The following is a 72,089-nucleotide window of genomic DNA, read 5'->3' on the forward strand; positions in this document are numbered from 1 at the left end:
CTCGCTCGGGGTTGACGGCAATACCATCCTTAGAGATGACATGCCCGAGATAGGTTACTTCGGGTAGCCAAAATTCACATTTAGAGAACTTGGCATATAGTTGATGTTCTCGTAGCTTTTCCAGCACAAGACGAAGATGTTCAGCATGTTCTTCTTCGTTCTTGGAAAATATCAGGATATCATCCAGATAAACCACGACGAACTTGTCGAGGTAATCCATGAATATGTAGTTCATCAGACGAGAGAAGGTGGCTGGAGCATTGGTTAAACCGAAAGACATGACGGTGTACTCGTATGAACCATAGCGAGTCACGAAGGCGGTCTTTGGGATATCCTCTTCGCGAACACGGATCTGGTGGTAGCCCAACCTCAAGTCGAGCTTAGAGAACACTGACGAACCCGCCAGTTGATCATACAGATCATTGATCCGAGGAAGAGGGTATTTATTCTGAATGGTAGCTTGGTTTATAGGACGGTAGTCTTGAACTAATCGGTTTGTCCCATCCTTCTTCTTGACAAAGAGAGAAGGTGCTCCCCAAGGAGAGCAACTTGGGCGAATGAATCCTTTGCGAAGAGACTTGTCGATTTCCTCCTTAAGCTCAAGGAGTTCATGCGGCGGCATTTTGTAGGGTCGCTTGGCTATAGGAGTGGTGCCTGGTTTCAAGTCGATGATGAATTCGACAGCTCTAGCAGGGGGAATCCCCGGAAGTTCTTCAGGAAAGACGTCGAGGAATTCACGCACGACGGGAATGTTTTCAATGCCCTCGAGTGGTGCAGCGTTCAATGCATTCAATGCATAGAGCCTTGCCTCGGCATTTTGCACCAGATGGGCTTGGTAAGTAACTATCTCATCTGAAGGGTGTAGCAGATGGACGGTCTTAGTGGTGCAAACGATTGAAGCAGTATGCGCTTTTAACCAATTCATTCCCAGAATGAGATCAATGCTACAGGACTTCAGTACGATGGGAGAGACAAGAAATTCCAGTACTTCAATTTCAACAGTAACATCGCGACTAACCATAGAGGTTTGACATTGGCCCGCAGGGGTGTGTACCACTAGCGGAGTGTTTATCTCTTCGTGATTAATGCCATGCAGGAATGCAAATTCTGCTGAAATGAATGAGTGGGATGCTCCTGTATCAAATAAAACGGATGCTGGTACTGAATTTACGAGGAGTGTACCCATCACAGTAGCAGGCTGGTCTTGAGCTTCGCTGAGATCAACGTGGTTGGCATGAGCACGACCTTGAGACTTAGCATTGTTGTTGCGGGGCTGGTTGTTACCACGGCCAGCTGCTGGAAGGGCCAGTTGATTCTGATTCTGATAGCAGTTCCTGGCAAAGTGACCCGGTTGACCACACTTGAAGCACAGACCATTATCGGGAGTGGGAACAGGAGCCCCAGGTGGGGGAGCTGGTAGCTTTGACTGCTTAGATGGTGGAGGAGGCAGACGCGGTGCAGCATAAGATTTCCTGGGAGCAGGTGCATTTGGACGATACATGCTGTTCGGGATCCATATCTTACGCTTCTGTGAGGGCGAGCCCGAAGATGAGCCCGTGTCACGGTTGCGCCTCTGAGAGCTCTGGTATTCCTGCAGACCAGTTTCAACATTGATGGCCTTGTTCACCAAGGTGGTGAAATCAGCAAAGTCATGCACTAGAAGTGCGAGCTTGATGTCAGCTTGAAGGCCATCACGGAACTTCTCCTGTCTGCGTGCATCAGTTGCAATGTCTTCTTCAGCATAGCGGGACAAGTCCAGAAACTCCCGCTGATAAGCTTCGACAGTTTTGTTGCCTTGGGTGAGGTTGCGGAACTCACGCTTCTTCCGGTCCATGACTCCCTGAGGAATGAAGCGGGCACGGAAAGCAGCTTGGAAGTCTGGCCAGGTGATGATTGTTCCAGCTGGCAGAGTACGCCTGTGGCTGTCCCACCATTGAGCTGCGGGTCCCTTCAAGAAGAAGGAAGCAAAGGTGACATAGCTGGCAGGGGCTACATCAGCAGACTCCATCTCATAGGTGATGTCACGGAGCCAGTCATCAGCATCCAGAGGCTGAGTTGAGCTGCGGTAGATGGTTGGGTTGAGGCGTATGAAATCTTGAAGAGTCACTTGAGCTGGCTGTTGGTTCATATTGGGGCGAGGAAACTGAGCCATCATATTTTCCATGAATTGGCGGTTCAGTTCAAACTGTTGGATCATACCAGCCATGTACTCAGGTGGTGGTGGGGCATCGCCACCACGACCACGACCACCTGGTCTAACCATCCTGCTAATATATAACAGGGGTAGTTCAGCATTGAGAAAATTGGCAATGACAAGAATCATTCATGATGAAACATGCATAATTGAAAGGAGCACGATAGCTACTACATAGTAGTCGGCATAACTTACAAAAGGGGTCATGCATAGAGTTCAGTACATAGAGTTCAGTACATGGACTAAAACATCATAGGCGGCACACAGGCTCGCGGTGACTGCAACTAATACTACAATCAAGCCTACATCAGTCCCAAGAGGTGTTGTGGAGGTAATCGTAGCCCGACAGCTGGTAGTGAGGTAACGGATAGTCCTCCACGTCAGCAGACTGGGGCCCGCGGATACTCAGGTGTAGAGTCCGACGCTCAGGTGGCAGAAGAGAACCAAGTGCGGGAGAGTAGCCTCCCACCTCTGGCCAACCGACACCGTGGGGCATCACGGTCCTGGCTGGGTAGATCGCAGCACGCGGTACCTGTCCAGATCGGACAAAGGGGTGCAGCAGCGTCAGAGCACGGTAAAGGTGCTGACGGGTGGTGTACATCTCGTGACGAAGAGCTCGGTTAGCTCGATCCAGCCCATCAGCATGCAGAACCAGGTGCTGATGGTAGAAGGGCTCCCGGGTGACAGTGGAGTAGGCAGCAGTATAGTATCCCTCCGCACCAACATCAGAGGCGATAGCAATGTGCCTGAAAGGGGAGATGTCCAACTCCTGATACTCTCCACGAAGACGTGTCAGAGCAGCATAGGCAGCATCGTGGACAGCCATATCGATGGTCACACCAACACCATGTGCGGTGTGCAGCACAGTAGTGGAGTCGTACTCCCGAGAGTAGAGGTGGACGATGGCACGGTACTGCTCCTGGTTAAAGTCCTGGAACTCCTCGTAGACGGTGAACTCAGGGTGCCAGCGATAACCCAGATAGGTCATCATCTCAGCTAGCACCGCAGGTGATCCCGAGGCACCAATGGCCATCGTGTGGCGAACGACCTGCCTCGTGGGTTCCATCTGAAAGCAAAGACGTTTCAAAGGAGTCAAATGACAGTGTGTGCATTATTCAAAATACTATTCTAAGAAACAACTATGGCTTATCCATCTTTGGGGTGAACGCGGTCACGGGATCCTAGTGTTAGAGTTAGTAAAGTCGTTTAACCCGAGTAGAAGAGAGTTCAGAGTCCCAGAGTAAAGGTCGAGGAGTAAAAGATCCTAGTACCACCCAATGGCGACGTGGGCCCGTAAGCCGCACAACCATGTTAGTAAAAGTTTTGCAATGTCTAGACTCGACTTCGGCCAAGGAGTGTGGAAGGGGGGTTCCTACAGGCAGTCGGCTCTGATACCAACTTGTGACGCCCCCGATTTGACCGTACACTAATCATGCACGCAAATGTGTACGATCACGATCAGGGACTCACGGGAAGATATCACATCACAACTCTACAACATAAATAAGTCATACAAGCATTATAATACAAGCCAGGGGCCTCGAGGGCTCGAATACAAGTGCTCGATCATAGACGAGTCAGCGGAAGCAACAATATCTGAGTACAGACATAAGTTAAACAAGTTTGCCTTAAGAAGGCTAACACAAAAGTAGCAACGATCGAAAAGGCAAGGCCTCTTGCCTGGGACCTCCTAACTACTCCTGGTCGTCGTCAGCGGCCTGCACGTAGTAGTAGGCACCTCCAGTGCCGTAGGTGTCGTCGTCGACGGTGGCGTCTGGCTCCTGAACTCCAGCATCTGGTTGCGACAATCCGGTATAGAAAGGGGAAAGGAGGGAGAAAAGCAACCGTGAGTACTCATCCAAAGTACTCGCAAGCAAGGAGCTACACTACATATGCATGGGTATATGTGTAAAGAGGCATATCAGTGGACTGAACTGCAGAATGCCGGAATAAGAGGGGGATAGCTAGCCCTGGCGAAGACTACGCTTCTGGACATCTCCATCTTGCAGCATGTAGAAGAGAGAAGATTGAAGTCCTCCAAGTAGCATCGCATAGCATAAACCTACCCGGCAATCCCCTCCTCGTCGCCCTGTTAGAGAGCGATCACCGGGTTGTATCTGGCACTTGGAAGGGTGTATTTTATTCAGTATCCAGTTCTAGTTGTCATAAGCTCAAGGTACAACTCCGGGTCGTCCTTTTACCGAGGGACACGGCTATTCGAATAGATAAACTTCCCTGCAGGGGTGCACCACATAACCCAACACGCTCGATCCCAATTGGCCGGACACACTTTTCTGGGTCATGCCCGGCCTCGTAAGATCAACACGTCACAGCCCCACCTAGGCTCAACAGAGAGGTCAGCACGCCGGTCTAAACCTATGCGCGCAGGGGTCTGGGCCCATCGCCCTATGCACACCTGCACGTTGCGAACGCGGCCGCGAGCAGACCTAGCAACCCACACGATCACGGCGGTTACGTCAAAGCGGTCCAACACGGCGCGCGCCACTCAGTCGCTGACGTCAAAAGAGCTTCGGCTGATACCACGACGTCGGGATACCCATAACTACTCCCACGTAGATGGTTAGTGCGTATAGACCAAATGGCCAGACTCAGATCAAATACCAAGATCTCGTTAAGCGTGTTAAGTATCCGCGAACGCCGACCAGGGCCAGGCCCACCTCTCACCTAGGCGGTCTCAACCTGCCCTGTCGCTCCGCCACAAAGATCCACTTGCGGGTACTCCTACGAGCCGACCCGACTTTAGTCATCACATGTGTCATGTATATAGTATATAAGTATATGCCCGTGATCACCGCCCAGGTGATCACGGCCCGATAGTATAGCACAGCAGACGGACAAGAATGTAGGGCCACTGATGGAAATCTAGCATCCTATACTAAGCATGTAGGATTGCAGGTAAAGGTAGTAACAATAGTAGCAAGGATAGGCTATGCATCAGAATAGGATATCGAAAAGCAGTAACATGCTACACTACTCTAATGCAAGCAGTAGAGATTAGAGTAGGCGATATCTGGTGATCAAAGGGGGGGGGCTTGCCTGGTTGCTCTGGCAAGTAGGAGGGGTCGTCGACTCCGTAGTCGAACTGGGCAGCAGCAGTGTCGGTCTCGTAGTCTACCGGAGAGAAGAGGGGGAAGAAACAGTAAATACAATGCAAACATAAGCATGACGATGCGTGACATGACAATGAGCGGTGCTAGGGGTGCCCTAACGCGACAGTAGGTGGTACCGGTGAAGGGGGGGACATCCGGGAGGTATGCCCGATGTTCCGCGTTTTCGGACAGACGGATCGGAGGGGGAAAGTTGCTAGTTCGATAGGTTAGGGAGGTGCGGTGGATGAACGGACTGCGTAGTCGGATTCGTCTCGTCGTTCTGAGCAACTTTCATATAGAAAACATTTTCATCCGAGTTACGGTTTAAAAGATATGAATTTTCAAAGTTTATTTGAATTTCTGGAATTATTTATATTAAGAAAAATGAATTATGACGTCAGCATGAGGCAATGCTGACGTCAGCAAGTCAACAGGTCGGCTGACCAGTCAAACCAGACAGGTGGGTCCAGTGGGACCCACATGTCAGCCTCTGTTAGTCTAATACTTAATTAAACTAATCTAACAGTATAATTAGAGGGATGGGCCCCACATGTCAGTGAGTGTTTAGCTAAACTAATTATTTTTATTTATAAAACATTTTCTTTTTCTTTATTTTTTTAATTTCTGCGGCGGGGCCCGCATGTCAGTGACTGGGCCTGCCCAGTCAGCAGTTGACTGGGTCAACCCAGTCAACTGGGGCCCGTGGGGGCCACTGGCAGTGACCCAGGGGTGGCCCCAGGTGTGCCACGTCGGCGGCCGGCGCCGGAGCAACGCCGGCGACCGAAAACACGGCGGAGGCGCTCGGGACCTCGCCGGAATCCACGTACAGGGCACCGTTCAGGGAGTTTTTGGTCGCGTTCGAAAGCTACGGCTGCGCCGCGTCCAACGGTGGTGGTTGTGGCGGCAGGGGTGACCGGAATCGAGCGCGGCGAGCTCATCGGCGGACGACCGGAGTCGGACGCCAGAGGAAAGGGCGACGCAGCATGCTAGCGAGCGAACGGAGAGGCTAGGTGGGACGTGCGTTAGGAGGCGAATGCAACGGGCGCTGGCCCGTGACCATTTGGTCACCGGAGGCACGCCGGCGACGAGCGCAGGCGGCAGCGCGTTCGGGCGCTCAACGGAGGCTATGCTAGGAGGCACGGGGAGGCACGGGCGTGGGCTCGTTGGGTTCCTGGGAGCTCCAGGAGTTTGACTACGAGCTCGGACGCGAGCTCAGGCCACGGTAGCCACGGCGGCGAGGTGATATGCGGCGGCGAGCTCAAAGCAACGGCGACGAGCTAGCTAGGGAGGCTCACGCAGTGCGAGGAGGAGAATGGAGGGAGGGAGGAGCTCACCGAGCGGCTACGTAAAGCCTGCGACAGCTTAGGAGCGCAGAGGTGGCCGGAGACGACGGCGGTCACCGACGCCCGAGGCGGAAGGGGGCGGCTCGATCCGCTGCCTGCGGTGCTCCCCGGCTTGCGTTCGTGGACGGGGACGAGGAAGCCGACGACGGCGGAGCTGCTGGACAGGTTGGCGAGGCGAGGCGAGGTTGGTTGCCGCGGTTGCGACGGCGGACGGCGACGGAGGCGCTCGGGATGATGGGGGGAGCACGGAGCGGCGCGAAGGAGAGGGGATGAGGGAGGCGCAGGGGCTGAGAGTGAGCGGGGTGAGTGGGAGAGAGACCCGAGGAGGCGCGGGGGCTGGCGCCCTTATCCCCTCCGGCGTCGGTGCCGGCGAGGTGGTCGGGCGGCAGCGCGCCCCTGTTCCGACCCGGTCGGGGGAACAGGAAGGGGACGCGGGGGTGAGTTGGGCTGGGCCGGGGTCGGGGCGCGGGTGGCGGCCCAGTTTGGGCCGGGGTTCGGTCCAGACGGGCCACGGGTCCAGTGGGGGAAAAGGGCTTTTCCTTTTTCTTTTTTTTTCTTTCTGTGATCTGTTTTCTGTTTTCCTTTTATTTGTTTATTTTCTTTTCTGTTTTATTTCTTTTAAAAGTAATTAGGTATTTTATAAAAATGTGTTTCCTCCACCATAATTACCAGTGTATTATTTAGCACCCACTGAACATTTTTGTTTGAATTTTTGAAAACTTTTATTTTCCACTTTTAATTTTAATTGAAGTTTGAACTAGGAGTTTGACAAGGTTGTGGTTCAAATGTGATCAAGCCCTGTTTAGCAACATGATTAGCTTAATCACAGGGGGTTACTATAGCATGATTCTCAGAGTGTTACACCCCCCCCCCCCCCCCGCCAGTTCCAAGACAAGATATTCATTGCGTCCGACGGTTCTCCTCGCGGGAGGGCGCCGATATCTCGTTTTGGTCATTATCCATGGCTACTTTCAACCTTTTGCTGCTTGAACTACTGTTTGTAGGCGAGTCGCCGTCCTTCAGATCGTTGACGCTGCCATCAGTTATAGCAAGCAACTTCTTTGAAGTACCAGAGGCATCCTGAGGAATAGCCGCGACCTCGTCCATATTTAATCTCTTCTTCGGGATCTTATCAACTTCCATTCTTTCGCCAGGTATTTTAACCGGGCTTGAAGCGGTATCCGCGACCTCTGGATCAACTGGTTCCTGTTCTGTAGCAGTCCTGTCAACCTTAGGGGTCGCAACCTTTCTGGGTTCATTGCTTGTCGCCTTATTTGTTCTTGTATCTGCTCGTGGCTTGCTGGGGGCATCTGCATAGATCCAATCCCCGAACTTGAGCGATTTCTCATCATGAACCCCCGGTCCACATTCTTTGTGTTCATGACCAATGAGGCCACACATCTTACAAAACCTAGCAAGCTTTTCATAGCGAACCAGGTATACATGACGTTCCTTAGCACGGACAATACTAACATATTTTGTGAGGGCCTGTCGGATATCATGCTTCACCCTTGCCCTTATATAATCACCTCGTGTATTCCCATTCAGACGCATCTCCATTATCTCTCCAGCTCCTTTCAACAGCTTCTCCACAATATTCTGTTTACAGTATGGGTCTGGTAACTTGTGAATCTGCAGCCATATTGGCATATGAAAGAACTCTACTTCCTCCGCTTTGCTGAAGCCATCATACGGGCACAAGAGCACAACCATATTGCGGAACAACCAAGGACCTTGCAGCATGATGCGTTCCCAATCCCCCAAGCAGGATGCTTGGACGACAAAACGATTAGGGCCGACGGGCCGAAATCTCACACTTTGCGTCGGATTCCACGTAGCTCTCATCTCCTTGTAGAAGGCCGATGGGCTGAAGATTTTGTTTGTATGAACCCTAGCTAGGGCAAGCCAACGAACACTTTCCTGAATCTCGGGGTCATCCTCATCAATCTCTATGTCAGCGAATTCTTCATCGTTAAGATCCGGTTGATCGAAGAAATCACCCAGATCCGATCTTGCAGTCGCGGCGGCGCCGCCGCCATTCGTGGTGGAGTTGGCGTCGGAAAGAGACGCCATCACAGGTTCCCGGTTCCAGTCGCGCGATCGACAAGGGGGTCTGACGAAGGCGGATGTAGCTCGCAGCAATCGGAGGGAAGAAGTGTACGGGTAGAACTCAGAGGCGATCAGGATCGCCTAAGAGGAGAGAAACCCTAGCTAGACGGGCGTAGGGAAAAAAACTGTGCCTCCCCACCCATTGACTGCCTGTATACGCCATCTTAGATGAACCACAACGAAGTATAATAATACTGATGTACTCCCTCCGTCCGGAAATACTTGTCATCAAAATGGATAAAAATAGATACACCTAGAATTAAAATATGTTTAGATACACCCTTTTTATCCATTTTGATGACATGTATTTCTGGACGGAGGGAGTAGTACAGCAGTGCTGTATCAATCAGATTATCAATGCTGCTGTTGTGACCAGGACACACTTGCGTGCGTATAAATCAGACACCTGCCGTATGCGGATGTATAAAGAAGAGAAGGTGGAGGACCGGTGCCACGACAATCTGAGCGTAAATTAGATTCTTGCAAATGGATTCTGCAGCGGTGCAATAAAGGAATAGGACGAGTGCAGAAATCAATGACGATTAGGCGAGTGTATACGATACGAAGCTGACCGTAGCGAACGCGACAGTAAGGAAAAGAAAAGCCAGACGTGTAGCCACATACTCCTCCTACGTGTTACGTGTTGGCGAACCTCCGCGACAGCACAGTAGGCCTGGCGTCGGATGCAGTGCAGGGGCGGTGATTGTTTCTGAGCAAGGGCATGTGGATTCAGGGCCTCTTTATTGGCCTCTGTCTTGCCTTCACAAAATGCACCACTTGCCTGAAAATCACATCACGTAGAAGTTAAGAGACGTGTAGGCTGTGGAGATCGATCGTCTCGGAGACGGAGATAGCGCTGAAAATGTGGGCATCGACCATTGTCCTAGGGGAGAGGTCACGGCTGATCAAGTCACCGACCGAGCGGGGCAACCTATTTTGGAAGCCAACTAATAAGCGATGGATGCACGGCCATGACTCCATGAGCGGCACGGCGGAGATGGATGGGTGGATGGATGAATGATTGGACAAGGAGCACGGGAGAAGAGAATCGGAGATGGCGACGGCGTCCGCATGCGGGCAGGCAGCGGTTGCGGCCCGGCCGATGCGCGGACAAAACGCGACCCTTCCGTTCCGCCCGTGACCGTTGCCCCCATGTGACCCGGGCATGTGCGCGCCAGTCCGCGCGCTCGTCTTCTACCGCTCCCTCTTCCCCTGTAGTACGTATCGCGCCGCTGTTCATGGCCACACGTTGATTCGGTGGGCTTCGTTCCCAATCCCACCAGCTTCACCTTCACCTTCACCTTCACGTACAAGGTTGATGTGCGCGAGCAGCTCAAAACCGTTGGCACGAGCACGGTAGTACGTATGCTTGGTTCAGGAACGGACTAGCCTCCGCCTCCGCCTCGGCTAGATGCTAGCTCGTCCCGTCAGTGATCGATCACATGTCTGCCTTTGGTTTTGGCAACCGATCGAAAAGTGGGCACATACGCATAACTGCACTGCGTGCACAGCCATGGCATGGCAGAGACGCATCAATCTTCCACAGCTTAAAAACAAAAGAGCAGGGATCTGGCATGGCACCTCTATAGATTAAACGTACGGACAACTACGTCTATCATTGAACACGGAGGCAAACCCGCCGAGGATGCCGGGTAAAGCACATTCATAGCCATCTGGGTAAACTGGCTAAATCCATCGAGAGCTTGGGGGAAAAGGATGTCCTATTGACGAGTAGGTCCCACGATATGAGAATAACCAATATGAAAACTACGAGTTTGCACATCACCTTGGTAATCCCCATAATGCATATGGATTTTTTGGATTAGCTGCCAAACTGGACATACTCGCGCTCTAATTGCACGTGATCTCTTGGACCACAGGGAAGCATATATAAAGGACAACGGACGTTTTGTTTCCCCACAAAATCTGGTGCCGAAATTACTCCTCCCCGCTCGTGAATAAATTGTATGCTTCATTCCTGTTTCAGTAAACCGGTGTCAAAGAAGATGCGGAGCAAACGGTATAGATGTGATTATAGCAGAGAGAGATTACTGAAAATGTCATAATAGATGTGGTTCACCACCGACAAGTTCTCACTGAATAACCGCCGTAAACAAATTGCCAAGCATACATGATCATGGCGAGGAGCATAAGCAACAAGAAGACATCACTTACCAATTCCCTGTGCAGCTACAAGACCCTTGCATGCACGTGAGTTGGGGCCCCATTTCCCGCATTCATTTTCATCTAATCTTGAGAGGGAGGCGCAACCATGGCCACCCTGAACCTGAAGCTTGTTATTTAAAAGAGAGTCATCTGCCTTTCCCCCCTCACAAGCAATCCACACCTCTTATGTATGCTGTCTATCTATCTACTACCCAAGCACGTACAAACACTCTCCACACAGCTAGCCAACAGGTACAGACACAAGGATGAAGCTCAGAGTAAAAGGCTTCGGCCTCCTGCTTCTCCTTGTCTTGCTTGCTCTATGCTCCACCATTGATGTCTGCGACGCGAGGAGAGGCAAGCATTGGAGGCCAAGGAGCTCGCCGAGCTCCTCTCTGCTCAAGAAGAAAGGGAAGGCAAAGAAGGGCAGCTCCCACCGGCAGCACGGGGGCAACCGGCGAAGCCCGCCACCAGGCCCCCCTGGTGTTGGCAAAGGACACCAAACGCCATACCAGCCAAGCCCCAATGTACCTGTAAGTCCGAGCCCGAGCCCGAAGCCAAGCCCTGCCAAAGGCAATGGACATTCAAGTCCACAGCCTCCATCTCCGAGCTGTGGAAAGGGCAGACAGCCGCCGCCGCAGCCACCACCTGCGGCCTCGGCCTCACCGGGCGCGGTGTTTAACGTGGTTGATTTCGGAGCCAAGGGTGATGGAGTTTCAGACGATACAAAGGTCGGTCAATATCACTGCCCCTCAAATTGCTGTTCGCTAACTTGGGTAGCATCATGCATTCCCCGACACAGAAATTCTCACTGCCAATTCCATTTTGCATTGCACATTTCCTTTTGTAATCCATATCAGCCATGTCATGCATGACGGCTCCGTGTTGATCAGTCCAGGAAAACAGGTACCACTAGGCATGGGCTTTCTAAGATTAGAATTTCGGTATTTGTATATTTGGAGTGGAACTTCAGGTAGTGTGAAGATTTGGATTTTTGACAGACATATGATCCGATGTACATTTCATTGGGTCCTATGATCCATCGTCATCGACTACCCTCGCATGATTTCCAGTGCAGAGCCGCAGGAAATTGTCACTAGTGACAGACCTTTCTGTAGTCAGTATTTGCATGATTTCCTGTGCTTACTGGAAATTTTATTGGTTTATTTTTGGATTTTTCTGTTATTCACATGTCCACACTTCAAGCTAGTACGGCTTTTCTTATATTTTTCCCTTTTTGAGGAATCACGGTCTCTTGGTGAACAAAGTGGGGCATCCACTCATTGTTCACAAGAAAAATATCGATATTTTTCAAAATATTTTTGCACGCAAGAAACATATTGATGGTAAAAATTGTGATGAACCAACAGTACCTTTTTTTAGTGTTCTCGAAAACCAATTCTTTAAATTTAATTTTAAAAATTTGAAAAGATGAAAATGTTTGATGTAGAGGCATACTTGAAATCCAAAATACATACCAGAAAAAAGATTCAATGGTAGTTAAACTCATGGAAATTGGGAGATGCGTTGCAAGTTTCCAAAAAATAAGCTTCCACCAACATTGAACAGTGTATTTGGGCTTCTTTTCGGCCAAAAGAAATCCTCATTTTCTGGGTACGGTTTTGGATAGTTTTCATTTCGACAAAACCATAGGGGCACAGTGGAACTATATACTACGATTAGCTTAGGGATCTGAGCTCTACAAGTGTATTTTGCCGCTGGGTTCATTTTATGGAACTAGAGTCTAGTCTTTTGAGAACCACTAATAAATTAGTGTGCATGCAGGCTTTTCAAGCCGCGTGGGCTGCTGCGTGCAAGCTGGGAGCATCTACAGTTCTTGTACCAGCAGAACTAGAGTTCCTTGTTGGGCCAATCTCGTTTTCTGGGCCTTACTGCAAACCAAACATTCTTTTCCAGGTAATTCTGCACCCCCCCCCCCCCCCCCCCACCCACCCAGAAAGGTAATTCTGCACCTAATGCCAAATATATACCTGAAAAAGCTTTCCCCATTACCTGCATTGAACAGCACGACTCCTTATTCTAGAGATAAAAGTTTGTATGTTTGTATAGATACACCATCCTATGTAGTATGTACTCTTATATGTGCAGGGAAAATGATCTCTTGATGTTATGAGCATGTAAAAGATTCCAATGCTACATTTGATATGTCAAAATAATTCAAAGTGTTTTCATGTTTAAGACCGTAAAACATTTCCAATCCTACATTGATACAACATAATAATTTAAATTGTTTCTATGTCTAAGATCATGCCGCAGCAGGTTTGAAGTGGCAGGATATTTGAAAATAAAAATGAAACGAAAATTTTCATGTGTACAAAGAGAAACAAACTCCAATCTGGCAAAGGTGAAACACAAAAACATAATGGGGTTAAATGATGTGCTAATTTTGTAGTTGGAAGGAACGATCTTAGCCCCAACAAATGCTAAAGCATGGGGTTCTGGCTTGCTTCAATGGCTTGAATTCACCAAACTAAGTGGATTATCAATTCAAGGCAGTGGCACCATAAATGGTAGGGGGCAACAGTGGTGGACCTACTCAGACCCAAATGACGATGAGGATGACGACAAGGTAAGACCCGACCATTTAGTACTAAATCACTCAATTCAAAAGTTGGTTTATTAATCACTAACCTTGGATACAATCCAGCAGTACAATGAGGAGCTTGAGAGGATGCCACGGGTTAAACCTACGGTAAGATCACTATCTTAGTGCACATTCAGTACTGTATACCAAAACAAACCTCGGGCAGTTTTGATTCCATACTCTGATGCAGGCATTGAGGTTCTATGGTTCTTCAAATGTCGTAGTGGCTGGTATCAAAATTGTCAACAGCTCACAGTGCCATCTCAAGTTCGACAACTGTCAAGGGGTGCTGGTCCACGACCTGACAATATCCTCCCCTGAGAACAGTCTCAACACTGACGGAATACACCTGCAGAACTCCAAAGATGTCAGCATTCATCATACCAACTTGGCTTGCGGTAATTCCTCTTTATGACCAACTTCAAGAAGAACTTTGTTTTGCAATCTAGCATGCATTCATATTATGTTCAGCAATTTTGTTTTGCCAACACGTGTCCACGTGAAACATATCTTTAACAAGAATTTGAGAACACACGACAATTTAAACATTCCAACAAACTATAGTGTAAGGCATATGATTAACTGAAAGCATGTCCCTCTGTTCTGCAAGCTCTGCAGTGCAGCGGACAGTTCCAGATATAAGAGGGTACACTGGAAAAAGGCGGCGAATCGTATCGAAAGCATCTTTTGCAGTTACACAAAAATAGTACAATGAGTATATAGCACAGATCACATGGCATCTTTTGTCTTGTTCCATGCAGGTGATGATTGCATCTCCATCCAGACAGGATGTAGCAACATATACATACACAATGTGAATTGTGGACCAGGCCATGGAATCAGCATTGGTGGACTAGGCCGGGACAACACAAAAGCATGCGTCTCTAATGTAACAGTAAGAGATGTCAACATGTTCAGAACAATGACTGGTGTCAGAATCAAGACCTGGCAGGTAAGATCAATAATTAAAGAAAGAGCATGCAGAATAAACTCATAATACCTACTGAGCTAAACCAATTGAATTCTCCTTGCAGGGTGGTATAGGACTGGTTCAAGACATAAGGTTCTCAAACATACAAGTCTCCGAAGTTCAAACACCTATTATGATAGACCAGTTCTATTGCGACAAAAGAACGTGCACAAATCAAACATCAGCAGTGGCGGTATCAGGCGTTCAGTATGAGAACATCAGAGGGACATTTACAATCAAGCCTCTCCATTTTGCATGCAGTGACAGCTCACCTTGTTCAGGGATCACACTTACCGGGGTACAACTTAAACCCGTGCAAATAGCCCACTACCACCTAAACAATCCATTCTGTTGGCAAGCTTTTGGGGAACTCTTCACTCCAACCATCCCTCCCATAGCTTGTCTGCAGATCGGAAAACCTGCTGGGAACAACTTGCAGTCATACCATGACATATGCTGAAACACAGATAGTATCCTCATCCATTAGTTGGTGCTTATCCATGAGTGGTCGTTGTGATGCTTCCGACCCTTTGCACCATTGCTTCGTCATGTGCATATATACACAGTTAATTTATGTTTTGTTATCATGGCAAGTGTGTCATGTTTGTGGTAAAGCAAACATAATATTTTCATATAAAATGGGCAGGCAGACAGATTATATGTGTGAGCTGAAAAAATATAGGGCATGTTATTCTATGCCAATACAAAGTATAAGTGTTACTCCCTCCGTCCCATAATATAAGAGCGTTTTCTACACTGGATGGAGGGAGTAGAAAATAATATTACAGCACTTTTGCACATTCTACACCTTACTATTTAATAAAAACAGTGCCAACATCGGTAAAGGTGAAACAAATGTTAACAACCCAAGAATCCCAATGACAATGTTGAATGTACAATATGGAATAACTCAATTAAGATTCAGAAACGGATTGCTACAGTATAATAAATGTTTAGATGACCAACAAAGTATACTGATTGATTAATCGAAGGAAAAGTTTGTTTTCGCACTTTGGCAGAAGGAACAGCAAAATGATATTAAAATGAACTGTTAGAAAAATGAACAAGTACAATACATCCATCTTCTAAGCAACAAATGCCAAAAGCATTTGCAACATACACATTCTGTATTCAAGACATGTAGCAGTGCAGCGCGAAAAGGAAATGTATTTTTTTTAGGTTTAGCTAGAAAGATTTTGACGGACGGATAGAAAAAAAAATGTTCAAACAGATCAACTTAATTAAATAATAATGGTGCAAAAACAGAATAAGTGAAAGCGAATTAACCGTTAGAACATGACAGAGAAGTGATGATTTGTTAACTACTCCCTCCGTAACTAAAAAACGTCTTATATTAAGTAATGGAGGGAGTAGGTTATCATGATCACTCATAAGCATTTTTACCATCTTTCTAGCATTATAACTCGACGAGAATAAGCTATCTTTGAATAAGGGAACAACAAATATAAGCTATAATGGAAGATACGTAAATTGGTGCAACACTTACTGAACCTTACAATGTGATCTCACTTCTAGGTGGACAGCCAACATGTTAACGCATAAGCATTTTTACCGTCTATCCAGCATTATTATAACTTCTAATCTTAATTGCCTGTCAGTTCCATGCACACGGATGAGCTAAGGCATTAACTTTTACATAGTTGGCCCATACAGCTTATATACCCATCTCTAAATTATCACAACCAACGCTAAATAAATAAAGCGTTGCCATCAAGAAGCAAAATTACAATATTTTAAATACCAAGACTAATTCACACAACATCTATTTTGGAATGGATGTCACTATCTACATCAACCACATTTCTTAACTATAACAAATTATTATTTTAAAAAGTAGAGTTTTGTATGAAGATCACATCAAACCATATTATTAGGGAATTTCGTCATACATAATGATAGCACACATGTAAACTCAATGTAAGTCAATTGATAAACATGAAAATGTACCACAGTCACCATTCTTATTGAGATATTACTACCAATGTGCTTTCAAGCAACACTTTCCCCAATAATCCGTATTTATGTTGATCAAACAGCTTGTGAAGAAAAGTGTCATGTTTGCATGGACTTCGTTGCACCAGATTTGCCACCACGGAAAGATTAGGATTTCTTAGTGCACTGTTAGATATAAATATCGCAATGCTAGAAACAAACATAATGGCAAAAAGACATGGGGCCATACAGCCATGTTATACAAAGATATACTAGCATATGATGTGTTCTCAAGTACGTATAATACATGCTGGCCAATGCAAGAGATGCACCAACATCACTGCGCATTATCCAGTTAAAGGCTATGAACTTGCCATTGTATAAAATACACATTCATGGCTCAGCTATTTGGTTGTTACAACTAAGGCCAGGATGTAATCTTTGCTTTGTACTTTAAATTTTGAGAAAAGAAGTCAACACAAACTCGTGGAAAGAGAGAAAGTACAGTATAACCCCAAGATCATAGCATGCAAAATACTATTCAGATATTCATTGTTGGAAAATAATACTTCATTCATAAATAGTGAAATTTCTGTGTATAATTTCATTAATGTTGTACATAACTAGACATAGCAAAACTGCCAAAACTAGAATGACAGCAGTGTATGCACCAACAAACAGTTCCACAAAAACTTGAATTTGTAGCTCAGCTTGATGATGCCCTTGGAAAGTTTGCAGAACCTGTTTGTACAGTAGCAGACAAAGATTTCAGAATTGCTTAATAGAACATGAAAAGACACACGAAGTAGACAGGTTTAAGATGAAGAAGACTGACGGAATCATCTTGAAAAACTAACGACATCCTTTGTCCCTCTGTAGTTTGCTATAGTTTCAGGGCTTGCTTGTCCTGTTATTTCCACGTATTTGTCCTCTAGACTCTATTGGAAATGAGAAATTTCGACTAGACGTAAGCAAAGTTAGAAAATGAGATACGGCATAACAAAACATAAACACATGTGCACATGCTTCAAGAAATATTATGCCATGTTATTCAGCAAATATACCAAACCTTGACAACCCAAAAACCCAAAGTCATGTAACTCCAGCCAACAAAGCGTTAATAAAAAACTCCAACCAAGAAAGACCAACACATATACAAAAAAAAGGGATCATATCTTCATCATGAACAGCCGTGTTGATAACAACAAACAAATTAGTGCTTCTATGCTCTCCCAAAAGAAAAGTAAAATTTGGAGGGACATTAGTGTCTTATTTGAAGCGCCTCACTATTCCAATAATTACAACACTGCTGGCTTTTGAGAGAGCATATAAGCACAAGAACTAATATCAAATGATATTCCCAGTGTAACTACACCTACTTCGGATTCACATTTACTAACCTTCAGCTGCTCATATATGCTCTCAACAACATCCATAGTCATTCTGTCAAAGAAAAGGATTCCCTGCAAATCCACAAGTTGATGGTGAGTGGTCACATGACTATAGTGCTGAATGTGTTCACACACCAATATAAGCTCTTCATTACGAAAATTGAGGTGTCCTTAGACCCAATTGGTTTGTTGGATCAAAAGTAACATGGACAGTGAAGTAAAGAGAAATAGACTTGATTTAGTTGGCCATTGAATATGTCATTCACATAAATGAACTCAAGTGAAAGATTTAATTCAAAAATCTTACATAAATACATGACAAAATTAAGTTCGATCAAGGTTAAGCCCATACCTGTAAATGATCAAACTCATGCTGGAAAACTCTTGCAGATAGTTCTGATAATTTAACTTTGATCTTTGCTCCACTAGCATCTTGAGCATCAATTTTAACAGTGTCTGGTCTCTGCATAGCACAGTGGTGAAAGATAATTGCAAATGCCATATCCCATAAATTAGTAAAATCCTCCTTTTTCAGAAGAACGCAAATACTAAATATAAAAGAGTACTAAATAATAGGATCAACAAAGGTGGATATTAGGTGCATTCCCTAACTTGTCTACTCCCATCATTTGTTAGATATCTGATACTTTTGTCTTATATATGAACGCTTAGTGACATAATATAGATAGTTAAGATAATAAGTATGGTGAATGTTAACAAGCTTTAAACTCTAAATCTCATGTACTCAGATTTTTCAGTAGCAATTTGAACTTGTGAAAACATAATCTATTTGAGTAATGCAGCCATGCAGGTCATACTTGCTTTAAAGTAAATGCAAACTGAAATTATATTTCGAGTGTTGGTGCAGGTTTAATTTCAGATGGCTATGTGGCTGATAAATATCACTAATATTTCTGGGTGATTATAAAAACGAAAAAAACAACCTTTTAACCCTGAAATAGCAGAAGTTTACTTTCGAATCTTGAACTCTTGAATCAATTTACCGCTGGCCCTATCCCAAGTGGTTTGCGCAGACTGAGACGACATATGGCAGATATGTGGATCACTTTACTCTTGCCTTGTCAGCAACTTAATTAAAACATAAAAAAAATCAAGAAATCAGAAAAATAATACTACGTCCGATCCGAATTAATTGGCGCAGCCTCTATACAATGTAAAATGGACATTGTATAGAGGCTGTGTCAATTAATTCAGATCGGAGGGAGTATATATTTTTACGAAAAGTGAACTATTTAGGAAATTGAGGAGAAGATTTTTCAGATTGACTATTGAGTCTTTTTTCAGTTTGCCTACCAAAAAAAAAACTTTTTAGAACTTGGGTTTTTTCAAACTGACACTAAAAAAGTTTAGCTACATGTCATCTGAGAACTACTGAATCTGCTCTTTTTTTCTTTCACTAAAGGAAAAAAGAATCTGGTTTTTCCCATTGACTTTCTACTATTTGTGAATTGCTTCGAAGTTACAGACCTTTCCAAAAAACTGATTATTATGATTATCATTAGCATTATTATTTCACTTTATTGTCTGAATTATTTAATTCTTAATTTTTCACTTAAGTTGCTGGCATGGCAAGATGGTGGCACGTGTTGTCTCAGTCAGCACAAAACCGTTTGAGAGAGCCAGGGGTAAAGTAAACTGATTAAAGAGTTCAATGTTCAAACAACCAGATTTTACAGTTCAAGTTTGAAAAATGAACTCCTGGCTCCTGCAATAGTTCAGGGTTGTAAAGTGGATTTTTTCTATAACAATATACAGAATTTGGAATTAAGCAACACATGACAAATGAGACAAATATTAAATTCAACACATGAAAGATGTATCTTTCTCGCTATCAAACAAGAACACAGCTGGTATTGGTGTCGAGACTAGCTAATGTGTGTGCTTTTCCACAGAAGTTATTTTTGCAGTACATATCTTCTATATCTAAATAGTTAGCCCCCACTAATCTATTTCCCTCAACATGCACACATGCCACCTCAGCATGCAAACATGCATGAAAAAGTCCCAGTCTCAACATACAAATATGCATGAGAAGAGACTCAGCTCAATAACAAAATATAGTAAATCATATGTATTTCAAATTTAGTTCTTATACTACAAATTTAAATTTCCTATCGAAAAGAACTAAATCTAATCAAAATATATAGTATTTCAAAATTTAGCTATGTTCTTAATTTAAAATTTATATTACATACAACTAAATCTAATTAAAATGTATTTCAATCAATTCTTGGAGCAACGCGCAGGGTATCATCTAGTTATCAGTTAAATGTGTATGCCATCATAGCACCTGGGTTTTGTGCAAATGTTGAAAAGTTATCTCAAAAATATATAATTGACTCAACCGTATGTCCTCCGTAGAATGGATGGCAACCAGTAATTCCTAGTAACTCAAGAGGTGAACAGACACCGCCAACAACTTAGATCTTAATAAGAGCAAAGATAAAGGTAATTCTCACCAGCACATTGGCATATATTCCAGGGAACGACAAGCACCCTTCTTCATAGACTGACAACCGCTTCGAGAACTTGTAAACTACTGGGTTGACAAGGACAATTTCCTCTCCTTCCCCTTTCACCCCAGCTGGGTTGAATACCATGAGCTGCACGTTCACTCCAACTTGTGGTGCCGAGAGACCAATGCCATCCGTCCTGTAGCATGAAACCAGGTCAATCCTTTCTAAAAACAGCGGAGAGGCCTATGAGGTTATGATTGAATGTTTGCACCCACTAGACTATGACTAAGGCATTTCAGGTCCACCATAAGTAAATGAGTAGTATGACATATAGCCCAGATAAAAAAGCTATTAACTATAGCAGTAGTATCATGTGCACTCATGCACAACTACCTGACCATTCCAGGGCTCAGAGCCTCAGATAGCCTCATGAGTATAAATGACACCTCAATTTGCTAATTTGACAAGAACAATGCCTATAAAATACTAGAGAACGTAGGAGATGTGCACACATCCTAACCACCTAGCGACTCTCGGGGTGTATGGAAAGTCAGTGTATACAGGAAGAGGCAAAAATCAGAGCACTATATGGACTTCTACAAGCCAGTGGTGCTCAAATTAACGATACCGTGCATATATTTAGTAAAGAAAGTGGCACGGCAACCTCATGTGCATTTCATCAAACAGCTCCGGTGCGCACGGCAGAAGCAAGGTAAAAGGCACATGGCTCTACGTCCAGACTCACTTGTACATGACATCAAACATCTCGTCCGCGAGGGAGCGAAGGTTGTCGTCGAAGGTGTTGATGCGCTTGTTGCGTGCGCGCAGGACGGGGTCGGGGTACTGCACTACCTTGAGCGGCCGCTCGAACCGCAGGTCCGCAGCTACACCGTGCAGTAACAACAACTTAGTAAGAGAATTAGAGATGGAAGCTACAATCCGAGTATAGAAGAGTTCCTGGAAGCGGCTGCTAACCTGTGGCGAAGTCGTCATCCTCGTTGAGCGGGGCGGCGGCCGTGGAGGAGCCGAACCCACGGCGCGTGCGGGCGGCGAGCGGCGTAGCCGGGCCGGTGCGTGGTAGGGGCAGGGTCCTGGGGTGGGTAGCGAGGAGGGGGCGAGAGGAGAAGGACGCGAAGGCGCGGAAGCGGGGGCAGAGGCGAAGGTGGAAGCACGCGGTCGCCATGGTAGTGGCCTGTCCCTTCTCGTGGCCTGGTTCGATTTTTTTCCCCGTTGGAGAGTGGTGTGCGGGCACCACAAGGTCTGACGTGATCGGATTGCATTCAAAGAAAAAAGGTCGACGTGATCGGACGGCTGTAGCCAGTCCAGTTTTTCTTATATCTGAAAATATGACCTGTTGCTTGTTTTTTTCTACGACTAAAACTCGCTGTTTTATATGCTCAGTTTTTTTTTCGGAAAATATGCTCAGTTTTTTAGATTACCATGGTTTATTTTACCGTGAGCTGTTTGTCTGTCACTAAAACTACTTCCATACTGTAGTATTGGCAAAACCATGGTACTTCAACCGCAAAAAAAAAAACATGGTACTTTCTCTGTATTTAAAAAAAAACCTAGACTTCTTTTTCTTAAAACTGAGCTAGCGAGAAAAACGCCTCACATTATCTTCTCGTACAGCTGCAACCTGCTAGCCGAGCGTTGTGCCGGCCATAGCCTCTGCTGCTCTGCCGCGGTGCACTGTCTTCTAGCTGCAGAGCTGACCTAGTGCTCCTCTTGCTTGTGCGATTTTTGCCCATTGGTTCTATAGCCACAACACACGAGGGTCCATATCCGACTAATCAACCAAACCATTAATAAGTGATGATGATTATCAATAAATCAACCAGTTTATGCATGTTGGTGGTCTTTGTGCATGGCCCTTCAGTTTGCAACGGGTAGCTTGCTAGGAACACGCATGTTTCCAACTGCTATCAAATGGCTAGCTAATTTACTTTGCTCCATACAACATTGACCATACGGGTCTCGGTATTGACAATGCTTCAAAATACTTTGATATATCAAAAACGGAGTATCTAGTACCTACAGACAAAAATACTGTAGTTTTTCAATACTTCAGTTTAAGTCATACTTTGCTATCAAACACAACCTAAAGAGGACAGCAGACTTGTCTTTGTTTATCAACTGACCAGAGCCCATCTCGTAGACATGTAAGATCTGATTGATTGCAGCGATGCTCACCGGGTTGGCTTCGAACAGGAGAAGTGAGTCGTCTGCGAACAACAGATGACTTACGGAAGGTGCCGTAGGAGCGATCTGTAAGCCCTTGATGTGTTCATTTTGTTCCGCATGAAGTAGTAGGGCGGATAAGCCATGTGAGCACAGCAAGAAGAGATAGGGTGATATTGGATCACCATGTCGCAGGCCCACGGCCTGGGGTCATCTTATCAGTGCAGGGCCCATTCATATTAAATCGAAATCTGACTGTCTTTATGCACATACTGATGAGCTTCATGAAATCTTGCGCAAACCCCAACTGCTTCATGACCTTCTCGAGAAAACCCCACTCGACACGATTGTACACCTTGCTCATATCTAACTTAAAAGGGCTGCAAAGCTTGTGCTCCCCGACCTTTTCCTCTTGAGGAAGTGGATCATCTCATATGCCAAGATCGTGTTATCTGAGATCAATCTCCCGAGCACAAAGGCACTCTGATTAGGTGAAATAATCTCCCCTGAGATAGTTTTCAACCAGCTGGCCAAGACCTTGGGCACGAGCTTGTAGACTACATTGCAAAGGCTAATTGGGCGTAAATCTTTTAGAGTCTCTGGATTTTGTACCTTTGGGATTAACACTAGCAGATTGTCGTTCCATCCCTCCGACATGTTGCCGCCTTGCAATACATGCAAAACCTCTGTCACCACAGAATCACCAACAAACTCCAGTAATGCTTATAGAAAACTGATAGAAGCCCAACCATACCCGGGGCCTTAAGATCGCCAATACTGTCCAGTGCTTGCTTGACCTCCTCGAGTGTGAACTCGGAGGTTAGCAAATCGCAACACCTCGAACGCGAAGAAGCAGCAACTCCTCGGGCTTCTGGGGCTACAGAAGGAATGTTTGAAGGGGAAATACCTCGGCCTCCCCAGCTATATTGGCCGCTCTAGGTAGAAGTGCTTCGAATACCTACGAGAAGGATTTGGGAGATTCTGAAGGGCTGGAAAATTAAACTCTTGTCTAAGGTAGCAAAAGAGATCCTCATAAAGGCAGTCATTCAGGTTGTCCCTGCGTACGCCATGGCATGTTTTGATCTAACAAAGAGCCTATGTGACAGCATAAGTAAGATGGTCTCAAGTTCTGCTGGACAAGTATAGGGGATGAATCGTGGTCCTTTCGATAAGTAAGAGTGTCGAACCCAATGAGGAGCAGAAGAAAATGATAAGTGATTTTTAGCAAGGTAATCTCTGCAATCACTCAAATTGTCGGTAACGAGTAGTTTGATAGCAAGATAATTTGTAACGACCACGTAACGGTAATGGTAAATAAAGTGCAGCAAGGTAGCCCAATCCTTTTGTGGCAAAGGATAGGCCAAAACGTTCTCTTATAATAAGCAAAGCGTTCTTGAGGGTATAGGGGAATTTCATCTAATCACTTTCATCATGTTGGTTTGATTCGTGTTCGCTACTTTGATAATTTGATATGTGGGTGGCCCGATGATACGTCCATTTTGCATCATGTTTTTCTACTGTTATTTATATTGTTTTATGTATATTAATGCTATTTGGAGTAATTCTAATGCCTTTTCTCTCATAATATGCAAGATTCACACAAAGAGGGAGAATACTGGTAGCTGGAATTATGGACCTGAAAAAGATACGTCAGGCTACCTATTCCGCACAACTCCAAATGAGTGAAACTTCACGGAGATTTTTTATGGAATATACAAGAAATATTGGAGCAAATAAGTACCATAGGGGGCCCACCAGGTGGGCACAACCCACCTGGGCGCGCCAGGGAGCCCCGGCGCACCCTGGTGGGTTGTGCCCTCCTCAGCTCACCTCTGGTGCCGCTCTTCTGGTATATAAGTCATTTTGACCTGGAAAAAAAATAAGGAGAGGACTTTCAGGACGAAGCGTCGCCGTCTTAAGGCGGAACTTGGGCAGGAGCACTTTTGCCCTCCGACGGAGCGATTCCGCCGGGGAACTTCCCTCCCGGAGGGGGAAATCATCGTCATCATCATCACCAACAACTCTCCCATCTCGGGGAGGGCAATCTCCATCAACATCTTCAACAGCACCATCTCCTCTCAAACCCTAGTTCATCTCTTGTGCTCAATCTTTGTACAGGAACTATAGATTGGTACTCGTGGGTGACTAGTAGTGTTGATTACATCTGTAGTTGATTACTATATGGTTTATTCGATGGAAGATTATATGTTCAGATCCATTATGCTATTTAATACCCCTCTGATCTTGATCATGATTATCATTTGTGAGTAGTTACTTTTATTCTTGAGGTCACGGGATGTGACGCCCGGGTAATTACGCTACAGTAATCCCACGCTAATGGTGCCACGTTACCTCCGTTACAGTTGCTAATCTTTCGTTAGTTCAAACCGATTCAAAAATCAATTAAAAATATGGCAAACAAACAAATGTCTTCAAACATTGAAAAAAATGTTCGGGCAGTGCCAAAAATGGCATAGGTAATTATAGTGCAGCAAACACCTTTTTAGAAAATGCCTGAATACATTAAAATAAAATAAAACAGAAAAGAGAAATAAATAAAAGAAAATGCAAAACAGAAAATAAAATAAAATAAAATAAAAGAAGACCCCGAGCTCCCGATGGGCCTCGGCCCATCCCACCCCAACCGGCCAGCCCACCCCAGCCGGCCCAGCCGCGCCTGCATAACCTCCCACCCCTGGAACCCTAGAGCCCACCGACACACCCACTCCCCCCCGCACGATCCCCTCGATCCCCCACCTCTTCCTCTTACCCCCCGATCTGGATCGGGGGCACCCGAGCCCGCCACCCCGGCGCGACCCCCGACCTCGCCTCCCCCCCCCGACGGCAGCCAGCGCCCCCGTCGCCGCGTCGCAGCTCGCCGTCGTCCGCGCCCCGTCGACCGTCGCCACCTCGCCGGACCACCGCGTCGCCGCCCGTCGCCGCCTTGTCCTCCACCTCCCCGATGAACGCCTTCCCCGACCTCCTCCCCATCGGTGCCATCGCGCCTCACCGCCGAACTCCCCTACAACGGGGGTGAGAACCCCACCCCCCTGCTTCCCTCTCCCCATCGTCCCGCACGTCCATCGTCGCGCTCAGCGCGCCGGCCGCCCCTGTTCCCCTGTCTCGCCCGTCGTTTCGCGCCTCCGCTGCCGCTGCTCGCCCGTCCACAGGGCTGCTGCTGTGCCTGGGCGTCGCGCGTCGCCGCACCCCCCTGTGCACTCCGCCGGCGCCGCCGCGCCCCTTCCCCGCTCGCTCCATGCCCCGTGTCCGCCCCGCCCAGCGCCCGCTGGCCACCGGCCACCCGCCGACCAGGCTCCGGCCACGGCCTCGCCCACAGCCGTGTGTGCGTGTGCGTGTGTGTGGCCGGTTGTGCTCCTGACCACCGGGGCCCAGCCTCTGGATAAGAACGAAAAATAAGTGCTAATTAAAATATTTAGTATGTAATTAATTAGTTAATTAGGTAATTAGCATAATATAACCCAGTGACATATGGGCCTCACTTTTAGTTAAGCAAGTTTTCCTAAACTACTAAAGTTATGAGTCAATGATAGTGGGACCCACTTGTCAGGTTGACCAGGTCAACGGTCAATGCTGACTGGGCTGTTGACTTTGACTGGCCCCACCAGTCAGTCTCTGCTGACTGGACAGTTGACCAAGTCAACTGGGCCTACTGGTCAGCCACACAAGCCCTTCTGTGGGTACACTTCTGCGTACGCATAGCAATTTAACATTTAATTTTTGAATTAAAACAATTTAGAAAGTGTTTTAAATTTTTTTAAAAATAATATAAAATAAACCGTAGCTCGGATGGGAAAACTTTGTACATGAAAGTTGCTCAGAACGACGAGACGAATCCGGTTAAGCAGCCCATTCGTCCGCCACACATCCCTAACATATCGAACTCGCAACTTTCCCCCTCTGGTTCATCTGTTCGAAAACGCGAAACACCGGGAATACTTTCCCGGATGTTTCCCCCCTTTGCCGGTATCACCTAGTACCGCGTTTGGGCACACCTAGCCTCACGCTTTGTCATGTCATGCATCGTTATGCATCTGTTTGCATTGTATTCATTGTTTCTCCCCCCTCTTCTCTCCGGTAGACTACGAGACCGACGTCGCTACTGGTGCCCCGATCGACTACGCTGTTGACGACCCCTCTTTCTTGCCAGAGCAATCAGGCAAGCCCCCCCCTTGATCACCAGATATCGCCTATCTTCTCTATACTCTTGCATTAGAGTAGTGTAGCATGTTACTGCTTTCCGTTAATCCTATTCTGCTGCATAGCCTGTCTTTGCCACTACTGTTGTTACCTTTACCTGCAATCCTACATGCTTAGTATAGGATGCTAGTTTTCCATCAGTGGCCCTACATTCTTGTCCGTCTGCTGTGCTATACTATCGGGCCATGATCACTTGGGCGGTGATCACGGGTATATACTTATATACTTTATACATGATACATGTGGTGACTAAAGTCGGGTCGGCTCGAGGAGTACCCGCGAGTGATTCAAGGATTGGGAGCTGAAAGGACCTTTGTCTCGACGGCCCTCTGGGTGGATCTTTGTGGCGGAGCGACAGGGCAGGTTGAGACTACCTAGGTGAGAGGTGGGCCTGACCCTGGTCGGTGTCCGCGGTTGCATCAAATAACACGCTTAACGAGTTCTTGGTATTTGATCTGAGTCTGGCCATTTGGTCTATACGCACTAACCAACTACGCGGGAACAGTTATGGGCACTCGACGTCGTGGTATCAGCCGAAGCCTTCGTGACGTCAGCGACTGAGCGGCGCGCGCCGGATTGGACTGGAACGCCTGCTAGGCTAGGTCTGCTTCCGGCCGCCCTCGCAACGTGCAGGTGTGCAATGGGCGATGGGCCCAGACCCCTGCGCCATAGGATTTTAGACCGGCGTGCTGACCTCTCTGTTGTGCCTAGGTGGGGCTGCGACGTGTTGATCTTCCGAGGCCGGGCATGACCCAGGAAAGTGTGTCCGGCCAAATGGGATCAAGCGTGTTGGGTTATGTGGTGCACCCCTGCAGGGAAGTTTATCTATTCGAATAGCCGTGTCCCTCGGTAAAAGGACGAGCCGGAGTTGTACCTTGACCTTATGACAACTAGAACCGGATACTTAATAAAACACACCTTTCCAAGTGCCAGATATAACCCGGTGATCGCTCTCTAACAGGGCGACGAGGAGGGGATCGCCGGGTAGGATTATGCTATGCTACTTGGTGAACTTACCATCTACTCTCTTCTACATGCTGCAAGATGGAGGTGGCCTGAAGCGTAGTCTTCGACAGGATTAGCTATCCCCCTCTTATTCTGGCATTCTGCAGTTCAGTCCACCGATATGGCCCTTTACACATATACCCATGCATATGTAGTGTAGCTCCTTGCTTGCGAGTACTTTGGATGAGTACTCACGGTTGGTTTTCTCCCTCTTTTCCCCTTTCTATACCTGGTTGTCGCAACCAGATGCTAGAGTCCATGAGCTAGAGATCCCGAGGATGATTCTACGTGGAGTTCAGCTTCGAGGAGTAGTTAGGAGGTCCCAGGCAGGAGGCCTTGCCTTTTCGATCGTTGCTACTTTTGTGCTAGCCTTCTTAAGGCAATCTTGTTTAACTTATGTCTGTACTCAGATATTATTGCTTCCGCTGACTCTTGTGTTTTCGAGCTTATGTATTCGAGCCTTCGAGGCCCCTGGCTTGTAATATAAAGCTTTTTTATTTTAATTTGTGTCTAGAGTTGTGTTGTGATATCTTCCCGTGAGTCCTCGATCTTGATCGTACACATTTGCGTGTATGATTAGTGTACGATTGAATCGGGGGCGTCTCACGGGAGAAATCTTGTTGCAAGTAATCATGTGAACTTGATATGTGTTCGATATTTTGATAGTATGTATGTTGTGATTCTCTTAGTGGTGTCATGTGAACGTCGACTACATGACACTTCACCATATTTGGGTCTAAGGGAATGCATTGTGGAGTAGTTATTAGATGATGGGTTGCGAGAGTGACATAAGCTTAAACCCTAGTTTATGCGCTATTCCGTAAGAGACTGATTTGGATCCAAAAGTTTAATGCTATGGTTAGAATTTATTCTTAATACTTTTCTCGTAGTTGCGGATGCTTGCGAGGGGGTTAATCATAAGTAGGAGGGTTGTTCAAGTAAGAACAACACCTAAGCACCGGTCCACCCTGATACGTCTCCAACGTATCTATAATTTTTGATTGTTCCATGCTATTATATTATCTGTTTTGGATGTTTTATATGCATTAATATGCTATTTTATATTATTTTTGGGACTAACCTATTAACCTAGAGCACAGTGTCAGTTTCTGTTTTTTCCTTGTTTTAGAGGTTCGCAGAAAAGGAATACCAAACGGAGTCCAAACGGAATAAAACTTTCGCGATGATTTTTCTTGGACCAGAAGACATCCAGAGGACTTGGAGTGCAAGTCAGAGAAGCCATGAGGCGACCACAAGGACGGAGGGGGCGCCCAGGGGTGTAGGGCGTGCCCACCACCCTTGTGGGCCCCTCGTGACTCCACCGACCTAGTTTCTTCGCCTATATATTCTCATATATCCAAAACCAGCAGAGAGATCCACGAAAACACTTTTCCACAACAACAACGTTCTGTACCCATGAGATACCATCTAGGGGCCTTTTTGGTGTCCTGCCGGAGGGGGATTCGATCACGGAGGACTTCTACATCAACACCATTGCCCTTCCGATGAAGCGTGAGTAGTTTAGCACAGACCTACGGGTCCATAGCTAGTAGTTAGATGGCTTCTTCTCTCTCTTTGATTCTCAATACCATGTTCTCCTCGATGTTCTTGGAGATCTATTCGATGTAATACTTTTTTACGGTGTGTTTGCCGAGATCTGATGAATTGTGGATTTATGATCAGTTTATATATGAATATTATTTGAATCTTCTCTGAATTCTTATATGCATGATTTGATATCTTTGCAAGTCTCTTCGAACTATCGATTTGGTTTGGCCAACTAGATTGGTTTTTCTTACAATGGCAGAAGTGCTTAGCTTTGGGTTCAATTTTGCGGTGTCCTTTCAAAGTGACAGTAGGGGCATCAAGGCACGTATTGTAATGTTGCCATCGAGGATAAAAAGATGGGGTTTACATCATATTGCTTGATTTTATTCCTCTACATCATGTCATATTACTTAATGCGTTACTTTGTTCTTCATGAACTTAATACTCTAGATGCAGGCAGGAGTCGGTCGATGTGTGGAGTAGTAGTAGTAGATGCAGGCAGGAGTCGGTCGATGTGTGGAGTAATAGTAGTAGATGCAGGCAGGAGTCGGTCTACTTGACACAGACATGATGCCTATGTTCATGATCATTGCCTTGGATATAGTCATAACTTTTCGCTTTTCTATCAATTGCTCGGCAGTTATTTGTTCACCCATCGTAATATTTTCTATCTTGAGAGAAGCCTCTAGTGAAACCTATGGCCCCCGGGTCTATTTTCCATCATATAAGTTCCGATCTACAATTTTAGTTTCCAATTTACTTCCTTTGCAATCTTTTACTTTCCGATCTATAAACCAAAAATACCAAAAATATTTACTTTACCGTTTATCTATCTCTATCAGATCTCATTTTTGCAAGTAACCGTGAAGGGATGGACAACCCCTTTATCGCGTTGGGTGCAAGTTGTTGTTTGTTTGTGCAGGTATTCAGTGACTTGTTCGTTGTCTCCTACTGGATTGATACCTTGGTTCTCAAACTGAGGGAAATACTTACTCTACTTTGCTGCATCACCCTTTCCTCTTCAAGGGAAAAACCAACGCAAGCTCAAGAAGTAGCAGGAAGAATTTCTGGCGCCGTTGCCGAGGAGATCTACGCCAAGTCAAGACATACCAAGTACCCATCATAAGCTCTCATCTCTTGCATTACATTATTTGCCATTCGCCTCTCGTTTTCCTCTCCCCCACTTCTAAAATGATTTGCGAAAAGATTTGCCTTTTCTTCGCCCCTCTTCCGTTCGTCTTCTTCGCTTGCTTTCTGTGTGCTAGTGTGTTGGATTGCTTGCTTTGTCACGATGGCTCAAGAGAATACCAAATTGTGTGTCTTTTCCAATACCAACAACAATGATTTTATTATTACTCCGATTGCTCCCTCTACTAATGCGGAATCTTGTGAAATTAATGCCGCTTTGCTGAATCTTGTTATGAAAGATCAATTTTCCGGCCTTCCTAGTGAGGATGCTGCATCCCATCTAAACAATTTCGTTGATTTTTGTGATATGCAAAGGAAAAAATATGTGGATAATGATATTGTTAAACTGAAGCTATTTCTGTTCTCGCTTCGAGATCGTGCTAAGACTTGGTTTTCATCTTTGCCTAAAAATAGTATTGATTCATGGAATAAGTGTAAAGATACTTTTATTTCCAAGTATTTTCCTCCCGCTAAGATCATCTCCCTTAGGAACGATATTATGAATTTTAAGCAACTTGATCATGAACATGTTGCACAATCTTGGGAGAGGATGAAATTGATGATACGAAATTGCCCTACGCATGGTTTGAATTTGTGGATGATTATACAAAAAAATTATGCCGGATTGAATTTTGCCTCTAGAAATCTTTTAGATTCGGCCGTGGGAGGTACTTCTATGGAAATTACTTTAGGAGAAGCTACTAAACTCCTAGATAATATTATGGTTAATTATTCTCAATGGCATACCGAAAGATCTTCCACTAATAAAAAAGTGCATGCGATTGAAGAGATTAATGTTTTGAGTGGAAAGATGGATGAGGTTATGAAATTATTTGCTAGCAATAGTACTCCTATTGATCCTAATGATATGCCTTTGTCTACTTTGGTTGAGAGTAATAATGAATCTATGGATGTGAATTTTGTTGGTAGGAACAATTTTGGTAATAACGCGTATAGAGGTAATTTTAATCCTAGACCGTTTCCTAGTAATTCCTTTAATAATTATGGTAATTCCTACAACCATTCTTATGTAAATTATAATAAGATGCCCTCTGATTTTGAGAATAGTGTTAAAGAATTTATGAGTTCGCAAAAGAATTTCAATGCTTTGATTGAAGAAAAATTGCTCAAGATTGATGATTTGGCTAGGAACGTGGACAGAATTTCTCTTGATGTTGATTCTTTGAACTTAGTTCTATTCCACCCAATCATGATATTAATGAGTCTCTCAAAGCTATGAGAATTTCCATTGATGAGTGCAAGGAAAGAACCGCTAAGATGCGTGCTAAAAAAGATTGGTTTATAAAAGCGTGTTCTTCTAGTTTCCGTGAAAATAATGATGAAGATCTTAAAGTGATTGATGTGACTCCTATTTAATCTTTGTTTTCCAATATAAATCTTGGTAAAGATAGGACTGGAGATGAGTCAACTTTAGTTAAAAGGCGTCCCAATGATTGGAGCTTTTAGATCTTGATGCAAAAATTGATAAAAGTGGGATTGGAGAGGTCAAAACTTTAATTAGCAATGAACCCACTCTTTTGGATTTCAAGGAATTTAATTGTGATAATTGTTCTTTAATAGATTGTATTTCCTTGTTGCAATCCATGTTGAATTCTCCTCATGCTTATAATCAAAACAAAGCCTTTACTAAACATATTGTTGATGCCATGATGCAATCTTTCGAAGAAAATCTTGAATTGGAAGTTTCAATCCCTAGAAAACTTTATGATGAGTGGGAACCTACTAGTAAGATTAAGATCAAAGATTGTGAATGCCATGCTTTGTGTGATTTGGGTGCTAGTGTTTCCACGATTCCAAAAACTCTATGTGATGTGCTAGGTTTCTGTGAATTTGATGATTGTTCTTTAAATTTGCGTCTTGCAGATTCCACTATTAAGAAGCATATGGGAAGGATTAATGATGTTCTTATTGATGCAAATAGGAATTATGTGCCCGTAGATTTCATTGTTCTTGATACAGATTGCAATCCTACGTGTCCTATTATTCTTGGTAGACCTTTCCTTAGAACGATTGGTGCAATTATTGATATGAAAGAAGGAAACATTAGATTTCAATTTCCATTAAGGAAAGGTATGGAACACTTTCTAAGAAAGAAAATTAAATTGCCTTATGAATATATTATGAGAGCCACTTATGGATTGCATGCCAAAGATGATAATACTAAGATCTATTCGTGTTTTATGCCTAGCTATGGGCGTTAAACAATAGTGCTTGTTGGGAGGCAACCCAATTTTATTTTTTGTTTTTGCTTTTTAGGTTCTGTTTTACAATAAATATTTCATCTAGCCTCTGTTTAAATTTGGTTTTGTGTTTTAATTAGTGTTTGTGCCAAGTAAGACCTTTGGGATAGCTTACGGTGATAGTTGATTTGATCTTGCTGAAAAACAGAAACTTTTGTGCCTAGTCCCAGAATTTATTAAAATCACAGATGCGTGATAAAATTCTGAATGTTTTACACAAGATTGATATACAAATTTCCTCTATTGTCCTAATTTTTCAGAATTTTTGGAGTTACAGAAGTATTCGAACTATTCAGATTGCTACAGACTGTTCTGTTTTTGACAGATTCTGTTTTCTATGTGTTGTTTGCTTATTTTGATGAATCTATGGCTAGTATCGGGGGTATGAACCATGGAAAAGTTGGAATACAGTAGATATTACACTAATATAAATAAAGAATGAGTTCACAACCGTACCAAAAGTGGTGATTTATTTTCTTATACTAACAGAGCTTATGAAATTTTCTGTTGAGTTTTGTGTTGTGAAGTTTTCAAGTTTTGGGTAAGGATTTGATGGACTATGGAATAAGGAGTGGCAAGAGCCTAAGCTTGGGGATGCCTAAGGCACCCCAAGGTAATATTCAAGGACAACCAAGAGCCTAAGATTGGGGATGCCCCGAAAGGCATCCCCTCTTTCGTCTTTGTCTATCGGTAACTTTACTTTAGGTTATATTTTTATTCACCAGATGATATGTGTTTTGCTTGGAGCGTCCTGTATGATTTGAGTCTTTTCTTTTTAATTTGCCACAATCATCCTTGCTGTACACACCTTTTGAGAGAGACACACATGAATCGTGATTTATTAGAATACTCTATGTGCTTCACTTATATCTTTTGATCAAGGCAATATTGCTCTAGTGCTTCACTTATATCTTTTTAGAGCACGACGGTGGTTTTATTTTATAGAAATTGATGAACTCTCATGCTTCACTTATATTATTTTGAGAGTCTCTAAACAGCATGGTAATTTTCTTTGGTTATAAATTTAGTCCTAATATGATAGGCATCCAAGAGGGATATAATAAAAACTTTCATATAAAGTGCATTGAATACTATGAGAAGTTTGATTCCTTATTATTGTTTTGAGATATGAAGATGGTAATATTAGAGTCATGCTAGTAAGTGATTGTGAATTTGAGAAATACTTGTGTTAAAGTTTTTGATTCCCGTAGCATGCACGTATGGTGAACCGTTATGTGATGAATGAAGGAAATATGCCCTATAGGCAATAATAAAGTTATTATTTATGTTTCATTATATCATGATAAATGTTTATTATTCATGCTAGAATTGTATTATCAGGAAACTCAGTACATGTGTGAATACATAGACAAAACAGAGTGTCCCTAGTATGCCTCTACTTGACTAGCTCGTTAATCAAAGATGGTTAAGTTTCCTGACCATAGAGATGTGTTGTCATTTGATCAACGGGATCACATCATTAGAGAATGATGTGATGGACAAGACCCATCTGTTAGCTTAGCATAATGATCATTTAGTTTTATTGCTATTGCTTTCATCATGACTTATACATGTTGCTATGACCATGAGATTATGCAACTCCCGAATACCGGAGGAACACCTTGTGTGCTATCAAACGTCACAATGTAGCTGGGTGATTATAAAGATGCTCTACAGGTGTCTCCTAAGGTGTTTGTTGGGTTGGCATAGATCAAGATTAGGATTTGTCACTCCGTGTATCGGAGAGGTATCTCTAGGTCCTCTCGGATCACTATAAGCCTTGCAAGCAATGTGACTAATGAGTTAGTTACGGGAGGATGCATTACGGAACGAGTAAAGAGACTTGCCGGTAACGAGATTGAACTAGGTATGATGATACCGACGATTGAATCTCGGGCAAGTAACATACCGATGACAAAGGGAATAACATATGTTGTTATACGGTTTGACCGATAAAGATATTTGTAGAATATGTAGGAGCCAATATGAGCATCCAGGTTCCGCTATTGGTTATTGACCAGAGATGTGTCTCGGTCATGTCTACATAGTTCTTGAACCCGTAGGATCCGCACGCTTAACGTTCGATGACGATTTGTATTATGAGTTTATGTGATTTGATGACCGAAGGTCGTTCGGAATCCCGGATGATATCACGGACATGACGAGGAGTCTCTAAATGGTCGAGAGGTAAAGATTGGTATATTTGAAGGTAGTATTTGGACACCGGAAGGGTTCCGGAGTGTATCGGGTACATACCGGAGTAACGGAGGGGTTACCGGAACCCCCCGGGGAAAGATATGGGCCTTATGGGCCATAGGAGGGAGGCTAACCAGCCCACAAGGGGCTGGTGCGCCCCCACAAGGGAGGAGGCCGAATTGGACTTGGGAAGGGGGCGCCACCCCCTTTCCTTCTCCTACTCCCTCTCCTTTCCCTTTTCCCCCTCCGGTAGAAGGAAAAAAGGGTGGGCCCGAATCCTACTAGGACTGGAGTCCTAGTAGGACTCCCTTCTCCCTGGCTCGCCCCTTGTTGGTCGGCCTCCTCCTCCCCTCCTTTATATACAGGGGCAGGGGGCACCCCAAAGGCACAACATACAATCTCTTAGCCGTGTGCGGTGCCCCCCTCCACAGTTACACAGCTCGGTCATATCATCATAGTGCTTAGGCGAAGCCCTGCGCTGGTAAATTCATCATCACCGTCGCCACGCCGTCGTGCTGACGAAACTCTCCCTCGGCCTCAACTGGATAAAGAGCTCGAGGGACGTCATCGAGTTGAACGTGTGCTAAACGCGGAGGTGACATATGTTCGGTGCTTGGATCAGTTGGATTGCGAAGACGTTCAATTACATCAACCACGTTACTAAACGCTTCAGCCTTCGGTCTACGAGGGTACATGGACACACTCTCCCCGCTCGTTGCTATGCTTCTCCTAGATAGATCTTGCATGATCGTAGGCAATTTTTTTGAAATACTACGTTCCCCAACAATGAAGTCGGAGCATGATTTATTTATTGATTGTCTTCCTTATGAGTGGCGGTCGGGGACGAGCGATGGTCTTTTCCTACCAATCTATCCCCCTAGGAGCATGCGCGTAGTACTTCGTTTCGATAACTAATAGATTTTTGCAATAAGTATATGAGTTCTCTATGACTAATGTTGAGTCCATGGATTATACGCACTCTCACCCTTAGTGCCGCGCAACTTTTGCCGGTACCATAAACCCACCATATACCTTCTCAAAATAGCCACCATACCTACCTATTATGACATTTCCATATCCATTCCGATATATATTGCCATGCAACCTTCCACCGTTCCGTTCATTATGACACGCTCCATCATTGTCATATTGCTTTGCATGATCATGTAGTTGACATTGTATTTGTGGCGAAGCCACTGTTCATAATTCTTTCATACATGTCACTCTTGATTCATTGCACATCCCGATACGCCGAAGGCATTCATATAGAGTCATATTTTGTTCTAAGTATCGAGTTGTAATTCTTGAGTTGTAAGTAAATAAAAGTGTGATGATCTTCATTATTAGAGCATTGTCCCATGTGAGGAAAGGATGATGGAGACTATGATTCCCCCACAAGTCAGGATGAGACTCCGAACGAAAAAAAAGAGGCCCAAAAAAATGAGAGAAGGCCCAAATTAAAAATAATAATAATACATTATAGAAAAGAGAGAAGGGGTAATGTTACTATCCTTTTACCACACTTGTGCATCAAAGTAGCACCATGATCTTCATGATAGAGAGTCTCCTATATTGTAACTTTCATATACTAGTGGGAATTTTTCATTATAGAACTTGGCTTGTATATTTCAATGATGGGCTTCCTCAAATTGCCCTAGGTCTTCGTGAGTAAGCAAGTTGGATGAACACCCACTTAGTTTTTTTGAGATTTCATAAACTTATAGCTCTAGTGCATCTATTGCATGGCAATCCCTACTCACTCACATTGATATCTATTGATGGGCATCTCCATAGCCCGTTGATACGCCTAGCTGATGCGATACTATCTCCTCCTTTTTGTCTTCTCCACAACCACCGTCTATTCCACCTATATATAGTGCTATGTCCGTGGCTCACGCTCATGTATTGCGTGAAAGTTGAAAAAGTTTGAGAACATCAAAAGTATGAAACAATTGCTTGGCTTGTCATCGGGGTTGTGCATGATTTAAATATTTTGTGTGATGAAGATGGAGTATAGCCAGACTATATGATTTTGTAGGGATATGCTTTCTTTGGCTATGTTATTTTGAGAAGACATAATTGCCTTGTTAGTATGCTTGAAGTATTATTATTTTTATGTCAATATTAAACTTTTGTTTTGAATCTTTCGGATCTGAACATTCATGCCACAATAAAGAAATTACATGGATAAATATGTTAGGTAGCATTCCACATCAAAAATTCTGCTTTTATCATTTACCTACTCGAGGACGAGCAGGAATTAAGCTTGGGGATGCTTGATACGTCTCCAACGTATTTATAATTTTTGATTGTTCCATGCTATTATATTATCTGTTTTGGATGTTTTATATGCATTAATATGCTATTTTATATATTTTTTTGGGACTAACCTATTAACCTAGAGCCGAGTGCCAATTTCTGTTTTTTCCTTGTTTTAGAGTTTCGCAGAAAAGGAATACCAAACGGAGTCCAAACGGAATAAAACTTTCGCGATGATTTTCTTGGACCAGAGGACATCCAGAGGACTTGGAGTGCAAGTCAGAGAATCCACGAGGTGGCCACAAGGACGAAGGGCGCGCCCCCACCCTTGTGGGCCCCTCGTGACTCCACCGACCTAGTTTCTTCGCCTATATATTTTCATATATCCCAAAAACCAACAGAGAGAGCCACGAAAACACTTTTCCACCACCGCAACCTTATGTACCTGTGAGATCCCTTCTAGTGGCCTTTTCCGGCATCCTATCGGAGGGGGATTCGGTCACGGAGGGCTTCTACATCAACACCATTGCCCTTCCGATGAAGCGTGAGTAGTTTACCACAGACCTACGGGTCCATACCTAGTAGCTAGATGGCTTCTTCTCTCTCTTTGATTCTCAATACCATGTTCTCCTCGATGTTCTTGGAGATCTATTCGATGTAATACTTTTTTGTGGTGTGTTTGCCGAGATCCGATGAATTGTGGATTTATGACCAGTTTATCTATGAATATGATTTGAATCTTCTCTGAATTCTTATATGCATGATTTGATATCTTTGCAAGTCTCTTCGAACTATCGATTTGGTTTGGCCAACTAGATTGGTTTTTCTTGCAATGGGAGAAGTGCTTAGCTTTGGGTTCAATCTTGCGATGTCCTTTCCCGATGACAGTAGGGGCAGCAAGCACGTATTGTATTGTTGCCATCAAGGATAAAAAGATGGGGTTTACATCATATTGCTTGAGTTTATTCCTCTACATCATGTCATCTTACTTAATGCATTACTCTGTTCTTCATGAACTTAATACTCTAGATGCAGGCAGGAGTCGGTCAATGTGTGGAGTAATAGTAGTAGATGCAGGCAGGAGTCGGTCTACTTGACACGGACGTGATGCCTATGTTCATGATCATTGCCTTATATATCGTCATAACTTTGCGCTTTTCTATCAATTGCTCGGCAGTACTTTGTTCACCCGTCGTACTATTTTCTATCTTGAGAGAAGCCTCTAGTGAAACTTATGGCCCCCGGGTCTATTTTCCATCATATAAGTTTCTGATCTACAATTTTAGTTTCCAATTTACTTCCTTTGGAATCTTTTACTTTCCGATCTATAAACCAAAAATACCAAAAATATTTACTTTACCGTTTATCTATCTCTATCATATCTCACTTTTGCAAGTAACCGTGAAGGGATTGACAACCCCTTTATCGCGTTGGGTGCATGTTGTTGATTGTTTGTGCAGGTATTCGGTGACTTGTTCGTTGTCTCCTACTGGATTGATACCTTGGTTTTCAAACTGAGGGAAATACTTACTCTACTTTGCTGCATCACCCTTTCCTCTTCAAAGGAAAAAACCAACGCAAGCTCAAGAAGTAGCACACCCACATATCAAATTATCAAAGTAGCGAACACAAACCAAACCAACATGATGAAAGTGACTAGATGAAATTCCCATGTACCCTCAAGAACGCTTTGCTTATCATAAGAAACCGTTTTGGCCTGTCCTTTGCCTCAATTAGATTGGGCTACCTTGCTGCACTTTTGTTACCGTTACTGTTACTTGCTCGTTACAAATTATCTTGCTATCAAACTACTCGTTACTTATAATTTCAGTGCTTGCAAAGAATACCTTGCTGAAAACTACTTGTCATTTCCTTCTGCTCCTCATTGGGTTCGACACTCTTACTTATTGAAAGGACTAAGATTGATCCCATATACTTGTGGGTCATCAAGGCTCTTTTTTGGTGCCGTTGTCGGGGAGTGAAGCGCTCTTGGTAAGGAAAAATTATTACTATGTGCTGAAATTTACTGTCACTTGTTACTATGGGGAACAATCCTTTGAGGGGTTTGTTCGGGGTATCTTCACCTCGACCGGAACCACAATTAGTTTCCCCTCAACCTACTGCACCTACTAAAAATATTGGTTATGAAATTCCTTCGGGTACGATAGAACAACTACTAGCTGATCCTTATGCAGGAGATGGAACCGAACATCCTGATATGCACTTGATATATGTGGATGAAATTTGTGGATTATTTAAGCTTGCAGGTTTACCCGGAGATGAAGCTAAGAAGAAGGTTTTCCCTTTATCTTTGAAGGGAAAAGCATTGGCATGGTATAGGCTATGCGATGATATTGGATCTTGGAATTGGAATCGATTGAAATTGGAGTTTCACCAAAAAAATTATCCTATGCATCTAGTTCATCGTGATCAGAAATACATATATAATTTTTGGCCTCGTGAAGGAGAAAGTATCGCTCTAGCTTGGGGGAGGCTTAAGTTAATGTTATATTCATGCCCCAATCATGAGGTCTCAAGAGAAATTATTATTCAGAATTTTTATGCTCGGCTTTCTCATGATGATCGATCCATGCTCGATATTTCTTGTACTGGTTCCTTTATGAAGAAGACTATTGACTTCCGGTGGGATCTTTTAGAAAGAATTAAACACAACTCTGAAGATTGGGAACTCGAGAAGGTAAAGAGTTAGGTATTAAGCTTAAGTATGATTGTGTTAAATCTTTTATGAATACCAATGCTTTTCAAAAGTTTAGCACTAAATATGGATTTGACTCTGAGATAGTAGCCTCCTTTTATGAATCATTTGCTACTCATGTTGATCTCCCTAAGGAGAAGTGGTTTAAATATCACCCACCTATTAAAGAAGAAATTAAAGAACCAGCAATAACTAAAGATGAAACTTATCTATAATGTTGGTCCAGTTGTTCCTACTGCTTATATTAAAAAATCACCTTTCCTTGTTACGATAAAGGAACATGCTAAAGTTTCAACTGTGGTCAATAAAAGCTATATTACAACACCTAAACCTTCTGAACAAATCAAGGTAGAACCTAGTGTTGCTATGGTTAAAGATCTCCTGGTTGAAAATATAGATGGGCATGTTATTTACTTCTGTGATGAAACTGCTAGAATTGCCAAACCTGATGAAAAAGATAAACATAGACCTATTGTTGGCATGCCTGTTGTCTTAGTTAAAACAGATCACTGTTATCATGGTTTATGTGACATAGGTGCTAGCGTGGGTGCTATTCCTTTTACCTTATATCAAGAAATTATGAATGATATAGCACCCGCTAAAATAGAAGACATAGATATCACTATTAAACTTGCTAATATAGATGGGCATGTTATTTATTTCTGTGATGAAGCTTCTAGGATTGCTAAACCAGATATTAAGGATAAACATAGACCTGTTGTTGGCATGCCTGTTGTTTCTATTAAAATAGGATATCATTGTTATCATAGCTTATGTGATGTGGGTGCTAGTGTGAGTGCAATTCCTTTTACCTTATATCAAGAAATTATGAATGATATTGCACCTGCTGAGATAGAAGATATTGATGTTACTATTAAGCTTGCCAATAGAGATACTATATTACCAGTTGGGATTGTTAGAGATGTTGAAGTCTTGTGTGGGAAAATAAAATATCCTACTAATTTTCTTGTTCTTGGTTCCCCACAAGATGACTTCTGTCCCATTATCTTTGGTAGACCTTTCTTGAACACCGTCAATGCTAAAATAGATTGTAAGAAGCAAACTGTCGGTGTAAGTTCTGGTGATGAGTCTCGTGAGTTTAATTTTTCTAAGTTTAGTGGAAAGCATCACAAGAAAGAATTGCCTAGTAAGGATGAAATAATAGGTCTTGCTTCTATTGCCATACCTCCTACTGATCCACTAGAACAATATTTTCTAGACCATGAAAATGATATGCATATGCATGAAAGGAATGAAATAGATAAGATTTTCTTTGAACAACGTCCTCTACTTAAACACAATTTGCCTATTGAAACTCTAGGAGGTCCTCCTCCACCTAAAGGTGATCCTGTGTTTAAATTAAAACAATTGCTAGACACTTTGAAATATGCTTATCTTGATGAGAAAAAGATATATCATGTTATTATTAGTGCTAACCTTTCAGAACATGAAGAAGAAAGATTATTGAAGGTTCTGAAGAAGCACCGAGCTGCTATTGGGTATACTCTTGATGATTTAAAGGGCGTTAGTCCCACTCCCTGTCAGCACAAAATTAATATGGAACCTCATGCTAAACCCGTTGTTGATCACCAACGACGTTTAAATCCTAAAATGAAAGAAGTGGTAAGAACTGAAATACTGAAGCTTCTGGAAGCAGGTATAATTTATCCTATAACTGATAATAGATTGGCAAGTCTTGTTCATTGTGTCCCTAAGAAGGGAGGTATTACTGTTGGTCCTAATGATAAAATGAACTTATTCCACAAAGAATTGTCACTGGCTATAGAATGGTAATTGATTTTAGAAAATTATATAAAGCTACTAGAAAAGACCATTACCCTCTACCTTTTATTGATCAAATGATAGAAAGATTTTTTATCTTGGAAAACAAGCAAACGGGAGAAAAACTAAGTCCGGAAGGTTCCCGAGGTGGGCACAATCCACCTGGGCACGCCAGGGGGCCCAGGCGCGCCCTGGTGTCTTGTGCCCCCCTCGGGTGCCTTCCTGGTTGTTTATTATTTTCCTAATTTTTAAAGTATTCCAAAACTGATAGAAAATATTTTTGTGGATTTTTTGGAGTCCGTTTACTTACCATATCACATACCTCCTCTTTTTCGGTTATTCTGGGGTGTTCCGGAAGGTTTCTTTTATGTGTTCCCCGGTGTCATTGTTTGGATAATATTGCTTTCAACATTAATAGGAATACCTGAGATATAGTGTTTAATTCTTTGCCCATTGACAACCTTCGGGTTAGTACCTTCGGAGTTATTTATTTTGATGGCTCCAGAGCGATAAACCTCTTCGATAATATATGGTCCTTCCCATTTAGAGAGGAGCTTTCTTGCAAAGAATCTGAAACGAGAGTTGTACAAAAGAACATATACATCAACTTTGAATTCCTGCTTTTGGTTTCTTTTATCATGCCATCTTTTAACTTTTTCTTTAAATAACTTGGCATTTTCATAGCCTTGGGTTCTCCATTCATCTAGTGAACTAATATCAAATAACTTCTTTTCACCGGCAAGTTTGAAATCATAGTTGAGTTCTTTAATTGCCCAATATGTTTTATGTTCTAACTTGAGAGGCAAATGACAAGCTTTTCCATAAACCATTTTATAGGGAGACATACCCATAGGATTTTTATATGCTGTTCTGTAGGCCCAAAGTGCACCATCCAATTTCTTAGACCAATTCTTTCGGGACCTATTAACAATTTTTTGTAATATTAATTTTATTTCTCTATTGCTAAGTTCAACTTGACTACTAGATTGAGGATGATAGGGTGATGCAATTCTATGGTTAACATCATATTTAGCAAGCATTTTTCGGAAAGCACCATGAATAAAGTGTGAACCACCATCAATCATTAAATATCTAGGGACTCCAAACCTTGGGAAAATAACTTCTTTAAGCATTTTAATGGAAGTGTTGTGATCAGCACTACTAGTTGGAATAGCTTCTACCCACTTAGTAACATAATCAACAGCAACTAAAATATGAGTATACCCATTAGAGGAAGGAAAAGGTCCCATGTAATCAAAACCCCAAACATCAAATGGTTCAACAGCAAGTGAATAGTTCATAGGCATTTCTTGACGCTTACCAATATTACCAATTCTTTGGCATTCATCACAAGATAAAACAAACTTACGGGCATCCTTGGAGAGGGTAGGCAAAAAACAAGATTGCAATACCTTGTGAGCAGTTCTATCTCCCGCATGATGGCCTCCATAAGCTTCGGAGTGACATTTCCGTAGGATTTGTCCCTGTTCATGCTCAGGTACACAACGTCTAATAATACCATCTACTCATTCTTTATAAAGATGTGGGTCTTTCCAAAAGTAATGTCTTAAATCATAGAAGAATTTTTTCTTTCGTTGGTATGTGAAACTAGGTGGTATGTATTTAGCAACAATGTAATTAGCATAGTCAGCATACCAAGGAGTGTTATGAGAAACATTTATTGCAGCTAATTGTTCATCAGGAAAACTATCATCAATAGGTAGTGGGTCATCAAGGATATTCTCTAACCTAGACAAGTTATCAGCTACGGGATTCTCAGCTCCTTTCCTATTAGTAATATGCAAATCAAATTCTTATAGCAAGAGAACCCACCTAATGAGTCTAGGTTTAGCATCTTTCTTTTCCATAAGATACTTAATAGCAGCATGATCGATGTGAACAATAACTTTAGAATCAACAATGTAATATCTGAATTTATCACAAGCAAACACAACTGCTAAAAATTCTTTTTGGTAGTAGCATAATTTCTTTGGGCACTGTCTAGAGTTTTGCTATCATAATGGATACCATTTAATTTCTTATCAACTCTTTGTCCTAGAACAGCACCAACAACATAATCACTAGCATCACACATAATTTCAAAAGGCAAGTTCCAATCAGGTGGTTGAACAATAGGTGCAGAAATTAAGGCTTTCTTAAGTGTTTCAAAGGCTTCTACACAATCATCATAAAAAACAAATGGAACATCCTTTTGTAAAAGATTTGTAAGAGGCCTATAAATTTTAGAGAAGTCTTTAATAAATCTCCTATATAAACCAGCATGACCAAGGAAACTACGAATACCTTTAATATCTCTCGGACATGGCATTTTCTCAATTGCATCAACTTTAGCTTTATCCACCTCAACACCTCATTCCGAAATTTTATGCCCCAAGACAATACCTTCATTAGCCATAAAGTGGCACTTCTCCCAATTCAAGACAAGATTAGTTTGCTCACATCTCTGCAAAACCCGATCAAGGTTGCTCAAGCAATCATCAAAAGAAGTTCCATAAACAGAAAAATCATCCACGAAAACCTCAACAATCTTTTCATAAAAATCAGAGAATATAGCAATAATACATCTTTCAACGGTAGCAGGTGCATTACATAAACCAAAAGGCATATGTCTATAAGCATAAGTTCCAAAAGGACAAGTAAATGTGGATTTCTCTTGATCAGGTTGTGAAACAGGTATTTGAGAAAAACCAAAATATCCATCGAGAAAACAGAAGTGTGTGTGCTTAGATAGTCTTTCTAACATTTGATCAAGAAAAGGCAAAGGGTAATGATCTTTTCTAGTTGCTTTATTTAATTTTCTAAAATCAATTACAATTCTATAGCTAGTAACAATTCTTTGCGAAATAAGTTCATTCTTATCATTAGGAACAATGGTACCTCCTTTCTTAGGGACACAACGAACGGGACTTACCCATCTACTATTAGCTATGGGATAGATTATACCTACTTCCAGAAGCTTTAATATTTCAGTTCTTACAACTTCTTTCATCTTAGGATTCAAACGTCGTTGATGATCAACAACGGGTTTAACATCAGGTTCCTTATTAATCTTGTGCTGACAGAGAGTAGGACTAATGCCCTTAAGATCACCAAGAGTATATCCAATAGTAGCTCGGTGCTTCTTCAGAATTTTCAATAATCTTTCTTCTTCATGTTCTGAAAGGTTAGCACTAATAATAACATGATATATCTTTTTCTCATCAAGATAAGCATACTTCAAAGTTTCAGGCAATTGTTTTAATTCAAACACAGGATCACCTTTAGGTGGAGGAGGACCTCCTAGAGTTTCAATAGGCAAATTGTGTTTAAGCAGAGGTCGTTGTTCAAAGAAGATATTATCTATCTCATTTCTTTCATGCATATGCATCATTTTCATGGTCTAGCAAATATTGTTCTAGTGGATCAGTAGGAGGTACGGCAATAGAAGCAAGACCAATTATTTCATCCTTATTAGGTAATTATTTCTTATGAGGTTGTCTATTAAACTTGAAGAAATTAAATTCATGAGACTCATCACCAAAGCTAACACTGACGGTTTGTTTATGACAATCTATAGTGGCATTGACAGTGTTCAAGAAAGGTCTACCAAAGATAATGGGACAAAAGTCATCTTGTGGGGTACCAAGAAGAAGAAAATCAGTAGGATATTTTGTTTTCCCACACAAGACTTCAACACCTCTAAAAATCCCAAGTGGTGTGATGGTGTCTCTATTAGCAAGTTTAATAGTAACATCTATGTCCTCTATTTCAGAGGGTGCTATGTCATTCATAATTTCTTGATGTAAGGTAAAAGGAATAGCACTCACACTAGCACCTAAATCACATAAACCATGATAACAATTATCTCCTATTTTAACTGAGACAACAGGCATGCCAACTACGGGTTTGTGTTTGTATTTTTCATCGGGTTTGGCAACTCTAGCAGCTTTCATCACAGAAGTAAATAACATGCTCATCAATACTTTCTACCAGGATATCTTTAACCATAGCAACACTATGTGTTGGGGAACACAGTATTTCAAAAAATTTACCTACGATCACGCAAGATCTATCTGGGAGATGCATAACAACGAGCGGGGAGAGTGTGTCCACATACCCTCATAGACCGAAAGCGGAAGCATTTAGTAAGGCGGTTGATGTAGTCGAACGTCTTCACGATCCAACCAATCCAAGCACCGAACGTACGGCGCCTCCACGTTCAGCACACGTTCAGCTCGATGACGTCCCTTGATCTCTTGATCCAGTTGAGGACGAGGGAGAGTTCCATCAGCACGACGGCATGGCGACGGTGATGATGAAGTTACCGGCGCAGGGCTTCGCCTAAGCACTGCGATGATATGATCGAGGTGTGTAACTGTGGAGGGGAGTACCGCACACGGTTAAGAGAAACTTGTGTGTTCTAGGGTGCCCCCTGCCCCCGTATATAAAGGAGGGGAGGGGGAGGCCGGCCGGCCCCTGTAGGGCGCGCCGGGAGAGGGGAGTCCTCACTACAAAAAAAACACTTCCATGATGATACGTGTTTGTCACAGTAGGTCGCGTTTTTTTTCATGCATGTACATCCATGACGATTTTATGATAGAATCAAGATAGTCATACCTGTGCTGTCGTAGAAGTGTTCCATGACATTACCAAAATTATCATCACGGAAGTGTGCACTTCCATGACGATAAATCACGCGTCACATAAGTGCTTTCGTCAAGGGTGACTGACACGTGGCATCCACCATAACGGAACACCGTTAAGCTATCGAGTCAGGTTTTGGATCGGATAACCCGTTAACAGCCCCGACCAATGGGGATTTTGCATGTGTAAAATCATCATTGGCTGGAGGAAACACGTGTCGGCTCATCGTTGGGACAGATGTCATCCACTCATTGGACAGAAGGCGCCTATGATACGTCGACACGTGGCACGGCCCAACAGAGGCCCATTCCTGTGAAAAGGCCGTCCCGTTTGACTTGGTCAAAAGGTGGCGGGCCGGCCCATGGAAAGCCTGTTAACGGCCTGTTCGCATATAGCCCATTTATAGCCCGCTAACCCAAGGCCCGTTACGCCCTATCCGAATTAGGCCCAGTAGCGTCAACTGGGCCATCCAATATGATTCCAGCCCGTTTTCACTTCTGGCCCATGTATGGCCCATGACGTCTTTCAGCCCATATGAGGCCCTATGTAACTCTTGGCCTATTAACGGCCCGTGGTGAAACTGGCCCGTAATGAACAGTGTATCACTTTACACCCATTAACGGCCCGTGGTGAAACTGGCCCGTAATGAATAGTGTATCACTTTATACCCATTAACGGCCCGTTATTCCGTTGGTCCGTTTCCAGCCCATGTTATCTTTCATCCTTCTCAGAGCCCATTTATTCTTGGGCTCATTTCCAGCATTCGTTTACTTACGGCCCGTTACTGTCATTTTCTGCTTGTGGGCCAAATTCAGCCCGTGGTTACAGTCGGCCCGTTTGTGGTCCGTTAATACGTTGGGCCGTTTTCATAGCGTCATCAAATACGGCCTATTAACGATGGCCCGTTATGGTCGGCCCATGAACGGACGATTCCAACTCTAGCCCGTTTATGGCCATAATGCGGCCTGTTATTGGCCCATGTTTGGCCAATCGATCATACGGCCCGTATAAGGCCCATTGATGATACGGCCCGTAGAAGGCCCATTGTTTCTACGGCCCGTAGAAGGCCCATTGTTTCTATGGCCCGTAGAAGGCCTACTGTTTCTACGGCCCGTAGAAGGCCCACTGTTTCTACGGCCCGTAGGAGGCCTAGTGTCACTACAGTAAATATTAGCCCATGGTTATTGTGGCCTAGTTTTAAAAAATAGGTTATTGCAGCCACTAGCAAACCGCGGAAAAAGAACTGCACTGACTACAAGCAAACAAATAAACAAGACAACAAGGAAATAAATAAGCAAGCAACTTATGCTAGGCTATCACGGCTATTACACATATTACATCCACTGGGCATCAAAGTTCGCCACCAGTGCAAATATAGGGAACAAAGCAGCATATAAACGCCGCAGCAAAACAAGTCCAGAACTGAAACCACTTCAGAAGAGTTCAAGAAACAATATCCTGGGTACCCATAATGCTGGCAAGATGCTTAGCAAGCTTATTAACTTTCTCTTGTTTGGCGCTTAAATCCTCCAGCGCTTGCTGTTGCACAAGAAAGTACGCATCTGAATTCTGCAGGGACTTCCTCAGTCCTTCGGCTTCTTGCCGCAGCACAGCTGACTGATGCCTTTCAGCTTGTAGCTGAGACTGAAGAAGCCGAAGTGATTCAGGCAATGAGTTCGAAGAGCTTGTGCCAGCGGTACTGGCCAGTAACTCGAACACTACATCAACGCGGGACTGTGGGGGTTTTGTCACTGTCTACAAGATCATTTTTATCACCTTTCTTGGAGACCAACAGGGTTGTCTCACTATCTTGAATCTTATCTGCATTACTTTCTCTACCATTGCATAGTGGGGTGCTCTTCTCCAATATTCTATTTGCATACTACAAGAGAAACAAGCAGACACATCACAGGTTTAGCTTGTAGTATACGAAACTCATTTTGGTAAACCGGTTCAGTAGTAAGGTGGACAGGATAACAGCATGAAACAAACATATATCTATGTACTATGGTCACTGTATTGTCCATATCATTCTAGTTTATGTTCCCTAATCAAGATAGAGACACAACTCAACTCATATATTTTTAAGACACAACAGCATAGACAGAATATAAGTGTGAGAAACTACATAGCATTGGCAGCACTTGTAATGTGCATCACATGAGAACATAACTGTTTATACAACTTAATCTGAAATCAACATAGAGCAAGAAGTTAGAACAACAATCCAGTTAAAGAAATAGGTTTAAAACATACCTGTTGCGCCATTGGAGTTTCAATTGGATCCTTCAAATTCGAAAGTAGTTGGTATGAGTAAATACAGTGATGCAACAGCAAAGGAGTATGGACCATAGCTACGGAATCTGACCTGAGAACAGTTGCTCTTCTGCTTTAAACGTGGAGGTTGGGTTAGCTATGGTGGTCTTCGTGCTTTGGGCACTGTAGTAGCTTTACAAACTGCTCGTGTGGGGGTACTCTGTGGTGGACATGGTGCTTTGTCAACTATAAGTGGGTTACTATCCGCTGGGGTTGCGGTTAGATGGGTTGTAGCTGGTTCTCTGCCCAACGGTGTAAGTGTGCAATCTGGAAGAGTCTCGATTATGTGTGGTGGGGCTAGTTTGTGGGCCAGTACAACCATGGTTCTATCTGCATCAACGGGTAGCACTGTCTTTTGTGAAGAACGGGTTTTTGCTCCCTTAGATACTGCCATCACCCCCTCCAATTCAAATGGCTGATAAACAAGAAAAGAAATTGAACATACAGACATTGTATGATAGACAGATGTGGTAATTCACATATATGTTGTCTAACCAAACAGGACAGCATGACACAATTTCACATATATGATGCCTAACTAAACAGGATAGCATGACACAGTTTCAGATATATGATGGATAACTTAACAGGATATAATGGCATAATTCAACATATGATGAGTACCTAAATAGGATGACATGACAAAACTATATGATGTCTTTCTAAAATAGGTTGGGATGAAATAATTCACATACATGTTGTCTAAGTATACAGGATGGCATGATATAATTGACATAATTGATTCATATACTAAGCAGCTGGCACTCGCATGTATGATCTCTAAACTAAGCAGATAGAATTCAATATCGTGCATATGATGTCTAAACTAAGCAATGCAAGACACCATATGCATCATATGAGAAATATAAACATTGCAACTTAGAGCATACACCTCAAGTGGGATATAGGACTGGTCATCTGTCTCTGAATCCTCCTCTGAGGAGCTCCCTATAACCATCGAGATATATGCTTCAACAGGTACCATTGCCTGCTCCGAAGACCTTGTTTTCACTCAAGATTTTTCCATAACCGGCCCAAATGGCTGATACACATGAAGAGTAGTTCAATATACACAGATTGTCGACAAATGGAATACGTAATGAAAAAAAAGATGGCATACGATAATTCACATATATGATGCCTGGCTCCATGGCGGTGCATAATTCACATATATGATAACTGGCTGAAAAACATGGCATTGCATAATTCACATATCTGATATAGAAAGCAAACAGGAGGCATTCACACAAAGCATGTCTAATCTAAGCAGATGGCATGGCAATGCAAGACACCATATGCATGATATGAGCAATATAACCCAGCCAAGTTAGAGCATGCACCTCGAGGGGGGGGGGGAATACGACTGGTCATCTCTCTCTGAATCCTCCTCTGAGGAGCTATCTGTAACCAGCAAGAAATCTGCATCGACAGGTAGCACTGACTGCTCAGAAGACCTTGTTTTCACTCCAGATTTTCCCATGACCGACTCAAATGGCTGATGCACAGGAAGAGTAGATGAATGTATAAACATTGTTGACAAATGGAATACATTATGGAAAAAAATATGGCACAATACAATTCACATATACGATGATTGGCTAAACAGGATGGCATTGCATGATTCACGTATATGATGCCTGGCTAAAGAAGATGGCATTGCATAATTCCCATATACTCCCTCCGTTCCTAAATATTTGTCTTTTTAGAGATTTCAAATGGACTACCACATACGGATGTATATAGACATATTTTAGAGTGTAGATTCACTCATTTTGTTCCGTATGTTGTCACTTGTTGAAATCTCTAAAAAGACAAATATTTAGGAATGGTGGGAGTATGATATAGAAACCAAACAGGTGGCATTCACACAAAGCAAATCTAAACTAAGCTGATGACATATAAGATGTATAATGTAAGCAATGCAAGGCGCCATATGCATGATATGACCAACATCAGCATGCCAGGTTAGAGCAAACACCTCAGGTGGTAAACAGGCGTGGTCGGCTCCTTCTGAATCTCCATCTGAACAATTATCTTCCTCTGGAATACAATCTGGAAATGCAGGAGGGGGGCACTTCGCCCACCATGGAGCAGCGTCTGCATGACATTATATTCGCACGCAACGGTCTTCTCTTTTTCTCTACATGTTCAGTACGATTGTGTACAATATCTGACATGCATAATAAAAAAATAGTTAGATTTTGTAAGGCCTAAGGTGTGCATGCAAAAATCAAGATTGATGGTAGCAAACGAGTGGATGGATCCAAAACTAATGATAGCATGTAGATTATAGCTTCAGTTTAAAAAGATAGACAATGGATCATCTATTGTTTGTTTCCCACCCAACATGAACCACATAGAAGACCCCAGATGAACCAGATAGTAGACAGATACTATTCGTTGCTGGCTCGATATGAGACCCATGGGCAATTCAAAACTCAAGATTGAACGATAAAGTAGCAGGTAATAATAACCGATGTATAACGTAAGCAAACACGAAAGACTGCGACCTCTCTTCCGGAACTGTGTAGTCCTCAGGTTCATCTGCTCAGTCGATGATGGTAATGCAGTTGGCGTGGCTGCCGGCAACAAGGAAGATGATCTGAGGCGGCGAAAGGAAGTCTGCAGGGGGGATCTCTGCTGCAGTGAACGCTTCTGTCGATGGTGCACCTCAGGTGGGGTGGATGACGGCACGGCAGGAGCAGGACATAACACACAGAGTTTTCTTTGACGCCTATCTGAAAATGAAGTAAATCTGTAAGGGCTCCTTAGAATTGGAGGATTCTATAAACGCAGGGACAGGAAAAACACAGGAATAGGATAGGAATGCACGTGCAAAACAGAGCATTTGGAAACATAGGATTTCAGTCAACCTGGGTGTTTGGCTCACATGAATTGGAAGAACAGAGGAATGGAGAAACAAAGTGATGCGACGAGTGTACAACCTCTTTGGCATAGCCTTGTGGACCTCAGCATCATTGGGTTGGACGTGGAGGATGGTGATGATGCTAGTGTGACTGTCGGAGGCGGGGAAGAAGATCCGAGGCCTCTGGAAACGGCGCCAAGGGTACTGCTCCGCTGTGATGGACGGTTCCGTCGTTGGAGCAGCTCCACTAAGGTGTACGGCGACGAGGCTGAAGCATGACAAGACAGACAACGTTAATCTGAAGTGGGACCCTAATATCATCTGCAATAGATGATGTAAAATACATCACCAAAAAGTGCTAGATGTAAAACGCATCAGCCACGCCACGACCGCTCCGATAGATGCTGTAAGTACGGTTCACTCTGAACTTAACTGAAGAAAATGAACTTCACAGTCGAAACTGAATTTTACTGTCGAAACTGATTGAACTAGTAACAGAGCATTGCAATAGATGTTTAGGGCGTTCGAGCACTAGTAGCAGAGAAGCAGTGATCTAAATCAGCAGACACTCGAGCAGGGAACGCACTAGCAGAGAGCAAGTCGTGCAGTAGCACCGCGAGCGAGTGCTAAAGCAGCAACTCCTGTAGCTGCCGGAGGTCGTGCAGCAGCAGCAGCGCAAGTGAGAGCAAGAGCAGAGCAGCAGCACGAACGAAAGCAGGAGCAATGCAGCAGCGTGACCGACAGCAAGAACAGAGCCGCAGCGCGAGCGAGAGCCGGAGCAGCTGCAGCTAGTGCCGTTGTGGAAGTCGCTACCGAGGAAGCAACGACATGGGGAGAGACGCCGTGGATGATGTGGCCGGCGACGGCGCCGTGGATGGAGACACGCCATGTCTGCTCGGTATCGAGCACCGGCAGCCCCGTGAGATCGAATAAAAGATAAAATGCAGCGGTGAGTGCAGAACCTCCTTGGTGGCGCCGAGTTGGCCTCGGCTTCATCGGAGGAATTGGTGAGGGTGCTGCGGTTCCGGTGGGGCAGGTCAAGATGGCGCTGTGGGGATTGAGGTGGCGCGATAGACGAGGCGAACGTCGGGGCAGCTCCTTGGAGGTGGAGGATGGGGCGGCTGATCCGGCGGGAAGACGAGATTGACAACGGATCCTCATCCGGTGCAGTGGATGAGGGACGGCGAGCTGTTGCGGTGGACGACGTAGTCGGGGAAGAGTCTCCGGCTGGGCGGCGGTCGGGAGGCCGACGGAGGAGCATGAGGTTTCGCGGGTTTTGGCGGCCTCGGTGTACGAACGGGGGGTGAAGGGGGAGGGGGAGCCAAACTTAGTGACGCGCTGGTCCGAAATGTAGGGTAAGTTACCAGCGTACCCCCACCGGTTTTGACACCGCGACGTGGAGCTTCATTTCCGGCTGAGGGGTAGAAGGGGGATTTCGCGTGTCTAGGCTGCGGGAGCGATTTCGGATGAGGAGGGAGTTCTCGCGCGCGTCCAAATTTCGGGATAACAAGGCGCGGCGCGGGTTGAAGAAGCAGGAGTTTCAAAGCAGGTGAGACAAAAGATACTCGAGCTTGAAAATTTCAGGATAACAAGGTGTGGATTCCTTGTTCGGCAGAACAAACTTAACGTGTAAAAAAACAATTCATACAAGACACAAGAGATTCATGTCCCCTTTTACTATATTTCTATAGATGCCATTGAAAAAACTACAAGAAAAATGTAAAAAAAATCGGGAGAACAAGATTACCCTGCACAGTACCAAATCGATTCGCACTTCCCTCAACAACAACAAAAAACAAATCAATTCCCACCAAAGAAAGACTAATGTCCCTTTTTATATGATTACAGATGCCATGATCTCGAATTTCAGTTTTTGAATCCACGTTATGTTGAATTTGAATATATCGTTAGGTGACCTTGCGGTTTATAATTGATGTAGTCGTACATTTTGATCTTCCATCATATATGAACATTTTACTCCACCATGTGAACATATATATTGTCGTCTACCATATGGACTAAATTTGAATCAATTTTCCTTATTTGAATACGATTGTTGTCAAGTTATACAATAATTTAAATATTATCTTGATAACAAAAAACATACATATAGCAGTAATCATATTTCACTATGAACTATATGTACCATACGCTCTCCAATTCAAATATTTGTATCCATTTTATGTTGAATTCAAATCATAGTACATTATTGGTCTAGGTAGCGAGATGTTTGGGATAATCTAAACCCTGTTTTCATACATATAATTTTTGGCTGAATTGGGACAAGTTTTGGTATAAGCCTCTTGCAAAACCGGATATTCTCTCAAGAAGCCTCGTGGTTCCGAGAGGGAACGTGTCACCTTTGTGTGCGAAACGATATATGCTGCCTCCCCCTAATTTTATTTACAGAGGCAACATAGAACTATATGAGTGCCCTGTTAAATTTTGGAATTATTTCGGGTTCATTTGGCCTTTTTATACATTAATTGAGTTTTTGGACTTTTAATGTGCATAATCTAAATATGAATTGCATGCACATGCTCCGGTGCACCAAAGTGGGTTGAAAAATCACATGTGTGTCCTTGGTTGAATTTCTAGGTCCCATGGAAGAAATGAGAATGAAATTCAAACATCTGGGCGTCATGACTCGGCCGAGAACATCGAGAAACTTTGATTTTAAATTCATGTAAATCCAAAACTCGCCTGGAAATCATGAAACTTGGCATGGTGTCATGTCATGGCACTAACATGTTGTGGTAAAAAATTGGGCCAATTTGGAAGCTCGTGGTTCTAAGAGGGAACGTGCCACCATTGAGTGTGAAACGATATACGCTGCCCCCCCTTGAGTTTATTAACAAAGGCAACATAGAACTACATTAGTGCCCTGTTAAATTTTGGAATTATTCCGGGTTCGTTTGTCGTTTTTATACATTAATTGAGTTTCTTGTCATTTAATGTGCATAAGTCAAATTTGAACTACAAGCACATGCTCTCGTGCACCAAAGTTGGTTGAAAAATCACATTTGTGTCCTCGGGTGAATTTCTAGGTCCCATGCAAGAAATGAGAATAAAATTAAAACATCTGGGCATCGTGGCTCGGCCGAGAACATTGAGAAACTTGGTTTTAAAATTCTTGTAAATCCAAAACACGTCTGAAAATCATGAAACTTGGCATGGATGTCATGTCATGGTACTACCATGTTGTGCTAAAAAATTTGGCCGAATAGGAACAGATTTTGGTATAAGCTTCTTGCAAACCGAAGCTTCTCTCAAGAAGGCTCATGGTTCTAAGAGGGAACGTGCCACCTTTGAGTGCGAAACGATATACGTTGTCCCCCTTGAGTTTATTTACAAAGGCAACATAGAACTACATGAGTGCCCTGTTAAATTTTGGAATTATTCCGGCTTCGTTTGGCCTTATTTACACATTAATTGAGTTTTTGGTCATTTAATGTGCATAATTCAAATTTGAACTACAAGCACATGCTCCCGTGCACCAAAGTTGGTTGAAAAATCACATTTGTGTCCTCGGGTGAATTTCTACTCCCTCCTTCCATCTATATAGGTCCTAATGCGTTTTTCGAGGCTAACTTTGACCAAATGTTAGAGCAATAATATATGACATGCAACTTACACAAAGCATACCTTCAAATTTGTATGTCAAAGGAGCTTCCAATAATATAATTTTCATAGTATACATCTCATGTGCTATTAATCTTGTCAATAGTGAAAGGCTGTCTTGAAAAACACATTAGGCCCTATATAGATGGAAGGAGGGAGTAGGTCCCATGCAAAAAATGAGAATAAAATTCAAACATCTGGGCATCGTGGCTCGGTCGAGAACATTGAGAAACTTGGTTTTAAAATCATGAAACCTGGCATGGTGTCATGTCATGGTAGTACCATGCCATGGTAAAAAAAATTGGCCGAATAGGAACAAATTTTGGTATAAGCTTCTTGCAAATCGGAGCTTCTCTCCAGAAGGCTCGTGGTTCTAGGAGGGAACGTGTCACCTTTGTGTGCATAATTCAAATTTGAAATACAAGCACATGTTCCAGTGCACCAAAGTTGGTTGAAAAATCACATGTGTGTCCTCGGGTAAATTTCTAGGTTCCATGCAAGAAATGGGAATGAAATTCAAAATTCTGGGCGTCGTGGCTGGGTTGGAAACATTAAGAAACTTAGTTTTTTAATTCCTGTAAATCCAAAACACGCATGAAAATAATGAAACTTGGCTTGGTGCCATGACATGGCACCAACATGCTGTGGTAAATTTGCAGTCCGATTTGCGATGGCGCACACATTGACAATCAACAAAGTCATTTTAGAACAAGTGCTATCACGTTACAATCGGAAACACAAGTATTATTGAAACCGTGGGCGTTCTACTTACTAGTACCATTTACGTGCCGCCACGTGTCCCCATTTTTTATTAGCTAGGAGGCGCCGTGCAGCGTAGCTATTTGAGTACGAGAGGCGTGCAATCAGACCCCTGCGCATGCTTATCGGGAGGAGAGCCCTTTGACCTCCATCCGCCGTCCACCTCTCTCCCAAGGTCTCCATTAATGGCGCCCGAGCCTCTGTTTAATGGCGTGGCTATGTCTCACTCGACTGAGATTTAAGAGAGAAAAAAGAAAATCTGAAAGCACGGATCTTGATGTAAGATCCGACGGACCTATATAGCATCTACTGCGACTTATAGCAAGACTGATGAATATATAAGGACGATTAATTTTTTTTTATCAAAGAAGGGCTTGCCCCTTCCGATTTTCATTACTGAAAACCACCACAATTCACAAGAAGTTCAGCACAACTCGTTGAGAAACCACAATTCAAGGGGCGGAGGCACAAGGGGCAGTGGAGCACGGTGAGGTCCATCGAGACCTTAGAGAGCTCCATCGCCGGGTCTTGTTCGGTCTGCATGATCTCGCCCTCCTCGTGCACAACCATCTCTCGACTTGGGCCGGGGTATTACAAAGCTTTACCGTCACATATTTTATACTACTTCAAGGTGCATTAAATCAACACATGCAAGTATCAAAAGGAGAGTCACGACATGCATGCATGCATTGTAATTAATGCATCGGTAAATGCAAATTATTGAAATATATCGAGTGCAGTGCTTTGATGTGTCGCGTCAACTCGTACATCGACAAGAAGTTTGATTATCCTCTCCCTCGCGGACTTAACTGCACCTACCTTTGGCTGTATGACAGGTTGGCCACACACCTGTCGGGCCCACCTGTCATACACGCAAAGGCAGGAGCGTCCCTCCCTCGCCCATGAGCGTAGTGGCTGGCAAGACTAGGAGAAGCTTTTGCTACACGCTCTCCGTCCCGCACGCGGTGGACATGCAGCAGTTCAATCGGTGTCAGATGGCCAGAAGCGTACTGTAGTACTCCTCCAGTGCAGTAGTACTCCATCATTGTTCGACTTCCCGAAGAGGCGAAGAGCCAAGCGCAGCCCAGATGCTCGTGTGGCAGTTTCATGTGTAGAGTAGTCTAGGATAGCGTGTACCGTACCTGTAAGCTTAAAATCGTTGGGATCGGCTCCATGCTATGTGGCCGTCTCGAAGTTTTTTTAAACCTAGAGATTTCAACAAGTGACTAAACTACACCGAGACGGAGTACATATGGAGCAAAATGAGTGAATCTGCACCGTAAATAAATACGTACTAGTTGTATCGTTTTCCTCTCCGAGGTGCACAATATTGAGTATACTGACTAGTCTCTTTTTGACACGCATTTACATTTTTTTACACAGTACAGACGCAAGCGCTCATATACACGCGCATACACTCACCCCTATGAATGCACACACGCACGACACTATCGTCTTGAAATTTACGAAGTCACCATAGGCACCTCGTCGTCGACGGGTCCTTAGGTGCTTGAATGCCAAGGAGGGAGAGGGTAGCTGTTCCCGAGACGTTGAACGGTCAATGATGCATCGTCAATTACATGCAGAGAGAATTAATTGGAGAAGCAGAATAGAGCCAGCACGATGTGAATGCAACAGAGTTTGGACTCTCATATAATAAAGGCGCCCACCACTCCAATCCATCTACTCCCAAGTCTCTGAGCAACACTGCTCACTCCAATCCAAGACCAAGTGACCGGAAGCCACAAGCACCTATGGAGGCGATGGACGCGAGCGGCAGTCGGCTGTGCCAAATCAGCCAAGGCGCCGGCCTGCGGCCCCGCACCGCGCAGCGTTTCCATACGGTGCTGGCGACCGCAGGCATGTTAGCCCTCGCCGACGCCGGCTTCGCCTCTCGCATGGACGACATGATGGTCAACTCCATCCGCAAGTTCACCGCCGTCAAGAAGCGCGCGGACGACCTTGCCGTACTGCTCCAGCCCGCGCGCCCAGGCTCCTCATTGCCTGCCACCCTCATCGGCCTCCATGGTGACGAACTCTTTCAAGCCCTGGCGGCCCTGCAGGTGCCGGAGGTCGCGATGAAGAAGGTGCACCTCGAGGCCGCGCTCGCCGCGCAGCGCCTCGCCATGCAAGAAACCGTCGACCTGCACATCCACGTCTACGCCTCGACGGTGTAGAGTGCCCTGAGGTTGAGCACACAGATGATCTACGTACGTTCAAATACGATCAACCGTGCGACAGCAGTTCCAAATCGAGAGGGAAAGGCGAAGAGTCGGTGGACGGTTGCCAGTTTGGCACGGTACACGAAGAGGCGCCCCAGCCTACACGTCCTTTCGGAAATTGTACAAAAGGACTCGCCATCTTCTTACTGCACCTGCGTTTGGGTGTATGACACGTGGGTCCAACGGGTGGCTGGCCAACCTATCATATAGCCAAAGGCAGGTGCAGTAGAGGGGCGAGGAGTAGATGGCCAACACACACGTGAGTTCAACGCAGTCTGCACTTCTCATATAAAGGCTCCCGCCAGTCCAATCTATGAAATCCTACGCACCTACGCACCTAAGGGCAAGAGTGATCACTCCAATCGCAAGATCAGTTGACTAGAAGCTAGACCCATGGAGGCGATGAGCGCGAGCATCAGCCGGCTGTGCCAGATGGTCCACGACGCTGGCCGGCATCCTCGCACCGAGGAATGTCTCCAGGTAGTGCTTGAGGCCGCCAGGGCGAGGGGCCGCTTGGACGACAGCTTCATCTCCTTGTTCGACGAGGTCCTCGTCGGCTTCCTCAACAAGTTCACCGTCGTCAAGAAGCTCGCGGACGACCTTGACGTACGCCTCCAGCCCACGCGCCCAGGCTCTGCGATGCCTGCCACCCTCAACAGCCTCTATGGTGACAACCTCTTCGACGCACTGGTGGCCCTACGACTGCCCACCGTCGCGCCAGAGAATGTCCACCTCGAGGTCGCGCTCGCCGCGCAGCGCCTGGCACAGCAAGACACCATCGACATAATCACCCACGTCTACGCGCAAATCGTCCACAAGGACTACTACATGCAAGAGGAGGACGATAGGACGCTGGCCTTCTTGGACCGCAGGGCAACCTTGGGCGGCATTGTTTAGAAGCATGTTGAGCTTGCCGCCAACGCCGCTGCTCCTCACATATCGGTTGGTGACCCGGTGCACTAGGGCGTGAGGATGTCGTTGATGGATCCGTATGTATCTTTATCTTTCCGTCAAATCCATGTAGTAGTATATGGTACTACTAGTAATTATCTTACCTTTCGGATCAACTTCATAATTTTCCTATGTACTCCATGCATGAACCGTGCCAGAACCAAACTTCTCATTACTCTAGGGAAAATCGTTATTTCTATCTATCAGTCGCCCCATGGAGCAGAACCAAATTTTACAAGTTACAAGTTCAAAAGGAAAAGCCTGCCGTGTTCGCGTCGCACCCCCACACGGTTTGTCCGGCACGCCGCTCAAGGGGGAATGCGTGCTGTGTTGCATTTCACTTACAAGTGGGACCGCAGTTGAGCAAACCGACTATCGGCAAACCCCCACCCCGCCCACCGCGCGATGGCTGAGAAAACAGGAGGGAGAAGAGATGGCTGTAGCTAGCACGGACTCCAAGAAAATTGGTGTCGGATGGGACTCGTGTGGGTGGCGTATGCCGTACTGCTAGACATGAATGCTAGTTATGGCCCATGCCACCCCACTATATCGAGGTGCTGGTTACTCCACTATATCGAGTACGTAGAACAAATTTCCTGGAGTCCGTGCTCGGCCCTCCTCTATCTCTCTTCTCAGCCAGCCAGCAGACGCGCGGAGCCCATCGTCTGTTTGCTCATATGCGGTCCCACATGTCAGTGAAAACGCAAGAGGACCCACTGAACCTGCACATCTTTCACCTCGACGTGCTGGTGATGAAAAACAAATCCAATAAAGATCTTCGGTGGCCGCTTTTGGAGTTACTCAAGAGTAGTAAGATTCTATTTACAGTTTAACCCAAGATGCACATCACGTGGCTTCACCTACCACTCTATTTTCTTGCATGACACGACCTGGATGCTGGATGTCCCACGTGTCGGCAAAAGGAGGAAGAACTCGACCAAATCTTCGGTTGTGCTCTCGGATTAGACTAGTTGTGCTAACTTAAAATTTTATTGTGTAGAATGGATGCAAGTTTTGGTATTGGGAAGAAGAGTACAATGATATATTGATAGAGCACAATTTAGTAGATGTTCTAGCACTTTTATCTAGCATAGAGGCTAGAGATGAGACTAGTGCACTTGTTGATAGAATAGAGGCTAGACACGTCTACTTCTTTACACTCGAAGAAGAAAGAAGCACGCAAGATCGAGCCTCCGCAGATCAGCGATGAATGCATCGAGAAGGCACTAATCCAACTTACAGGAGCAGTTATGGAAGTTGGATATCTTCTAAAATGTATTCTTGTGGTTCTTGTTTTCTTTGGTCTTGCTTTTCTACTCCAAATTTTGGTGATGTATTTCCATGTACCAAAAAATCAATGATGGAAAAAGATATGTGAATAGTGCACGTACTCAATGACAGAGCACGGGATGGTAGCCATGGACATGGTCGGCCCTTTTTGAAGAGAGTACTAATAAATAGCTTTGATATGTCCCGTCAACTCGCAGAACGACGAGAAGCTTGCTTACTACTCCTTCTCCCTCGCCAACGCGTGCGCGGTGGCTCGCAGCACGAGGAGAAACTTTTGCTTACAAGCGGTGGACGTGCAGCAGTTCATTTGGTGTCAGATTGCCAGAAGTACTACTGTAGTACCATCATTATTGTTCGACTTCCGGAAGAGGAGAAGAGCCAAGCGCAAGGTCACCTACTAACCTAGTACAGTACTACTATAGCCAAAGCTGGTCCACCTTTTTAGAGGATGGTTAATAAATATAGGCGGCTCTTGCAGCGGCACATCATTTAGAGCAAGTACTCTCTTCGTAGGAACAAAGGAAGTGAAACAAAAGTTGGAGTGGATGCTAGATTGCCAATTAAAAGATGATTACATAGGAAAAAAATCCTATAGCATTCTATCCTATGAATCAAATGACCAATGTAGGAAAATTATGAGGGGGTCTCTCCAACAGTGTTCCTGGGCTCGCACCTAACATCACGGTGGTCGAACTTGGAGTCATTCATCTGGTACACGTGGCATCTCAGATCTGGACACAAGGTGACGCGACCTCTCACTTCCTCCGCCATTTGAAGCGGCGCGCCGGTGGAGGGCTAACATACTCCAATATTAGGTTGGCTCTATGTGATGTGGTAACTTCATATACTAACCGGATGCTGGCTATACTACTACGGTACTCACACTCCAAGAAGTGACTCGAAAACCATTCATAAATTGAGTCTATGACATGCATTCGCAACTGAAATGTACCATTCATTAAATAAACCAAGTCATCAACACACAACGACAACGAGGATACATGTTGGATTATAGATTATTTCCAACAAAACATTCTAGCAAATACTAAAGTTTTCATCACACAACAAATAACAAGCAATGAAATGAACTTCAACTCAACCAATCCTCGGCGTTGGAAACGCTTGCTTTGAACCATAGGTGCTCTGGGAAGGGACATCTATTGTCAATATCGAGAGCAACGCAGGACTGATCATCCAGGCTGAAGCGGCATATATCAGGACCAGGGTAGGGAACCACCGAAATGTCTGAGGTATAGATACAATTGCTTCTCATAAATGGTAGTAACGTTGTGTCAACAGCAGCTGGATCGCCTTTCACCATCATTGGATAGTTTGGTCCAAGGAAGAGCGAGTTTGTTCCAAGACTATCAATACTAAACCAGGAAGGTGTTGGCGCTAGCACACTAGTATCTGTCCTGAATACCATGCAACGGGTGTTGGAATAGGTCAGGAGAGGGCGACCATGGGAGACAACACCTGCTTCCTCAGTAGTAACAGTCTGAGTGCACTGTATACAGACAAGAAGAGGTGATCCATCGGAATTAGTTGCCAGGCGCCACTGAGTATATAAGTTCTGCTCCTCCTCATGCTCGTGATCATCACCATCGCCATCTCCCCCTTTCTTATAAATTTTTTCAAGTATAGGTGGTGGAATGTTCACAGGACCTTGGAAACACAAGAAAAAGGTTAATTAGTAAAGGGAAACTTGCTAACCCGCATGCATGTGGATGAAACAATTATAATTACGGTGGAAGACAAACGTACCGAAACTACGAGGATCCCATGCAAAAATAGTGCCACGAGTGGTGGCAGCAAACACAAGATCCTCGTATTCAATTGCATCACAGTACACATCCGTGTATAGAAACTGATTTTTGAGCAATATCCATCCAGTCGAACCACGAAGGATGGCAACAAGCTTGTCGAAGATAGCAACAACTTGATAGTTCTTGTAATTCCAAGAGTGGTTGGGAACTCGACAAATTGCTATCTTCAGTAGACGACAATCACCATGATCGTATTTGAACGTACGTAGATCATCTGTGTGCTCAACCTCAGGGCACTCGGAGATTTTTGGAAGTGGAATCCGCTGACGAGTGTACACATTCACAAGTTCCCACTCGCAATTGTACCCAATATAAACAACCCAATCTCCATTTGTGCCAGCCCGGACTTACCCTTAAGCGATGGCATCTTGACATCACACGTATCATTATCAAGCGGCATCAACTTGCACAAGGCGAGGCCTCCGTCATCCGCGCCCATGCGAACAGGCTTATAGCGAAGAAGATAAGGGAGATCAAACCGCTCCTGGACCCTTGGGCTTGAACGAACCTGCCATGCTAGCCGAGGTGATGACGTCGCACCGATCAATGAGTTCCCCCACCACGTCATCTTTAAGATCGGGGCAAGAATAACGGGGTCGTTTCCAGCTTGTTCCCTCCATGGAGAAGACGATTGAACAATGGCATAAGGAAGGGTGAAGGCAAATGGAGGAGGAAGGAAGAGCGTGCGACAATAGTTCCAAATCGAGAGGGAAAGGCGAAGAGTCGGTGGACGGTTGCCAGTTTGCCACGGCACACGAAGAGGCACCCTAGCCTACATGTCCTTTCGGAAATTGTACAAAAGGACTCGCCGTCGTCTCACTGACATGTTGGAACGGGACCACATGTCAACGAAACATCGTGTGTAATTTCTCATGCAAAATGCGATCTGGCCGCGTTGGCCCGAGGTGCCGCATTATTTCTCGACTTTATTTTTTTAATGGCGTGCCGTTCAGTTTTGAAGCACGACTAACTGGTACTGTTTGTAGAGAAAATATAAACTACTCTACCACTACTCCACCTCTAGTACTAGTAGTATAAAAAAGATATCTAGGCTGGAGCTTCAGAGCTTTCTTGCTAAGGGCTGCCCACTTGCTTCTCACACTATCACCCTCTCTCTAGATCTAAAAAAGACGGCCTCTCTCTCCCTCCTCACCGGTGGTCACAGATCCGCCGGGGAAGAAAAGGACGTGCATTGTTGACGCACTCGTCGTCGGCGAGCGAGGTCACGCACTGACGACAAGGCCGTCCTCTCAGACCTAGCGCCCGCGCGGGATAGCCTCTGTCCCCAAGCTCATTGTCGTAGTGCGTGTGGAGGACGATGACCACGAGCGAAGCCACTTCCCGCCGACCCTCAGGTATGCTACCTCTTTTCGAACCATACCCTTGTTCTATTGCCCCATCTGCCATGTCGCTGCATGTGGATCTTTTTCCACTCCACCATCTTCCCAATTTGCTATCCTCTGCTCTGCTGGTCACGCAGACGAAAACCTTAATTTCACTATTAAAGGAAACCCTACTTCATGCAGACTAAGCCATGTCTGGGTTGAATAAGGAAATGAAGGGAGACTATACTGTCCAAGAGAGTAGGCATCAAACCCGCATCTAGGTTGAGAAGGGGAAAATCAGTAGCTAAGGAACGAGTCTCGTGTCTCTTGGTTGAAGAAGGGTAGAAAGGCATGACAACGCAATAGAGAATGACCAGGTCGATCAGTTTGTTGTCCTCACATAGGAAAAAGGTGGCTAAACATAACAAAAATGGGATGTAATCCACATATGCTGCCTGGATATTTGTTGCTCTGGGCAACCATACCTCCCTCACCACTCTATGCGTCCGTGGAGGTACATCGTACTGGTGCGCCCACTGTCCGAATGGGCCTCGCATGCTCTTAGTCTAACTTTTTTGCTGTTAGTATAACGCCAGCAGTCAAGTCAAGCAATGCTACTGCTAAAGTGATGCCACATTTAACTAATGCCGCACTCAGTCTAATGCCGCCGATAAATTTAAGCAATGCCATTTAATGTCACTGGATTATTTCAGGGTTAGCTGTTGATTGTGGATGTATTAAAGATTTTTCAACTAAGGCATTCTAATGATGTTGCACAGCCAGTATACCATCGATGAAACTTGTTACTACCTTCAGATTTTTGCACTGTTAATGCTTATAGATTACATACCTCACTTTCATGAGATAAGTTAATTTTTTTGTACAGTGTCACCAAAATGCCAAGGCGCTGATGTCATTTTATTTTGATTAAACTGCACAAAAAATTATGAAGACAAGAGGAAAGGTTAAGAGTGGGCACCTCCTCCTCCGGCTGTTCTCTTGATTCGTTCGATCAAGTTTTTATGTTTGATCGATTATCAAGATTAGGATAGCAATTTTTAAGGTTCCCCCCGAGTTCGAAATGATATTTACCTTGGAGGTACATGGTTTGCAATTTTTTATACTATCATTAGTTAATAATGCTAGTTACCTTCAGACTTTTGTATTTGGTTTAATGCTCATGCACAGCTAGTATACCAATGCTGAAACGTGTTACCTTTACATTTTATATTGTTAATTCTTATAGAAATCTTCTAGTGCCAGAGTTTATTGAAATCTGTTCAGTAAAACCATTGTACTGTACCCTGTAATAAAATAACTACTCTACTATTGCACTAGCCACTGGATTAGTGTAGATTTGTAGTATTCGAAATTTCGAATGGTGTTGCATTAGCGTATGGACATAAATAAAGGGTGGCAAGCTTTCCCAGATATGTGCTCAAGAAAACTACTACCTGTTTTTCTAAATACTAGTAGACGTTTGGGTACTTTAAACTGAACCGCAAAAACCTCTTATATTAAGGAACAGAGGGTGTAGAGTGCACTCAAATTATCCCGGTAAAGCTAGTCACACCTTTGTTAAAATTAATGTTCATTATGTTATCGGAGGAGGTCTGTAAGTTTGTCTCTAATGCCTGTCGACTACATACCTAACATCATGATGTAATGTTAAGTCATTTCCTTTTGTACAGTGTCACTGAATTGTCAAGGCGGTGATGGCATTTTATTTTAGTTGAACTGCACAAAATATGCTTAAAAGAAGAGGAAAGGTCAGGAATCGATCATTCTTTCAGAAAGAACTATATATGCCTTTCTGACATCAGCCTCTGTTGCCTTATTTATTCCTTCAAAAAGGTGGTTAGAAACAGTCTTGCTACCTTTTCCCATTAAGAAATTGGAATGCTTATATTTGTGAGTCTATGCTTCAACTAGTGCCACTTTTATAGTAATCACACTTTCAATATCTATGCAAACAGGGATGCTCGAGTTTAGTGGAACTGCACAAAAAGTCCAACTAGTTCAACATTAGGAGCATGTTTTCTCCAAACTTTTATATCCAATTGGTGGCACTATGAGCTGTTCATTAAGAAGGTACATGGTTTGCTACTATCTTGCTACTCTTTTTGTACTGTCATTAGATAGTAATACTAGTGGTTTGCATGTGAATTTATTGGCAGGGTGGACCTACATTGGAGGTGCAGGACATGATTCAATGACTGGATGCTCAATTTCGGTTGTATCGATTTCACCTCTTCCACCACTGCGAACATGGATATCCTTGGTCTGATGAAGAATAGGCGCTATATTTCTGCTCTAAACAAGCAAACCAATTCAGTATGAAATTGTCCAGGGCAAAACATGACTGTATCAAATTGTCCAGTGCAAAACATGACAGATCTAAGCGGAACAGACATGTTTAAACCGAAAATACAAGGTGGGGTATATGTTTACTAGCTACTTGATATTTGTGCAGACAGAGATGTCTGCCCGTTGCTATTTAGCAAACACACAAAGTGACCGCAATTTTGGTTGAACTGCACAAGAGAATAGTATAGTCACTGCATGCAGTGCCATTTGAAAATAGACATAGAAAGATGGGATAGTCACTTCATGGACTGCAGAAAAGTAGTACTGTACTATTTATTGGCCAACACTAGGTGCTTCATTGCTTTGGTCTGATTATACAATGGGCATCATTTTGCCTAAGTTAAAGTTTGTATTCCGAAAATAGTCTCGCCGTGTGATCAAGAGAAGACCAAATCATATTGCAGTGGATGTTCCTCCATCATGTGTGGTTCATTCCCATGGTTCCAGCTGTTGGTGAAACCACTTACGTTTGCAAGAGGAATTGTAGACTTCACAAACAAATTTGTCATTCAGTCTATACTGAATGTTGGCCAAGAGAAGCATCCATTTTAGTAGGAAGAACATATGTTTTTTCTAGATCTTTGCTTTTGGAGCTACATATTTGTATATGATCTGTGAATCATTGAGATGCATTAACATGTTGATCTTATGTATGGGAATTGTACTAGTTGGTTTTAGTTGTGGCTGATCTTTGCTTTTGGAGCTACATATTTGTATATGATCTGTGAATCATTGAGATGCATTAACAGTTCCTTATATTTGTTCGCTCAGTGTTTACAAGTTACCGATCGATCACTAGCTAGCCTACTAATGCGCTCCTGGCTGTTTTAGTTGCGACGCAAGATCCGAAGTGGCAGTTTTTTGAATAGAAATGCCTACCTCTGAAGAAACTGACAAGCTGCTCTGAAGAAAATGCCATGCGAATCTGAGGAAACTGCTAGAAAAAACATTCGCAAATGCCTTATCTCCCAGCTAAAGTTCATCAATTAATGCCCTCGGCTGCGACTCGTTGCATGCTGCTCCGCGTACTGGCTGCGAGCGATTTTGAGTGCCTGCATGCAGCCGGCCGTAATTAAGGCAGCTAACTGATGCGAAAAAGATGCGCTTTAATTGTTGCGAGCCTTTTAAATCCGTGGAATCATTATTGACAAGGAGGGAGATGATTCGAGTGCACTCGTTTGACCGTAAGGCCGGCGTGCGACCTAGCACGGACGGGACGGGATGGCACAGTCAGAATTTCAGTTTCTCTAGTTTTCCACAGCAAGCTGGCGTGCTAAGCCATGCCTGCTTCATTATGCATTGAATTCCGATGACCGTCGCGCTACCTTCCGCTTATAAGTACTGTTTCTCGGCCTTCTATGGTGGCACCATGACCCAACTCGCCCTATCCTCATAAGCCCCCACCGGCCCGACGTTGCTCGCCACTTATCCTCGCTCTCGCCACGTCCGCCATGCCCCCGCCCGTCCGCGATAGGCGTGGCCGGAGGCGGTCACCACCGGAACTAGTGTTTGGTTTTTCACCGGAAGGCAGACGGAGGGAGGAGGCATTCTATGGTCTTTAGATGGCAATGTGGAGATCGAGGACTTGTTGGAGCGCGACCGCCTGGCGGAGGAGCAGGAGTTGTTGGAGCGCGACCGCATGGCGGATGAGCAGCGTATCGCCAATTTGCGCCACCAGCGGGACATGGAGCAGCGGCGCACCGACGCTCTGAGTTGCGAGTAGAGCGCCCGCACGTGGGCCGACTACGTGGAGGCTGGCGCCCGGCAAATAGCCCTGGAGGCTGTCGGGCACGCACGCGTTCGCGACGCCGATTTTTACTACCAGCTCGTCAAGTGGGTTTCCCGCTTAGAAGCCGAAGCTTCGGTGGACCACGCCGGCATGGAAAGGGCCAACGCGCGCGAGCAACGCGCCCTATCGCACCTCTGGCAAGTCCGAGGCGAGGCGGAGGACGCCGGTGCCGGTGTTTAGTGTGTACCGCAGATGGCGGCCGGCATCGTCTAGTTAGCTAAGAGTAAGTTAGTACTTGTACGCTACTAGAGTATTAGTGGAAGTAGATAGTTAACTTGGCTATGATGGTTGTCAACGTGGAAGTTCAGTACTCTATATGTGGATCAGACCTGTTACTTTGCTCTGAATGTTGAACTTTTCGTTTGAACATATGGAATGGGCTGTTATTTTTTTAAATGGGTTGTATTTGTCCTCCACGGGTTTAGAGGCTGACTTGTGGGCCTACCAAGTTGACGCGTACACAACCAGGAGATGATTGTACGTGGAGAGGATGACAGCAGGGACCCGCCAAGGTCATGGCAGTACGCAAGCAAAGTGCCTCCTTATTTCAATCCAATAAAAAATGGCTCCTCGTAATGGATTTCTGACATCTGGGTCCCATGCCATTGTCAACGTAGTCAATAAACGAGAGAGTTGCACAACGAGCGGCTGACATCAGGGACCCAGCAGCTCGCCCAGTTATTTTTGTTTTGGGTTAATTTGATAAATGCCACTCTAAATCCGGTGTTTCTAAGAAATGCCATTGCAATTTCCAAACTTTGAAAAATGCCATTTCATGCCATCCCCAGTGGCATTTTTCGAAGTCTGGAGTGGTGTTTTTCAAAGTTTGCAAATTGCAGTGGCGTTTTCCAAAGTTTGCAAAAATTGCAGTGGCATTTTTCAAAGTTTGAAAATTGCAGTGGCATTTTTATGAATCGCCATATTTGTTGTGGCATTTATCTAATTTGTTTTTGAGACGGAAGCAGGGTGTCAACTGGGCTGTGCGGGGCACTCTGGCATGTCTAGACAGCCTTCTCTTTTATGTTTACCACAGACCAGCCCAGTAGTTTTTTTTTCTTTCTGAAAATGGCTAGCCCAGTTTTTTTGTGATTTGCCAAGTAAGTCGCATTGTCAGGCCTATTGGGCTGCAAATCTTTCAAGACAAGGAGAGCTTCATTCGGCTGGACGAGAAAATGGCCTATCAGTAATGAGAAATGGGTTGTACATTTTTAAAACACATCAAACCGACAATTACTTTCAAATTTCTTTTTTTCATTTCAAGATTTTAAATTGCATTAATTTTTATGCGTGGACAATTTGTTGGATTTTATATTGATATACATTTATTTTTAAAATCAGTTTGAATGTGAATCGAAATTTCGGGATTAAAAACAGTTCGGACCGCACCGAAATATGCAACATTTCGTATAATTTTTTAACCGTGGCCACAATATGGGCTGTAATGCTAACAAAAAGAATATGGGCTCCAAAAAAACCTTCAGAATTAGCAAATGGGCTGTAAATTATTAGAAATAATGGCAGGTGGGTTGTATGCTGTTTTCCACAGATTTGAGGCTTTCCTAAAAAAGGGTTGACGCACAAGCAGTGACTGTTGGATGTCCATCCAACGGCCGTCGTGCTTCTTCAATCTCTGCTCTTCCTGCTCCAGCCGCTCAAACAAGCGCCGATGGGACTGCCTGCTCCCTCCTCCCCGTGGCCGGCTGTGCTGCCGCGCAGGCTTCACCGCCCCACCGTACTCCCATTGCTGGCCTAGCCATCCCTCTACTCACCCACACCTGTTGTTATTCTCCGGCGACGGCAGACCAACCAGTAAACCCTCGTATAGTCGTATTCCCCTCCGCGTGGGAAACAACTGCCGAGTCTTCCCTGCCTCCGTGTCATTCCCTTCCTAGGCCACGCCGTCGTCCACCGCCCTGGTGCTCCCAGCGCGGCCTGGTCAACGTGGTCAATGACCGACATGCATCTGAAGTGGACTGTACGTGGAGAGACTGACAGCTGGGTCCACGGCCGCACGTAAGGAAATGCCTCCTTATTACGCGCAAAATAATGATTCCTCCACCTGACATCTGGGACCCACCGAAAGGGCCTCTGTATTTCGTGAAAAAAACATTACCGCCGCTGACAGCTCGGACCCACCAGCTATATCTTTGCACGCAAGGAAGTGCGTCCTTATTACGCACAAAAATGAATACTCCCCCTGCTAGCTGGGACCCAGTATAGTGGCAGGCTGACTTGTGGGCCTACTAAGTTGACGGGGACGGAGGGCTTTGTCAACTTAGTCAATATGCACGATTCTAGCTCCAGTGACCGTATGATGTCCATCCAACGGCCGTAGTGCTTCTTCAACCTCTGGTCTTGTTGCTCCAGCCGCCCAAAGCAGCGCTGGTCGTGCCGCATGCTCCTGCCTCCCGTGGCCGGCTGTGCTGCCGTGGAGAACTCACCGCCCCCTACTATTCCCACCGCTAGCCAGGCCCTGTGCGACGGCAGCCTCACACCGCAGTCGAACCAGTGAACCCTCGTACTCCTCTCCGCGCGGGCTTCCACTGCCGCGTCTTCCCCGGCTCCGCGTCATCCCCTTCCTAGGCCTCGCCGTCGTCCACCGCCCTGGTGCTCTCGGCACGGCATGGTCAACATGGTCAAGGAACGGCTTCCATCGGACGTGGACTGTACATGGAGAGGCTGACAGCTGGGTCCACAGCCGCAGCAAGGAAGTGCCTCCTTATTACGCGCAAAATAATTATTCCTCCACCTGACAGCGGGGACCCATTGTCAAGACCGGTTTCCCAATAAAAATATTTATTGAGAAACCGATCCCTTTTACGGACCAGTAGAGAAGAATCCTTCTCACTGGTAGACAAAATCTTGATCACAGAAGAAAAACCAGGAGTACTGAATATAATACAAGGTTGAGCGGAGACTGCTCAACAATATTACAAGCACGCCAATAATACATAAAGGCGGATAGGGTGGCATAACTACTGACTCATAATAAAAGTGGTGGTGGAAATATCACAGTGGAGTGGGTGACATGACTCCTGAATCTAACAGCTCTTCGAGCGTCGGAGTGAGGCTCGAGGATACTTATTGTGGGTGGCGGAAGCGTATATAATACAAGTGACCAAAATCCAGGATCGCACGGGACTGACTGGGATTCCTCTAGGTGTCGGACTCACTATCAAACTCTTCATCCATGAGATCGCCTTCGTCAACATCTGGCCAAATCAACAAGCCAGGTGAGTACTATGAAAGTACTCGCAAGACAGTTCGGGCATAAGATATAACAAATGTAAACATGATGCATATGAACAGATTAATAAAGCGCACTCAGACAATGAGATAGCCATGCATGGGAAATAAAAGGGAAGTCGGGCGGTAGTCCTCCCGAAATCCCAATGTAATACTGAAGGCCAATCGAGTGTCTGAATGACTCCTCGAAAGGATACAAAAGAAAATAACAATGCCGCAGTCGGGCGTCAAGGCGACACCACATAAAGGGCTTATAATGGAAAATAAAAGATAGTGCGTGCCACAGTCGGACGTCTGAGCGACATCATGTAAAGGGCTTATATCGAAAGTAAATAACGGGCATGCCACAGTCGGACGTCTGAGTGACATCACATAAAGGGCTTATATCGAAAGTAAATGACAAGAGTGCCACAGTCGGACGTCTGAGCGACATCACATATAGGGCTTATATCGAAAGTAAATGACAAGAGTGCCACAGTCGGACGTCTAAGCGACATCACATAAAGGGCTTATATTTAATATTTCAGTAGCTCATGAATTTAAATCATTGCAAGGGAATATTCAGATACGAGATAAATAAAGGGTTAGTCCTTCCACAGGAATAACAATTCAAACGGGTATACCACTCAAGCATTGTTCACCGGGGATATACCACAAGAACTGACATAGATATGGATATACTGGCCATGGTCCTTGACCATGGATACGATGACTCGGAAGGATTTGACTCTGCAGAGTTTGTACTATTTAACCACAGCCAACGGATTTCAGTAGTCACAAGGGACTAGTTCCGTTTACGGTGTTTTAGGAGAAACACATCTAACCAGTACACACCCATTCAACATTCCGATGCCAGGAATCACCCTCGGCAACGTTCAAGAAAAACTTTGAGACGGGGAGGCTACAACCTCGCGTAGCATGGGATCAAATTTATACCGCGCGCTCTAAGGGGTGCCCCCCTCTCGGTCCCAACCGGAAACACCCATGCCCCCTGACCGGATGACTGGCTTTAATCCAGGGCCATGGAACCCTCATCCCGGCCCCTCTATTTGGTGTGTACAAGGAAAGAGGTTAACAACTTACTAAACCGTATTCTTTGCAGAAAACATGTGGCAGCACGAAAGGGGAAGAACGGTAACGTGGCTCAGTCCACGTTAACGTCGGAGTTTATCGGATGACGTAAGACTGGCATGCT

The 72,089-nt window shown here is 44.4% G+C and overlaps 2 protein-coding genes across 3 annotated transcripts; one reads left to right on the top strand and one right to left on the bottom strand.

Annotated features, from left to right (window-relative positions):
* The first annotated feature begins 11,054 nt into the window (after positions 1–11,054).
* Positions 11,055–15,084, top strand: LOC109747284 (polygalacturonase At1g48100). 2 transcript variants are annotated; one of them, XM_020306366.4, is made up of 7 exons: positions 11,055–11,653; positions 12,708–12,839; positions 13,336–13,512; positions 13,591–13,635; positions 13,718–13,925; positions 14,289–14,479; positions 14,562–15,084. In XM_020306366.4, exons 1-7 carry the CDS (start codon positions 11,189–11,191, stop codon positions 14,955–14,957), a joined length of 1,614 nt encoding a protein of 537 aa, XP_020161955.1. In that variant the 5' UTR covers positions 11,055–11,188; the 3' UTR covers positions 14,958–15,084. The 2 variants fall into 2 exon arrangements, with proteins under 2 accessions (XP_020161955.1, XP_020161956.1); XM_020306367.4 differs by having other exon boundaries at positions 11,059–11,653; positions 13,594–13,635.
* A 1,918-nt stretch (positions 15,085–17,002) lies between these two features.
* On the bottom strand, positions 17,003–21,586 carry LOC109747289 (peptide deformylase 1B, chloroplastic). The gene is made up of 7 exons (XM_020306371.3): positions 21,294–21,586; positions 21,064–21,202; positions 20,322–20,514; positions 18,194–18,304; positions 17,851–17,913; positions 17,286–17,388; positions 17,003–17,191 (listed from the first exon to the last, which is right to left on the bottom strand). The coding sequence occupies exons 1-6, from the start codon at positions 21,499–21,501 to the stop codon at positions 17,290–17,292; spliced, it is 813 nt and encodes a 270-aa protein (XP_020161960.1). The 5' UTR covers positions 21,502–21,586; the 3' UTR covers positions 17,003–17,191; positions 17,286–17,289.
* Positions 21,587–72,089: the final 50,503 nt, after the last annotated feature.

This window comes from Aegilops tauschii, chromosome 3, assembly GCF_002575655.3.
Source record: "Aegilops tauschii subsp. strangulata cultivar AL8/78 chromosome 3, Aet v6.0, whole genome shotgun sequence".
In the NCBI taxonomy this organism is placed as follows: Eukaryota; Viridiplantae; Streptophyta; class Magnoliopsida; order Poales; family Poaceae; genus Aegilops; species Aegilops tauschii.

Coding starts and splice junctions, on each gene's coding strand:
- LOC109747289 (XM_020306371.3), bottom strand. CDS start 21,501: ATGGCGACCGCGTGCTTCCACCTTCGCCTCTGCCCCCGCTTCCGCGCC. Junction 21,203..21,293: donor GGATGACGACTTCGCCACAG/GTTAGCAGCCGC, acceptor TGCACGGTGTAG/CTGCGGACCTGCGGTTCGAG. Junction 20,515..21,063: donor ATGTTTGATGTCATGTACAA/GTGAGTCTGGAC, acceptor TTCATGCTACAG/GACGGATGGCATTGGTCTCT.
- LOC109747284 (XM_020306366.4), top strand. CDS start 11,189: ATGAAGCTCAGAGTAAAAGGCTTCGGCCTCCTGCTTCTCCTTGTCTTG. Junction 13,513..13,590: donor ACGATGAGGATGACGACAAG/GTAAGACCCGAC, acceptor GATACAATCCAG/CAGTACAATGAGGAGCTTGA. Junction 13,636..13,717: donor TGCCACGGGTTAAACCTACG/GTAAGATCACTA, acceptor ACTCTGATGCAG/GCATTGAGGTTCTATGGTTC.